Source organism: Sarcophilus harrisii, chromosome 1 (genome assembly GCF_902635505.1).
Source record: "Sarcophilus harrisii chromosome 1, mSarHar1.11, whole genome shotgun sequence".
Classification (NCBI taxonomy): Eukaryota; Metazoa; Chordata; class Mammalia; order Dasyuromorphia; family Dasyuridae; genus Sarcophilus; species Sarcophilus harrisii.
This window is the reverse complement of record NC_045426.1, coordinates 500,534,764-500,606,852: the sequence shown is the minus strand read 5'-3', so window position 1 is coordinate 500,606,852 and position 72,089 is coordinate 500,534,764. Positions and strand designations below refer to the sequence as shown.

The 72,089-nt window shown below is 36.4% G+C and overlaps 1 protein-coding gene across 1 annotated transcript; it reads left to right on the top strand.

Annotated features, from left to right (window-relative positions):
* Positions 1-40,964: 40,964 nt before the first annotated feature.
* On the top strand, positions 40,965-50,935 carry TMEM200C (transmembrane protein 200C). Its single transcript, XM_031946620.1, has 2 exons — positions 40,965-42,203; positions 44,948-50,935. Exon 2 carries the CDS (start codon positions 45,025-45,027, stop codon positions 46,960-46,962), a length of 1,938 nt encoding a protein of 645 aa, XP_031802480.1. The 5' UTR covers positions 40,965-42,203; positions 44,948-45,024; the 3' UTR covers positions 46,963-50,935.
* Positions 50,936-72,089: the final 21,154 nt, after the last annotated feature.

The following is a 72,089-nucleotide window of genomic DNA, read 5'->3' as shown; positions in this document are numbered from 1 at the left end:
TATAAGAATATAATGGTATATTATTGTTATGTAAGAAGTGAAGAAAAAGACTACTTCAAAAAGATATGAATAGACTTGTATGAATTGATGCAGAATAAAGTGAGCAAAACTAGAAAAGCAACTTAAACTGCAACATCAAGACTATAAAAAATGAATAATTTTAAAGATATAGAAAATAGTGAAGAATGAAATCATCAGAGGCAGGAGAACAATTTATATAAAAGCAACACTCTGAAAACAAACAACTTTTGAAAACTGATCAACACAATGACCATTCATGATTTTAGAGGACTGTTATCTACCTCCTAACAAACACTTATTTTAGGTTAAGGTGCAGAATGAGACATACTTTTTGGACATGATCAACAAGGAAATTTGTTTTGTTTAACTATGCATAGTTTAATGAAGATTTTGTGTTGTTGATTTTTTTCTTCCAGTGGAGTAAAGGGGCTGTGGGGAAAAGAGAAAATAAAAATAAAAATTAATTAATTGAAAATAATTAAAATTAAAGTTAAAGAAGGCAACAGAGCCAAGATGGCAGAGAGGACACACATCTCTTTCTGAGCTCTCCTACTACCTTTACACTAATTATGAAATTCAGCCTCTGAAATAGTGCTGGACCAGCAGGATCCTCAAATATTGGGAGTGCAGCAAATTACCAGTAAAAGATAATTTTGAAGATCTCCAGAGAAGGTCTGTTTTGATCAGGTGAGGGAGTAGGGCAGGTGCAGGCAGATAGGCAAAGCACAGCGTAGTCCAGTGTAAGCTGAGCAGACCTGGGGTGGGATGTAGTCTCTGCAAGGATGGTACGATCTCCACAGGGCAGTGCAGACTCCACATGGTGGAGAATCTACTGGGAGGACACTACCATGGCACTGACTACTCTGCTCTGGTTGCAAGCCAGTAGATCAGCAAAGAAGTTATAAAACATCCAACCCAAACACAAAAGGTAAAGAGTGAACCCCAAAGTGCTGAAGTCTCATGGAACGTGGCCACACCCATCCACCACTAGCAGTGATTCAGTGCAATCCCAGCGCAGCTGCTGAACTTCCTTGTGTCTGTAGAGGAAGCTTGAAAAGCCTTCCTTGCGGGGGGGCGGAGCCAAGATGGCGGAGAAGACACACGCGTCTTTCTAAGCTCTTCTCTTACCCTCGTTACCAATATTATATCGAGCCTCAAAAATAGTCTTGACTGCTACAATTCGGAAAGATAAGAAGTAGAACAACTCACCTGCCAAAGAAAATCTGCAGTCTCGCCAAAAAAGGTTGGTTACGGGCCAGGGGGGAAATCGGCACAGACGGGGAGAGAAATTAGGTTCCGAGGAGAGTCTCAAACCGAGGGTGAAAGCACAGATCTCAGCATTGCGCGAGCCCCAACCCGCAGTAAGGGCTTTTCCTTGGGGTAGTGGATCCTGCACGCAGGAGGACGAGCCCGGGTTAGCCTCCAATCTGCACAGTGGGAGCTCGGCTTAGGGGCCATAGAGCTTTTCCAGGGCCGATTTGATTGGGCAGAGACACTGGGGCAGAGTTCCGGGCGGTCTGCGGTCCTGCAGCCAGCTGCTAATACTCACAGTCCCACAAGAGGCCCGCCTGGGGCAGTGACACTTTCACCACTTAGTCTCTAGCCTAGGGCAACCTGATAATCCACTCAGCCCTACTAAGCCGTTTGATAGCTGCCAGTGCTGAATCCACTTCCTGTTGGGGAAGGGAAAACCTCACCCAGAGCACCCCATACCTCGGAGCCGGAAATCGCTTAAATCTTTCCCTGCTCTGCAGAGGAAGCTGGTAACCCCTTGCCTAGGAGACCCACCTAAAGGCTTTAAAACATGAATAAAAAGATGAAAAGAACAATCGACAGCTTCTATGCAGAAAAAGAGCAGGTCAGCAAACCTGAAGAGACCTCAAACAGCAAAATGCATCAGACTGTCTCCTTTAATAATGTTTCATAGAAGAGACCATTAAAAGTCTCAAAAGAGAGTTAGAAGATAAATGGGAAAGGAAAGAGAAGCTCTTACAAGAGAGCAACAACTTCCTGAAATACGAATTGAAAAGTTAAAATTCCTAGGAAGTGCAAATTGGTGAATTGGAAAAATAAAAATCACAGGAAAGTAAGAATTGTGAATTGAAAAATAAAGAATTCACTAGAAAGTAGGATCCGTGAATTGAAAAGACAAAGAACACGCTAAGAAAGTAGGATCGGTGAATTGAAAGAAAATAATTCACTAAAAAAAAAAAAAAATTAGTGAAATGGAAAAATTCCACAGACCAAAACAATACATTCAAAACCAATTGACATATACAGAAAGAAGTAAAAAGCTAATGAAGAAAATAATTCTTTAAAAATTAGAACTGAACAAATTGAAACTAATGATGCATTGAGACAGCAAGAATCAGTCAAGCAAAACCAAAAAATGACAAACTGAAAAACCATGAATTATCTACTTGCTAAAATGACAGACTTGGAAAATAGATCTAGGAGAGATAATCTGAGGATTATTGACTTTCCGAAAACTATGATGAAAATAAGAGCCTAGATACTATTTTTACAAGAAATCATCAAAGAGAACTGCCCAGATGTAATAGAATCAGAAGGTAAAATAGGCATTGAAAGAATTCTATCGAACACCTTCTGAAAGAAACCCCTAAAATAAAAACACCAAGGAATATTGTGGCAAAATTTCAGAACTATCAGATAAAGGAAAAAATTTTACAAGCAGCCAAAAACCATTTTAAATACCGAGGTGCCACAATAAGGATCACCCAGGATCTGGCTGCCTCTACATTAAAGGAAAGAAGGGCCTGGAATATGATATTCCGAAAGGCACAAGAACTTGGGATGCAGCCAAGAATAAACTACCCAGCTAAGTTGAGCATTTTCTTCCAAGGAAGAAGATGGACATTTAATGAAACAAATGAATTCCATTTGTTTCTGAAGAAAAACCAGAATTAAACAAAAATTTGATCTCCAAGAATAGAACTCCAAGAGATGCAGAAAAAGGTAAAAATAACTTGAGAATTGTATTTCTGTTGTGATATACAAAAAAATACATGTAAAATTTGATAGTACTGATATAACATAAAAAGGGAAGTAGATATGGAAAAGGGATGATGGCAGAATAAGGTGGAAGGAGGGATAAAAGAGGGAAACCACATCCCACAAAGAGGCTAAGGAAACTTATCATATCTGAGGGAATTTAGAGAGGGGAGGAACATTGTGTGAATCTTACTCATCAGAGTTGGCTCAAAGGAAAATAATTGACATTTGTTTTAGAGAAAATTCTCTCGCCCATTAAAAACGGGGAGAGGAAAAGGGAAAAGAAAAGAGTAATAAGGGAAGGAAGGGGGAAAGACCTCAAAGGGGGAGGGAGGGATTATAAAGAGGATGTATCGTGATACAAGAGGGGTACATAAGTTTAAAAGGGGAAAGAGGGTTGGGGAGGCAAGAAAGTAAAGCACAATCTGGGGTATTAGGATGGCAGGAAATACAGATTTAGTAATTCTAACCTGTAAATGTGAATGGGATGAACTCCCACAAAGAGGAGGCAGATAGCAGACTGGATCAAAAGTCAGAACTCCTACAATATGTTGTTTACAAGAAACACATTTAAAGCAGGGGAGACATATAGAGAAAGGTAAAAGGCTGGAGCAAAATCTATTATGCTTCAGGTGAAGTCAAAAAGTAGGGTAGCCATCCTTATCTCAGATCAAGCAAAAGTAAAATTGATCTAATTAAAAGAGATAAGGAAGGAAACCTACATCCTGCTAAAGGGTAGCATAAACAACGAAGCAATATCAATATTAAACATATATGCACCAAGTGGTATGGCACTCAGCTTCCTAAAGGAGAAGTAAGAGAGTTAAAGAAGAAATAGACAACAAAACTGTAATAGTAGGAGATCTCAACCTTGCACTCTCAGAATTAGACAAATCAAACCACAAAACAAATAAGAAAGAAATTAAAGAAGTAAAACAGAATATTAGAAAAATTAGGTATGTTGGATCTTTGGAGAAAATTGAATGAGATAGAAGGAATATACTTTCTTTCTCAGCAGTTCATGGAACCTATCAAAATTGACCATATATTAGGACATAAAGACCCTAAATTAAATGCAAGAAAGCAGAAATAGTAAATGCTTCTTCAGATCATGATGCAATAAAACTACATCTCAACAAAAAATTAGGGGAAATAGACCAAAAGTAATTGGAAACTAAACAATCTCATCTTAAAGAATGATTAGGTGAAGCAGCAAATTATAGATACAATTAATAATTTCACTCAAGATAATGACAATGATGAGACATCATACCAAAATTTGTGGGATGCAGCCAAAGTGGTAATAAGAGGGAATTTTATATCCTTAGAGGCTTACTTGAATAAAACAGAGAAAGAAAAGATTAATGAATTGGGCTTGCAAACTAAAAAAACTAAAAAAGACCTAAATTAAAACCCCTAATCAAATACTAAATTGAAATTCTAAAATTAAAAGGAGAAATTAAAAATATTGAAAGTAAAAAATCTATTGAACTAATTAATAAAACTAAGAGTTGGTTCTATGAAAAAGCCAATAAAATAGATAAGCCTTGGTAAATCTGATTAGAAAAAGGAGGGAGGAAATGAAATTAGTAGTCTTAAAAATGAAAAGGAGAACTTTCCACCAAGGAAGAGGAAATTAGAGAAATAATAAGGAGTTATTTTGCTCAACTTTATGCCAATAAATTTGATAACCTAAATGAAATGGATGACTACCTCAAAAATATAGACTTCCCAGACTAACAGAGGAGGAAGTAAATTGTTTGAATAGTCCCATTTCAGAAAAAGAAATAGAACAGGCAATTAAACAACTCCCTAAGAAAAAATCCCCAGGACCAGATGGATTTACATGTGAATTTTACCAAACATTTAAAGAACAACTGGCCTAATGCTATATAAATTATTTGATAAAATAGGGAAATGAAGGAGTCCTACCAAATCTCTTCTATGACACAGACATGGTACTGATACCTAAACCAGGTAGGCTTGAAACAGAGAAAGAAAATTATAGACCAATCTCCTAATGAATATTGATGCTAAAATCTTAAAAAGATATTAGCAAAAAGACTACAGAAAATCATCTCCAAGATAATACACTATGATCAAGTAGGATTTATACCAGAAATGCAGGGCTGGTTCAATATTAGGAAAACTATCAATATAATTCCATGTTAATAACCAAATTAATAAAACCATATGATCATCCTCAATAGATGCAGAAAAAGCATTTGATAACATCCAGCATCCATTCCTATTAAAACACTTGAGAGTATAGGAATCAAATGGACTTTCCTTAAAATAATCAGCAGCATCTATTTAAAACCATCAGTAAGCATCATATGTAATGGAGACAAACTGCAACCATTCCCATATAAGATCTGAGTGAAACAAGGCTGCCCACTATCACCGTTACTATTTAATATTGTATTAGAAACGCTAGTATAGCAATAAGAGCTGAGAAAGAGATTAAAGGAATAAGAATAGGCAATGAGGAAGCCAAATTATCACTCTTGCCGATGACATGATGGTATACTTAGAGAACCCTAGAGATTCTGCTAAAAGTTATTAGAAATAATCCACAACTTTAGCAAAGTTGGTTAAAAATAAACCCACATAAGTCATCAGCATTCTTATATATCACTAACAAAACTCCAACAGTCAGAGTTACAAAGAGAAATTCCATTTAAAGTAACTACTGATAATATAAAATATTTAGGAATCTATCTGCCAAGGGAAAATCAGAAACTTTATGAGCAAAATTACAGACCACTTTTCACACAAATTAAGTCTGATCTAACCAATTGAAAAATATTAAATGCTCTTGATAGGGCGAGCAAAATAATAAAGATGACAATATTACCTAAACTAATCTATTTATTTAGCGCTATACCAATCAGATCCCCAAAAACTATTTTAATGACCTAGAAAATAACAACAAAGTTCATATGGAAAACAAAAGGTCAAGAAGTTAAAGGGAATTAATGAAAAAAAATCAAATGGTGGTGGCTTAGCTGTACCAGATCTAAAATTATATTATAGAGCAGCAGTTACCAAAACTATTTGGTATTGGCTAAGGAATAGATTAGTTGATCAGTGGAATAGAGTAGGTTCAAGGGATAAAACAGTCAACAAATATAGCAACCTAGTCTTTGACAAACCCAAAAGATCCCAGCTTTTGGATAAGAACTTACTGTTTGATAAAATTGCTGGGAAAATTGAAACTAATATGGCAGAAACTAGGATCTGATCCATACTTAACGCTCAGTACACCAAGATAAGGTCAAATGGTCTCATGACCTAGGCATAAAGAATGAAATCATTAATAAATTAGAGGAACATAGGATAGTTTACATCCTCAGACCTGTGGAAGGGGAAGGTCTTTATGACCAAAGCAGAACTAGAGATCATTACTTGACCACAAAATAGAAAATTTTGATTATACCAAACTGAAAAAGTTTTGTACAAACAAATCTAATGCAGACAAGATTAGAAGGGAAGCAATAAACTGGGAAAATATTTTACAGTCAAAGGTTCTGATAAAGGCCTCATTTCCAAAATATATAGAGAATTAACTCTAATTTATAAAAAATCAAGCCATTCTCCAATTGAAAATGGTCAGGATATGAACAGACAATTCTCAGATGAAGAAATTGAAACTATTTCTAGTCATATGAAAAGATGCTCCAAGTCATTATTAATCAGAGAAATGCAATAAGACAACTCTAAGATACCACTACACACCTGTCAGATTGGCTAAAATGACAGGAAAAAATAATGATGATTGTTGAGGGAGTGGGAAAACTGGGACATTGATTCATTGTTGGTGGAGTTGTGAACGAATCCAACCATTTTGGAGAGTAGTTTGGAACTATGCTCAAAAGTTATCAAACCAGTGCATACCCTTTGATCCAGCAGTGTTACTACTGGGATTATATCCCAAAGAGATTATAAAGAAGGGAAAGGGACCTGTATGTGCACGAATGTTTGTGGCAGCCCTTTTGTAGGGATAGAAACTGGAAACTGAATGGATGTCCATCAGTTGGAGAATGGCTGAATAAATTGTGGTATATGAAAATTATGGAATATTACTGTTCTGTAAGAAATGACCAACAGGATGATTTCAGAAAGGCCTGAGAGACTTATCACGAACTGATGCTGAGGAAATGAGCAGGACCAGAGATCATTATATACTCAACAACAATACTAGATGATGACCAGTTCTGATGGATCAGGCCATCCTCAGCAACAAGATCAACCAAATCATTTCTAATGGAGCAGTAATGAACTGAACCAGCTATACCCAGAAAAAGAACTCTGGGGATGACTAAAACCATTACATTGAATTCAATCCCTATATTTATGCACACCTGCATTTTTGATTTCTTCACAAGCTAATTGTACAATCAATTCAGAGTCTGATTCTTTTGTACAGCAAAATAATGTTTTGGTCATGTATACTCTATTATGTATCTAAGTTATATTTTAATATATTTAACATCTACTGGTCATCCTGCCATCTAGGGAGGGTGGGGGTAAGAGGTGAAAATTGAACAAGAGGTTTGGCAATTGTTAATGCTGTAAGTTACCCATGTATATATCCTGTAAATAAAAGGCTATTAAATTAAAAAAAAAAAAAAAAAAAAAAGAAAAGCCTTCCTTGCCCTAAAAGCAGATCCCAACTTTTTCTTTAAAAAATGAGTAAAAAGACAAAGCAATCTCTAACTGTAGAGAGTTTCTATAGTGAAAGAGGACAGATTTCAAACCCTGAGGAGATTAAAGCAGATTGTCTTCAGATGAAGCCCCAAAGGGTGCTATAATGTGGTTCCCACCACACAAGGCTCTCCTAGAAGAAATTAAAAAGAATCTTAAAAGAAAGCTAGAAGAAAAATGGGGAAAGGAAAAGAAAGCTCTGCAAGAGGGTTTAGAAAAGGCATATAACTGATTAAAAAATAAGTTGGAAAAAGAAAACAACTCCCTGAAAAACAAAATATATGGAATGGAAAAGATAAAGAACAGACTTTGTGAATTGGAAAAAGAAAATTACTCCTTAAAAAATGTGTGAAATGGAAAAAAAAAATTCCATAGAACAAAACAACTCATTTAAAAACTCAATTGGACAAATACAAAAAGAAGCAAAAAAAAAAAAGTAAATGAAGAAAATAATTCACTAAAAATCAAAACTGAACAAATGGAAATGAATGACTCAATGAGACATCAAGAATCAATAAAGCAAAACCAAAAAAAAAAATGAAAAAAATAGAAAACATATTAAATACCTATTTAGGAAAACAACAGACCTGGAAAATAGATCTAGGAGAGATAATCTAAGGATTATTAGACCCCCCTGAAACCATGATGACAAAAAGAGTCTAGACACTATTTTTTTTTAAAGAAATCGTCAAAGAGAACTGCTTAGGTGTCATAGAATCAGAAGGTAAAATAGCCATTGAAAGAATTAATTGAATACCTACCTCCTGAAAGAGACTCAAAAATTAAAACTCCAAGGAATACTGTGGCTAAATTTCAGAACTATCAGACCAAGGAAAAAATATTACAGCAGGAATAAAGCAACTCAAATACTGAGGAGCCACAATAAGGATCACTCAGGATCTAGCAGCTTCCACATTAAAGAATTAAAGGGCCTGGAATCTGATATTCTGAAAGACAAAGGAACTTGGAATGCAGCCAAGAATAAACTACCCTGCTAAACTGAGCTATTTCTTTGAGGAAAGAAGATGGGCATTCAATGAAACAGGTGAATTCTATTTATTTCTGATGAAAAAAACAGAGCTAAACAAACATTTGACCTCCAAATATAGGACTCAAGAGAAGCATAAAAAGGTAAAAAAAAATCCTCTTGAGAATTGTATTTCTGTTATGGGTATACATAGAGAGTGCGTGTATAATTTGATTTTACTGTTACAATATAAAAAAGAAACTAGAAATGGAAAGGGGATTGTACCAAAAAAAGGAAAAAGTGGAGGTTAAAAAGAGGGAAATTACATCTCATGAAGAGGCAAAGGAAAGCTATTGTATTTGAGGGTAAGAAGGAAGGGGGATGAGCATGTGTGATCTTCCTCTCATTAGATTTGGTTCAAAGAGAAAATATTAGACATATTTTGTTTACAGAGAAATTTCTCTCACCTTATTGAAAAGTGGGGTGGGAAAAGCAAAAAGGGAAGGGGTAGGCTAAATAGAAGGAAATACAGAAATAGTAGGGGAAAGATATAAATAAGGGGAAATAAGTAGGGAAAAGAGGAAGGGACTATAAAGGGGGAGGGATTCTAAAGGAGGAGGACTGCTTGAGACAAGTTGTGCCCATAAATTAAATACTGGAGAGGGGGTTAAGGGGAAAAGGAAAGAGAAAAGTATAAGCTGGAGATAACAATATGGCAGGAAATACAGAATTAGTACTTTTAATCATAAATGTGAATGAGGTGAACTCTAAAGTTCATAGTGGAGGTGGATAGCAGATTGGATTAAAAGCCAGAATCTTACGATATGTTGTTTACAGGAAACACATTTAAAGCAGGGTGATACATACAGAGCAAAGGCAAAAGGCTGGAGCAGGTGAAGTAAAAAAGGCAGGGATAACCCTCCTGATCTCAAATCAAACAAATGCAAAAATTGATCTAATTAAAAGACATAAGGAAGGAAACTATATCTTGCTAAAGGGTGCCATAGATAATAAAGCAATATCAATACTAAACATATATGTACTGAGTGGTACAGCATCTAAATTTCTAGAGGAGAAGTTAAGAGGGCTGCAAGAAGAAAGACAATAAAATTATAATAGTGGGAGATCTCAACCTTGCATTCTCAGAACTAGATAAATCAAACCAGAAAATAAATAAGAAAGAAGTTAAAGAGGCAAATAGAATACTAGAAAAGTTGGGTATGATTGATCTTTGGAGAAAATTGAATGGAGACAGAAAGGAGTATACTTTTCTCAGCAGTTCATGGAACCTATACAAAAACTGACCATATATTAGAACATAAAGACCTCAAAATCAAATGCAGAAAGGCAGAAATAGTAAATATGCTATTTTCAGATCACAATGCAATAAAAACTACAATTAATAAAAAGCTAGGGGGAAATAGACCAAAAAGCAATCAGAAACTAAATAATCTCATCCTAAAGAATGAATGGGTGAAACAGCAAATCATAGACACAATTAGTAATTTCATCCAAGAGAATGATAATAACAAGACAACATACCAAAATTTGTGGGATGTAGACAAAGCAGTAATAAAGGGAAATATTATATCTCTAGAGGCTTATTTGCATAAAATAGAGAAAGACAAAATCAATGAATTGGGCTTGCAACTAAAAAAGCTAGAAAAAGAGCAAATTAACCCCTCTCCCCCAATCAAATACTAAACTTCTAAATTCTAAATTCTATTAGTCTATTCTAAATACTAAAATTCTAAAACCAAAAGGAGAGATTAATAAAATTGAAAATAAACAAAACTATTGAATTAATAAATAAAACTAAGAGTTGATTTTATGAAAAAACCCAACAAAATAGATAAACCTTAGGTAAATTTGATTAGAAAAAGGAAAGAGGAAAATCAAATTGTTAGGCTTAAAAATGAAAAAGGAGAACTTTTCACTAATGAAGAGGAAATTAGAGCAATAATTAGGAGTTACTTTGTCCAACTTTATGCCAATAAATCTGATAATTCAAATGAAATGGATAAATACCTATGAAAATATAGGTTGCCCAGATTAACAAAGGAGGAACTAAATTGCTTAAATAGTCCCGTTTTAGAAAAAGAACTAGAACGATATATTAATCAACTCCCTAAGAAAAAATCCCCAGGACCAGACAGATTTACATATTAATTCTATCAAACATTTGAAGAACAAATAACTCCAATATGTATAAACTATTTGAAAAAATAGGGAATGAAGGACTCCTACAAAATTCCTTTTATAACACAAACATAGTACTGGTACCTAAACCAGGTAGGACAAAAACAAAGAAAGAAAACTATAGAACAATCTCCCTAATGAATATTGATGCAAAAATCTTAAATAAAATATTACCAAAGAGATTACAGAAAATCATCTCCAGGATAATACACCATAACAAAGTAGGATTTATACCAGGAATGCAGGGCTGGTTCAATATTAGGAAAACTATTAGCATGATTGGCTATATCAATAACAAAGTTAACAAAAACCATATGATCATCTAAGAGATGAAGAAAAATCCAACACCCATTCCTATTAAAAACACTAAACAGTATAGGAATAAATGGTCTCTTCCTTAAAATAGTCATAGCATCTATCTAAAACCATCAGTAAGCATCATATATAATGGGGATAAACTGAAACCATTCCCAGTAAGATCAGGAATGAAGCAAGGTTGCCCACTATCACCATTACTATTCAATATTGTATTAGAAATGCTAGCTTTGGCAATAAGAGATGAAAAAGAGATTAAAGGAATTAGAATAGGTAATGAGGAAACCAAATTATCACTCTTTGCAGATGATATGATGGTATGCTTAGAGAACTCCAGAGAATCTACTAAAAATCTATTAGAAATAGCCCACCACTTTAGCAAAGTTGCAGGATATAAAATAAATCCACATAAATCCTCATCATTTTTATACATCACTAACAAAATTCAACAGCAAGGGATACAAGGAGAAATTCCATTTAAAGTAATTGTTCATAGTATAAAATATTTGGGAATCTATATGCCAAAGGAAAGTCAGGAACTATATGAGCAAAGCTACAAAACATTTTCCACACAAATAAAGTGAGATCTACACAACTGGAAAAATATTAGGTGCTCTTGGATAGTCCGAGCGAATATAATAAAGATGACAATATTACCTAACTAATCTATTTATTTAGTGCTATACCTATCAATTTATTTATTTATTTTCACTGACCTAGAAAAAATAACAACAAAATTCATGTGGAAGAACAAAAGGTCAAGAATTTCAAGGGAACTAATGAAAAAAAATCAAATGAAGATGGCCTAAACTGTAACAGATCTAAAACTATATTATAAAGCAGCAGCCATGAAAACCATTTGGTACTGGCTAAGAAATAGAGCAGTTGATCAGTGGAATAGGTTAGGTTTACAGGACCAAATAGTCAATAACTGTAGCAACTGTGTTTGACAAGCCCAAAGACCCCAACTTTTGAATAAGAATGCACTATTTGACAAAAACTGCTGGGAAAATTGGAAACTAGTATGGCAGAAACTAGGCATTGATCCACACTTAACATCATATACCAAGATAAGGTCAAAATGGGTTCATGATCTAGACATAAAGAATGAGATTTTAGAAGAACAAAAGATAGTTTACCTCTCAGACCTATAGAGGAGAAGGAATTTGTGACCAAAGAAGAATTAGAGATCATTATTGATCACAAAATAGATAATTTTGATTTTATGAAGTTAAAAAGTTTTTATATAAACAGAACTAATACAAATAAGATTAGAATGAAAGCAATAAACTGGGAAAACATTTTTACATTCAAAGGTTCTGATAAAGGCCTCATTTCCAAATCCTATGGAGTATTGACTCAAATTTATAAGAAATCAAGCCATTCTCCAATTGATAACTGGTCAAAGGATATGAACAGACAATTTTCAGGTGAAGAAATTGAAACTAATTCTAGTCATACGAAAAGGTGCTTCTCCATCAATGCACTATTGATCAGAGAAATGCAAATTAAGACTACTCTGAGATACCACCACTACACACCTCTCAGATTGGCTAAGATGACAGGAAAAGATAATAATGAAAGTTGGAGGGGATGTGGGAAAACTGGGACATTGATACATTGTTGGTGGAATTGTGAATGAATCCAACCATTCTGGAGAGCAATTTGGAATTATGCTCAAAAAGTTATCAAACTGTGCATACCCTTTGATCCAGAAGTGTTACTACTGGGCTTAAATCTCAAAGAGATACTAAAGAAGGGAAAGGGACCTGAATGTGCAAACCTATTTGTGGTAGCCTTTTTGTAGTGGCTAGAAACTGGAATTTGGAGAATGGCTGAGTAAATTATGACATATGAATGTTATGGAATGTTATTGTTCTGTAAGAAATGACCAGTAGGATGATTTCAGAAAGGCCTGGAGAGACTTACATGAACTGATGCTCAGTGAAATGAGCAGAACTAGGAGATCATTGTACATTGCAACAGCAAGACTATATGATGATCAATTCTGATGGCCATGGTTCTTTCCAACAATGAGATGATTCAAGTCAGTTCCAATTGTTCAGTAATGAAGAGAGCCAGCTACACCCAGAGGGAATGGAAATGAGTGTGGACCACAACATAGATTTCCACTCTTTATGTTATTGTTTGCTTGCATTTTTGTTTTCCTTCTCAGGTTTTCTTTTTCTTTCTAGATCAGATTTTTCTTGTGCAGCAAGATAACTGTATAAATATGTATACATATATTGGATTTAACATATACTTTAACATATTTAACATGTACTGGACTACTTGCCATCTAGGGGAGAAAGAAGGGGAAAAGTTGGAACAGAAGGTTTTGCAAGGATCAATGTTGAAAAATTACCCATGCATATGTTTTGTAAATAAAAAGCTATAATAATAAAAACAAAACAAAAAAATTAAAGAAGGCAGAATATGCTCCTCAGTTCCTGCTAGAGAGAAAATGAACTTAAGTTGCAAAGAAAGAAATATTTTCAGAGAAGGTCATCATTACAGGGTCATCATTACAGGAATTTGTTTTGCTTAACTTATGATAAAGATTTTCATTTTCTTTCTTTTCTTTTTCAGTTGAGGGGCATGAATTGAAGGTTTAAATTATAAATGCAAGTAAACATAAATATAAATAAATTTATTTTAAAATGTGAAAAATATATCATCTCTATGTAGATGATTCTTGGATTTATTTATCTAATTCTAGTTTCTCTTCTGATTTCCAGTCTCAAATTGCTGATTTCCTATTACACACATCAAACTTCATGTCTCATAGATATTTTAAACTCAATATGTGCAAAACAGAAGTCATTATCTTTCCTCCCATCCCTTTTTTCTGCCCAGTTTCTTTATTATTCTTTAATTCACTACCATCCTTTCAGTCAGCCAGGCTTGCAATCTGTGTCATATTTGACTTGTCTTTTGCTCTCACCCCCCATATTTAATTTATTGCCAAATCTTGTTGTTCCTATCTTCTTAATAATTTTCATATACATTCCATTCTCACCTCTGATACTGCAACCACTCTAATGCAGGCCCTTATTACATGCCTGGACTATTGCAACAACTTGCTGGCTGATCTTCTTTCTTCATTCCAGTCCATCCTTCATTCAGCTGTCAAAGCAGCATTCCCCCTCCTCAGTAAACTCTAATCACTCTTGTTGCTTTTAAGATAAAATATAAAATCCTCTGTTTGATTTTTAAACCCCTTTATAATCTGGACCTTTCCTTTTCCAATTTTATTTTTCTCTTCTACACTCCAATGACACTGACTTACTGTTCTTTGCCCACAACTTTCCATCTTCCAACTCTGTGCCTTCTCACTCTATATTTTGTATATTTGGAGTGTTCTCTCTCCTTGCCTCTGCCTCCCAGTCTCCTTCCAAACTCATCTCATATCTAAATTTTTATAAGAGATCTTTACTGGTCCCTTTCTACTAATAGTGCCTTCCCTTTGAGATTGCCTTCTACCATACTGTGTATATATATATATACTAGTTCGAATATTGACTCCTCCATTAGAATACAAGTTCTTTAAATGCAGAAGCAATTTTCTTTTGTCTTCCTCTGTATTCTTAGCACTTAGTTTGGTATCTGATTTAGGAGTAAGTACTTAATAAATGCTTATCAGCAGGCTGACTGACTGGAACAGAAAGAGGAAATGAACAAAGAATTCAGTAAATATACCACAAAACTGGCATGGGGACATGATATTGTATTGATGATAATTGGATATTTTTAATGATTTGTGTCTCTGCTGGAATTTTTTCTCTGCCAAAATCAGTGCAACTAATTATTTCTTGACTTGGTTAAATAATTTCATTCTTCAAAATATGGAGGAATCAACAAAGGGAATGTCAATTCTGAATCTGAGACTCATCAACAAAGAAAAGCATGTTGAGATGGAAATAAGTACATTAAGGAGGTTCATTTTAGAATTTGTGACGAAGAAAAAAGGAATCCAGACATCCTCACATGTGTCCTGGGTTTGGGGAGAGAAGATTTCGAAGGGTTCTGAGAAAGCATAAGTCTGAAGACACAAAGGAAACATTCCCCACTGAAGAGGAAAGGAAGAGGTTTGCTAATGAGTCCAAAGGAAAACACCCCCACTGAAGAGGAAAGGAAGAGGTTTGCTAATGAGTCCAATGTGGATTCACATAGAACTCAGTGACCAACTTTAATTTTATTTTTAATTTTGTTTTTTCTTGAGGTTTTTTTGTCTATGTTTTCTTTCACAACATAATTATTATTGAAATACTGTGTGTGACTACACATGTATAACCTATATTTAATTGCTTACATTCTCATGGGTGGGGGGGAGGTTGAGAAGAAGAAAAGGAGAGTATCTGGAACTCAAAGTTTTAAAAATGAATGTTAAAAATATTTTTATATATAACTGGGAAAAATAAAATACTGAAAAGAAATAGGCATGGATCATTACAGTTGCCAACCTTGATTTTAAAAAGACAGGTAGAGAAAATGAAGGACAGTTAACAGAGGATTCATATGAAACTTGGCACAATCCTTTAAGAAGAGTGTCAAGAGGGTGTTCAAGCTCAGAATGAGCTGAGGTAAACAGTTTTTAATCTATATTTGGGGGGGGGGAAGGAAGATCAAAGAAGGGATAGCATTGATACTCAGGGTAGAGAGGACAATCAAAGAAGACAAAGAAAAAGCAACGGTATTTTGTTTCTGTCTTCTTGGGCCAATAGGCTGATCTTAGAACTGGAAAAAACAGAGTAATAATGGCTAAAGGCTAGTTCATAGGATCACATATTAAGAGCTAAAAGGAATATCACAAATCATGTCATCCAAATGCTTCATTTTATACTTGGAAAAAAAAAAAACAAGGTAAAGTAAGTTGATGTGACCTACTCAAAATCACCAAATGGCAGAATCTGGGTTCAAACTGAAATGCTCCAAATGCAGTGTTTATTATACTGCTTTTCTTTGTACCCAAAGTAATGAGAGAGAGAGAGAGTAAAAGAGCACCTGCTTGCCCTTGATAAGTTTGAAACAGCAAACCCAGATTAACTGTATCTCAATGTATTTACAGACCTGGTAGATGTGATTGACAAACCATTATCAGTGATTTTTGAAAAATTATGGAGGAGAGCCTTCCAGATTACACAACCATAAAGACAGAATACTAGACATTTTCTTCCATCCTCACTAACATTCAAAAATTTCCCCAATAGAGGATTTTTGCACTAGAGGTAGAACGGTTACAATTAAACCATGGAAAAAGAAAGCAAGATGCCAACAAGATGTCGATCTGAGGATTGTTATGTGATGGAGATCACTTAAAATGGTGAGATCACTAACTTACAACTTTCTCATTTAGCTTTCCTCCACTAATAGCCTCGAAACTCCAGCTGAGCACACTAACCTAGCTCTGGGCTTTGGGACTACCTCAGGGATTTCCCTCCTCTTGCAGAGAACTTCTGATTCTACACACACACACACACACACACACACACACACACACACACAACCACACACAACCACACACACACGTAGATAGAATGTAGATAAAATAGATAAATGGAAGATCAGAAACTCAACAAATAATCACATGAAAAAATAGGCATAAAAAGGGATAGTTGAAAATTAAAGGAGAAACAGATAAATTTGAAACAAAAAACTATAAAACTAAGAAACTAAGAAAATAGTTTTAGCAGAGTTGTAAGCTATAAAATAAACCCACAAAAATCAACAGCTTAGTATGTAATGAATATTAAAAAATCCTCAAGCACTTGAATGCTCACATGTATACATGCACATAATCAAATAAATATTCAATCCCAAAATTCTCCTTAAAAATATAAAGAACAATTTACATCATCAGAGGAATAGTCAGTGTTCAAGATTAGAAGCTAATCCACTATAATATAAATGGAAATACTACCAAAATTAAGTTATACTGTTTACTATAACAAACTACCAAACAGATACTGTACAGAGGCAGATAAAAATAACAAAATTAATCTGTATAAAAAAAGATCCAAAGTATGAAGGGGAACAATAAAAAAAGGAATGATAAAGGAAAAATAGCATTTCTGTATCTCAAAGCAATCATCAAAACAGTTGTTATTGATTAAGAAACTGAAAAGTAGATCAATGGAACAGAACAGAACAGGACAGAACAAATGAGAATCAGAAATAAGGTAACAAAATAATTCATTGTTTTATAAATGTAAAAATGTAGATCACTCAAGAAAAAATTTCCTATGATAAAAAGTACTGGGAAAACTAGAAAACAATCTAGCTTCTAGAAATTAACTTTAGAACAACACAGTTAAACCATAATACACAATATAGTCTAAATGTGTACTTGACCTGAAATTAAAGGTCATGACATTAAAACCAAATCAAATTAGAAGAGAAACAGAGCATATTATTGGCACAGCAATAGGAAGGAGATATGTTCTTTACCAAACAAAGGCTAGAGGAAATTGAAAAAAAAAAGATAATTTTGATCACATGAAATTGAAATACCATTGCATAAACTTAAGTAGAAAGAATAAAAAAAATGTAGACTCTAGGGAAGAAAAAAAGTTTTAGATCTTCTTTCTCATGTCTACTTTCTGGTTTCCTTGACTTCCTTCAAACCTTTTCCAACTTTCATTAATTTTAATACCTTCTGAGACTACTTTCAGTTTAGTTGGAGTATGTCATGCTTCTACATAATGATTTCCATCTCTCCTATTTGTCTCTCCTATTAGACTGAGTTCCTTGAGAGCAGAAACTATTAATTTCTTTTTCTTTGCATCTCCACTACTTAACATAAAACTAAATGACTCAGATATCTTGAAGAAGGGATTGATATTGAAGACATCTAGACAACAGAAGCATACCAAAAGCCAATCCCCTAGTGGACAAGTGGTCAAATAATGTAAACAAATAGTTCTCAAAAGAATTATAAACTGAATCATTAATCATAGGACAAATGAAAATCTTAATGAGCCTGTTTCTCTCTCATACCAAGCTAAAAGACAAAGATGACAAAAAAATTGGAATGGTCAGTTTTGTAAGGGTTGTAAAAATAAAAATATAGGAGTATATTGCCAGTGAAGCTGTGAATTAGAATATCTATTCTGGAAAGCAATTTGCAATTATGCAATTGAAGTAGCTGAAATGTTCAAATCCTCAGACTAAGAGATTCTACTGCTAGGCATATATTTCAAGGAACTTATTAACAAAAAAAAATGTTTATAAACAGAAAAAAATATTTATAACAGCTTTTTTTGCTAGAGCTAAGTCAAGAATGGTAAACTAAAGTAGATGCCTATGGATTTAGAAATAGATAAACAAATTATGGGTACATTAATGTAATACTATTATTATGTAAAAAATGATGAGAATGATACAGAGAAGAATAGAGAGATGTATATTAATTAGTACAAAATTAAGTAAGTAGGACCAAGAAAACAAATATATACAATGATTACAACAATATCAATAGAAAGAACTGTTGAAAACTAATATTGCAAAATTACAAAGCACAAGCTTTATGAGTAGACCTCTTAAAGACTTGAAGAGATGAGAGGATGTATAGGAGTTGACCATTACATATAAATTTATATTTTAATTGGTTTTGCTGAAGGTTTTCACTTAATTCTTTTTTCCTTTTTTCAATAATTCTTTGTATATAGGGGGGCTCTCTAAGAAGAGGTGAGAGAAGCATTTAGAGTGAAATCTAAGTGTTGTAAAATTAACTTGTAAATAAAAATCTATTCTTCTTAAAATATTTTGAAAAACTGAAGATACTTCGAGAGCAGAGAAATATCTCAGCTTTCAAAAAAGCAGAAATAATGGAGTCTGAAGACCATAGGCCAATGAGCTTACCCTCAATTCCTAGAAAAATACTAAAATGTGTTATTAAAGAGATAGTCAATGAACAGCAAGAAAATGAAGTGATGACTACAGAAAACTAGTCTATTTTCTTCAAGAATGGATCATGCCAGAAACCATATCTTTTTTTGACAGAAATTTTAGACTGAATGTTCAGAAGATAGAGTACTGAGCCAGGAGTCAGGAAACTTTATCTTCCTGAGTTCAAATCTAGCCTCAGACACTTACTAACTGTGACTCTGGGCAAGTCAAGTAATACTGTTTGCCTTAGTTTCTTCATCTGTAAAATGGACTGGATATGGAACTAGGAAACCACTCCAGTATCTTTGCCAAGAAAACTCCAAATGGAGTAACAAAGAATTGGACATGCCTAAAAATGACTGAACAAGTTTCCTAGATTTCCACATAACATTTAAGAAAGTTTTTAGTGTTATTTTGTGTATAGTATATGTGAGATGATAGTATAATCAGGTATAATCAGAAGTGGTCGAATAGGTGGGCTATAAGAGTTGTCATTAAGGATGCAGCATCAACTTGAGACTTCTCTAGTGGAAAGCTTCAGGGATATGTTTTTGGGTCCTATACTGTTTAATATTTTATTAGTGACCTTGTTCAATAGCAAGATGGCATACTCATCAAATTTTCAGGTGACAAAGCTGAGAGAGATAGCTAACATTTTAAATTGCAGAATCAGGATCCAAAAATATTGTAATAGGCTAGAATATTGGACTGAATCCAATAAGATGAAATTTAATAGGAGTAAATAGAAAGTCTCCCACTTGGGCCTAAAAAAACAAACAAACAAAAAAAAACTTTACAAGCAAAATATTCAGGAAGCCTGGCACAAGAACTGGAGTTTTTAGCAAACTTCAAACACCATAGAAGTTAGTAGTGTGATATGGAAGCCAAGGAAGCTAAGATAATCTTAGCCTTCATTAAAACAAAACAAAACAAAACACTGCTTAGAATTAGTAAGGAAGTAATAAAGCAGATGGGTAGTGCAATGGATTACCTATAAAATGAATGAAGTAGAATAATGTGCAAGACTGGAAAGGTAGTTTGAAAAAAGAGTGTAAAAGTCTTTAAAAGCAAAATAGTAGCTTGCATTTGATGCTTAGAAATCATAGGAAGTTATTAGTGTTTACTGAATTGGGGAAGGGCATGCTCAAACCTACACTTTAGGAATATTTTTATGGCAGTTGTGTGGAGAATTAGAGAACAGAGAAGCTTTTGGCAAGAAGAATGGTTAGGAAGCTATTGAGATAGTCCAGACCAGAAGCTATAGGAGCTTGAAGTAGTGCTGTGACTATATAAGTAGAGAGATGTGGACAGATGAAAGACATCTTGTGGAAGAAAAATCTATTGGTAGGTTGGCTGGTTGCTGTCCTTGGTTCTCAAAGATGAACAAAATAACATTACTATGTTAGAGTCAAGTTACAGTGTGTCCAACTGTGGCTGATCAGATTAATACAAGGTTGGAGGAGTCTGCCACAAGTCGGACACAAATAGTCCATATGAATATTTGGGGTAGCTTCTCTAACTTTGGGCATCACATGTTTCTTCTGAGCTAATTCAGTTCTGCTTTGCTCATAGAGTACAGCACCTTCTCTGATGAGGGTGTGCCATGCTGGGCAGTCCTGTGCCAGTGTCTCCCATCTCATACAATTGATTCCAAAGTTCTTGAGAGAGACTGTAAGAATGCTGTTCTGTCAATTTTACTGACCACTTTGTGAGTGCTTTCTCTGCGTGAGTTCTCTATATAAAACAGTCTTTTTGGCAAGAGTGCATTTGACATTCAAACCACATGACCAGCTCAGCAGAGTTGTGCTATCTGCTGTAGAGTTGGAATTCTTGGCAGTTTAGTTGAAGAAAGGACCTCAGTATCTGTTGTCTTAATCTGACAGGTGATCTTCAGAGTCTTCCTAAGACAATGCAAATGAAAGCAGTTCAGTTTCTTGTCATGGTGCTGTTTTCACAGATATACAGTAAGTTCAGCATAATTGCTCTGTAGACCTTCAGTCTGGTAGTAAGTCTAATACCTCTCCTCTTCCATACTTTACTTCAGAACCTCCCAAACACTGAGCTAGTTCTGGCAATGTATGTGTCAACCTCATTATCAACATTGACATCCCTGGAAAGTATACTGCCAAGGTAAGTGAACTTATCCACAGCATTCATAACTTCTCCATTTGCTGTTACTAATAGAACCAACTGGCTATGTGAAATGAGGTCAAGTGTACTTAGGTATGGTTGAGATTTCAAACCTGATTATAAGGATGGGGGTACCCTAACAAAAATATGAAAGTTAACCTGGAAAAAAGAGTGGACTTATAGGAGAGATAATGAATTCTATTATATACCTGTTGAGTTTGAGACACCCTAAAGGAATCCAATTCAAAATGTCCAATAGGCAGAAACCCTGAAATTGGAAAAGATTGAAGGCAAAAGAAAAGGGGCAATGACATAGGACAAGATGAATGGATGATGTCATGGAAACAATGAACATGAACTTGGATAGCCTTCAAGAGATAGTGGAGGAAGAAATTAAAACCATTTATAGTCATATGAAACAAATGCTCTAAGTCACTATTGATTAGAGAAAAACAAATTAAAACATATTTGTTTACCACCTGACACCTCTCAGACTGGCTAATACGATAGAAAAGGAAAGTGACAAATGTTGAAAGGGGTTTGGAGATCCATTGTTGGTGGAGTTGTAAAATGATCCATTCATTCTAGAGAGCAATTTGGAACTATCTTTAAAGGGTTATAAGACTTTGCATACCCTTTCATCCATCAGTTTCCCTACTGGATCTGTATTCCAAAGAGATCATAAAAGAGGGAAGAGAACACATATGTGCAAAAATGTTTGTTGCAGCTCTTTTTATAGTGACAAGGAATTGAAAATTGAGTGGATATCCAATCAATTGGGGAATGGCTGAATAAGTTATGGTATATCAATGTAATGGAATATTATTGTTCTATAAGGAATGATGAGTAGCCTGGAAAGATTTATATAAACTGATGCTGAGAGAAGAAACAGAATCAAGAGAACATTGTACCCAGTCACAAGATTATGTGATGATTAACTGCAATGAACTTGGCTCTTCTCAGCAATGTGGTGATTCAAGGCAATTCCAATAGACTTGGGATGGAAAATGCCATCTATATCCAAAGAGAGAATTATGAAGACTAAATATAGATTGAAATATAGTATTTTTACCTTTTTTGCTTGTTTGCTTTTTCTTTCTTGTGTTTTTTTTTACCTTTTGATCTGATTTTTCTGACAAATATGGAAATGCATTTAAAAGGATTGTACATGTATAACCTATATCAGGTTGCTTGCTGTCATAAGAAGGAGAGAAATAAGGAGGAGGAAAAAAAATTGAAACAAAAAATTTTACAAAAATGAATTTTGAAAATTATCTTTACATTTGTTTAGAAAAATAAAATACTATTGAGAAAAAAATAAAATTAAGCAATAAAAAGGGATAGTGGCGGTTAGAAGGGCATGGTATGCGATGGTCTGTGGGATCACCAAGAGTTGAACACAACTGAACAACAAATACAGAAGAAGAGTTCAGGGTTGGGACCAGAGTTGGATACATAGATTAGGGACTCCTCAATATAGTTATGACACTTAAACTCAAGAGAACTGATGAGATCATCAAAGTTGAACAGAGTAAGAAAAGAAGAGGTCATAGGATAGGACCTCGAGGTACCCACAGTTAATTTGCTTCAGAGGGAGCATAAAATGAAGTTTCAAAGATATACATAGAGGAATGATGTAAGGTAAAACTCACAACTAGAACAATTAAAAACATGGCATAGGCTATCTCAGGGGATGGTAGTTGGTTCCTCTTCATTTAAGATCTTTGAACAAAAGTGGATAACTTGATAGGTATATTGAAGAAAGCTTTTGTTTTTAAATATGATCTGGATGAAAAAGTGTCTTGATGTCTCTTCTAATATCTAAAATTCTTTGAAATGTGAATAAAAACATGCATTTAAAAGGGTGATATTCTTTGAGAACAGTATTGGCAATACAAACGTACAGAAAGAGTAGAATGCTAAGAGATGAATGCTAAGGAAAATAAAAATAGTTGTGTTCTTTTTTAAAAGTTTTAATGTTATGTTGGAGTAAGGAGAAGATCCAAAAAAATGGAAGGATAAGTCCATTTCTCAGAGCAAATAGAACAATGGAAATAAGGATGATGATAATAATAATAATAGCCAGATATTTATATAGTGACTATTATATGTCAAATACTATTCCAAGAACTTTACAAATATTATTTCCTTTTATTCTCAAAACAACCCTGTGAAGCAGATGCTGTTTTAACTCCCAATTTTAGAGTTAAAGAACCAGTGCTTAAGTGATTTGCCCAAAGTCACATAGGTAGGAAGTATCTGAAGCGGGATTTGAATTCGTGTTTCTTTTTTCAAGGCTAATGTTCTATCTACTGCCCTATTTAGGAGAACACTAAACTATCTGACTCTTATTTTGTTATTTTCTCTAGTAAGGAGTATGATCTTTCCATTCAACTTAATACACATTTACTAATCAGAGAGGGCAGCAGGTGGTACAGTGGATAGAATGCTGGCCCTGGAATCAGGAGGAGCTGCAACTAGTACTACCTTCAAAAACCTAGATTCACTTCCAGGCCAGAATGAACCATCAAAGTACACAGAATTAATACCTACACAGCAAACGCTAAATGTTTAGTATTGAATAGAAGGGTAACAAAGTAGGTATCAGAAGATCATTGTTAAATAGCACTAAGAAGCAACCTTTTAATCATATTCCAGGAATGCAGGAGAGTTTGTTTGATTAGCTAGTTGACATCTTGAAAAGGGGAGGATAGGTGACTTTTTATGCCAAAGGTATGGAGGAAGAAATTAAAAACAGTGGAAGTAAAGAAGTCCAAGTTCACATATTTTGTTGAAGAGCAACTCTCATTTTAAAATCTGAGAGACTCCTAAATCATATTAGTCATTTCATTCCTCAGACTTGTAGGAATTAGATTTCATTTTCTGCAAACAACACAAAATGTCTAATGGTTAGGAACATAGGTGTGGATTTTCTTTTCTTTTTTAAAAAAAATTCTATTTATTTTAATTTTTTAAAAAATTGAGCTCCCTTCTTTTATTATACTTTCTTAAAATGAAAATTTATTGTTACATATTTTAAATTCTCCCTGATGTTCTGATGGGCACATCCCTTCTGTCTTTATTTTATATTATTTTATATTTAGTTATAAATAAATATTTTCAAAATTTTTGAGCTTCAAATTTTCTCCCTTAAGTTCCTTCTCCAGATATTGAGAACGCAAACAGTATGATATCTATTGTACAAGTAAGCTTAGAGTTATAGGCTTTATGTTTAAAATAATAATGAGCATAACTAAAGTTATCTCAAAACAGATATAGGTGCTGGTCAGAGAGGAGGGTAATGTTATCCACTAAAAGTCCTTTTTTGTCTTCCACAGTCCATCCTGCTTTCTCAATGATGGATTTTGTGGCGTTAAATAAATCTTATTCAGAAGTAGAGGGTTTGTGAATTGATTTCCAAATACCTCTCTTTCTCTATATTTATCTAGAAATCTAGACAGCTCCACAGTTTCAGAAAGCTCACACAACACAATATCTGCAATCTTTCTTCTTGAATATTTACCACAGTACCTTGCTCAATACTCTTTCTCATATGTCTTCAAACTACAGCAGTTTATTAATGGTTATAATATTATGCCTTCCAAAGCATATTCCACATATTCTTTATGATTTCTTCTTCCTCTCTCATCTGTTCACAAAGAGATGGCAAGAAAAAAAAGGGGAAAAGAAAGTTCTTGTACCTCTTTGTCACATAATGAATAATATTAATGATAAGGAAGGTATCTGATCTACCTGATGATCTTACAGGATTGGGAAATATTTGGGGCATTTGGTCTATGCTTTCCTTTGAAAGGTAAGGATATTTATTTCCTTTTGTTTTTGTAGAGTTTCATCATAGGATGGCCTCAAGATCTTGTGAGACTTTTGGGGGAGAATTCTGCCTTTTGTGCTAGTCTATAAAAGAAATATTATATATCACACCAGTCTTTTCTCCTTTCCTTCTTTTTCACAGAGAGACCTTGAGTTGTTCATAGCCGCCTTGGAACAGACTAGTAGAGGGAAGCTAACTGTGGACTTCAGTCCACTCAAGTGGACTATAAGGATGTTGGGTTTCCAACTCCAATATTTGAGGGCCGGAGTCATAGCTTCTTAAACATATGGAAACCATGGAGAATGAAACTACTTGGCCAAGTGGGAGGACTTCCTGAGGGTTACCACCTTAGCAGTTTTCCCTTTGAGTGTCCTGAATCTGTCCCTATAATCACAGAAGCGGGATTTCCTAAACAACATGATCCCAGAATTTTATCTTTTAGCCAAAGAAGAGAGGATTACTTGGGCAGTTCCAGTCTTAAAGTTTACCTTCTTACAAACAAAAAAGCTTTAGAATTCAGGAAAAGGGAAATTTCCTTCAAGGAATACCTCATAGCCAGAGAAGAGGATTATGATTCTTGGGAGAAACAGCAACAAAAATCTAAAGACTTCACCTGGAGGAATGAGGTAACTCAACTTTGTACTCCAGGACAAAGTTCTATACTCCAGCACAAAATTCATTACCATGAGTTATTTTGGATGGTGAGGGTATCTGTGTGACAGCCCTAAAATAACCTTGAAAATCCCTTTTCAAATCCTATTTTTCTAAAAAAAAAAAAAAAAAAAAAAAGTGTTTTTCTTCCAGGGGAGTCCAGAAGGTTGGTTTCTGGAGGAGAAATTAAAAGACAAACGATAATGTCAATGTGTTGCCTATCTTTTTGTTGTTCAAATCATATCCAATTTTATGTGATCCCACTGGAAGTTTTCTTGGCAAAGATAATGAAGTGCTGTTCCATTTCTTTCTCCAATTCATTTTACACATGAGAAAACTGAGGCAAATGAGGTTAAGTGACTTGTCCAGGATCACACAGCTAATAAGTGTCTGAGACCAGATTGGAATTCAAGAAGATGAGTGTTCCTGATTCCAATCCCAAAGCTTTATGCACTATGCCATCTAGCCACCTTGCCTGTCTAGCAACCCTCATTTCATTTCCTTTCTAAGGGAAATTCAAACCACATGGTGGTACTACAGGATCAAAGGACTGCAGAATCCTGGGGGAAATTATAATTCACCAAATAGGGAGGCAAATTATAATTACTGTTCATGGACTATGAACACTTGATATTGTTAATGGACTACTATGAGTTCTTTTATGTGTTTTGCATATTTTGTGGATTGCAGTAAAATCTGTCCAATTCCTAATGTTTATATTATTATCTTGAATACTTGCATGGGATTGGGAGGCACTTTTTACTCATATCTGTGAATTCTTAGATAGGTTGTATTCAGAGATATTTCCAGAATAAAGGAGACAAAATGAGCTAAAAAAAATTATGGTTGGAGGGGATTGTCTGAACATTGGATTCTGTTCATATATGCCCAGAATTTGGGATACTGGACCACCAGTTACAATTATTTTTAGGTTCTGTTTTTTTTTTTTAATCTATCTCAGCTATTCTGATATCATCCGTAAGCAGGAAGTACTTTTAATTTCACCATTAAGATTCTTTGAGGTCAGGGACTGTATCCTTGGCTCTTCCTTAAGAGACATTAAATATGATGTCTTGCAAACCACAGTTGCTCAATAAATATCTTTTCAGTGTATAGATTAACAAATTTCCTAGAAATCTTTTGAAGAGTAAAAGCTTGGGGAGGAGGTTATAGAATGGAGATACAAATTGAAAAGGAGAAATGTTAGTAGTAAAGTAACCAAGAATGCAGTAAAATCTTCAATACACATGATTAGATGAGAAATTCCCACTCTGATCCCCAGAGTATTTCAAGTCTCCTAATGATCTTGAGGAAGGAGTAAACAGTACATTAATGGGAATACTAAATTAAAAGGTATTACAGACACCTATAAGGATGGATAAATTGTACTAATGGATTTTCTGGCTGAGGAAGACAGACATGAAAAGAAAATACTACTAAGACTGGAAAAAGTTTTAACTACTCCAGGAAGAGGCCATAGAAACAAGGTAATTAAAGAGAGGGAAATCGAAAAAGTAACACTTCTAAAAGAGACCAGAAGGGAGAGTGAATGACAAATCAGATCATACTTTATATGTCAGTATGAATTTAGGTGGCAAATACAGAAGCTATGGCTCGCAAAAAGAGATGCTTAGCTCTGAAAATCTCACAGCCAGGAAGTAGTAAGACAGCATCCATCAGAATGTAATAACCCTAAGTGCAATGCCTTCCCAATGCATTTTGGGTTTTGCTTTCTGGCTGTGATTATGCCATGAACTTGAAAGAACTTATATGTATGATAATATGAACGTTAGACTATCAGGTGATCTTTTGAATATTAAAATTTCTATAACTATGTTTTTCTAATCTCAAATTGCCCTGTCAATAAGTTATCTAATTCCTTCCATTGAAGGTAGACAATCTAACTTATGCTCTGCACCTGTTTCCTAATGTACAAATATATTTCAGGAAAAATTTACGAAGTGACTACATTTATTATGTGCAAGGTCCCATGTTAGGTAAAAATGGAATAATTCTTGTTCTCAAGAATCTTACATTTTATTTGGTGGGGTTTGACCTATAGATAAGTACCAAATAATTTTAGAAAATACAAAATAATTTTTACTATAAATAAGGTTTGAAAATTATAAACAAAGAGTTATATAATTACATAATACATATTTTTGTAATATTAAATTATGAATAAATATACTTTAGAGATACTTATGCTATTTGCTTCATTATATAAATATGAAATTTTATTTTATATTGATGTCAAAGTAGACAAACAAATAAAATAAAATAGTATAGAATTATATAAAAGGAGACAAGTTAGCAGTTGTTTTCTTTGGAGAAGATAGATGGTAAAAAAGTTTTGAAAAGCTTTGCATTCTAGGAGAGCCATAACTAGAAATTTATAGGACTGGAGAAAGAGGGAGAAGAAAGCAGAAGGAAGATAAGAAGCTTAACTGGAGTATAGCTGGGGGGCAGAAAGAGACATTTTTCTGGGATATTGTAATATTTCTAAAGGGTTTTTGAAAGAATGGCTTCTGCCAGAGAAGTGTAGTATAAGATATTCTAGAGGTTCATAGAGGTTCTATAAAAATGGAAACAGTGTGCAAGAGAATGTGAGCTCTGAAATGGTGTTTTAAGTGCCTTTTAAATTTTGATGCCCTAGGGCAAAATTCTAGTTATCTTACCTTAAATATTACTCTGTATAGGAGGTAAGGTTAAACAAAATAGTTCCTCACTTTAAGGAACTTTCATTTTCATGGAGGAAGATAGCACATATAAGTGAGAAAAAAAGGAGGGTAGGGTACCCACACTGGGTCAAGGTGATAGGTAAGGAGACAAAACTCAAGTGTGAGCAAGTTCATTTGAGAAATAGGGAATAAATGGTCTGGACGAATGAAGATGGAAGGTTAAATTCAGACATCAGTGAACAAATTTGGCCACAACACGGAATGAATGGAGGGAAATAATATGAAAGAAGCTGGAAAATAAATGGGAATCATATTTTGAAAGGCATTGAATACCAGGCTAAGAGGTTTGTATTTTATCCAAAAAGTAATAAAGAACCATTGGAACTTTTTAAATGGAATGCCATGGTCAAATTTATATTGTGGGAATATGAATTTAGAAACTTCATGATGATAAACTGGAGAGCTGAAATATTAGAACCAGAGAAAACATCTAATTAGGAGGTCATAATAATAGATTACAAATGTACAGAAGTGGTGATGAGGCAATGAATTAAGTAAATTCCTCTATGAGTGGACAGAATGGGGTGGATGCAAGATGTTGATTTAGCAAAGACATGATCTAAGAAGAGATGAGGGAGTCACCTTCCTGGAGTTGTCTCATTCTCCCTTGAAGACAATATAATACTGATGAGGTGACTTCTTGAGATCTCAACATCATATTGAAATTCTCTCCTCATACTCATTTAATCATGAGAGAAAAAAAAGAAAAAGATATAGAATGTACTTGTTATGCTCATAAAGCCATATGGAGATTTAGATCTTTAAGGTTTTAGAAATGGTTTCATTTACCAAGCCATGGAGCAGTCACAGGCTCCCTGTCAAATACACCCAAGAGCCTTGGCAGGACTCTGTGCCTGAGCTTCTGATGGGTAATCTTCTGTTACTGAGTTATATCCTGGGGATCTAAGATAAAATTTCTGTTTCAATTATCAGGGGTCTGAGACAGTTGTATACATGCAAGTGAATATGATCTTAAAACAACCATTCCAATTATTTTTTTTTTATTTCTAAGTTTTTCTCCTTTGTATGCTAGCTTTCCAATCTCAATCATCCATGTATTTATCTCTATAAATGAGGAAAATCATCTCTTTTGAGAAAAAAGATCTCCTGGAGCTGTTCACTGATTGGCATCACATTTCCATTAAGCCTAATTTTTATCAGGACATTAATATTGATCTCATCCAAAGCCTAAGGGTGTCAGTGATTCTAAGGCCCTTGGAGAGAAATCAGAGACTATGGTTCTTTTATTTTTTTTTTAAGTGAGCACTTTTCTCTGGTAGGAGATTTGCCTTAAGAGTCCAGTAGTTTTCCTTTAGCCCATTCCCTAGCCAAATACAGATCTTCAGTCAAATTGGCCGTGAAATATTTTAAAAATTAAAATAAATTATTTGGACATCAACTCATCACCTATGTATATGAGCAAATGACAGCATAATATTTCTCCCTATCATGATGTCTCCTTGGCCAAGTGTCCCTCCTAAATCGGGAGAAAGGATCCTTTTTGCTTGTCTTTGCTTCTTTAAGAAAATGTCCTTTGTTTCATTGCCAAGATCAAAAAGATTTCTGACAAAAAAGGGAAGCATTTAGGTCTGATTTATTGATTTAGCAATGTGTTTATATGTGAATAATAAGTTGGGGATGGCAGTCTGTGATTCACTGGCAGTATATATTTATAGAGAGACATAGAATCTTAAAATTGAAAGAGTCCTCAAAGATAATCTAGCTGATCACTTTAATGAAATCATAAATTTCATTTATGACATCTCTGAAATCTAGCATCTGCTTAAATATTTCCAGAGAGAGGAAGCTCATTACCTCAAAAGGTTACAGCAAAGACTAGTAACAAAGAACAGAATAGCAAAATATTCTACCAATGGATCATTTTTGAGATTTTGTAGACTCTGGTGGATATTTTTAAAATACATTTTTATTCATATGCTTTGTTTTTATATCATCAGAGTTCCCTTTTATCTTTTTTCTTTCTCCCTTCAAGAGAGCTATCCCATAAAACAACATTTAAAAAAAAATTAAAACTTTTTATTTTCAAAACATATTCATGGATAATTTTTCCACCTTGACCCTTGCAAAACCTTGTGTTCTAAATGTCCCATCTTCCTCCCACCCCCTCCCCTAGATGGAAAGTAATTGAATATATATTAAACATGTTAAAAATATTGTGCAATTCACCTTCATACTATATCCCTGCAGTATCTGGATCCATTAGAACTCTCCATAGCAAGTAATATGCTCAGTCATACAAGGGTGCTACTAAGACACATCCAGTAGATTAGATGATGGACTACCTGACAGCCCAAATGTGAGAATTGTTCTAGGGGCATACCAGGGAGATGGGCTTGGGGCCAAAGTTGTTGCTATTGTTGCTATTGAGTCATTTCATTGGTGTCCGACTCTTCATGACCCCATTTGGAGTTTTCTTGACAAAGATAATGGACTGTTTTGCCATTTCCTTTTCCAGCTCATTTTACAGATGAGGAAGCTGAGGCAAACAGGATCAAATGATTTGCCCAGATTTGAACTCAGGAGGATATTTTCCTGACTTCAGGCCCAGTACTTTATTCACTGTACCACCTAACTGCTTGAACCCATCTGAATTCACTACTGTTTCAAAAGGATGAAAAGGATCTTCATGGTGATCTGAGTAAAACACAGGACCAGAGCTTTTGCAGGCTGGGGATTCTTATGGATAGCCAACACCTTATTAAAGGCTTCAAGAAGACTCAAAAATATATTTTTCCAGTCAATAACAGAAAATCAATATTTTGTAGCTGCCATTTAGTTGCATAGACAAAGCAAAGAAAAAAGTAGAGGAATCATCTAGAGAACGTGACCTCTGTAAATAACTAGATAATTCAATTTTCCTGCCTCCCTCCCCACCCCCCCAAAAAAAAAGAAAAGAAAAAAAAGTCTATTTAAGGATTAATTTCCAAACTCTTTACTTCTACTTGCCAAATTTATCAAATAATTGTGCACTATAGGAAAGAAAAAAATGGAGGAAAGATATCGTAAACTTGACCTTCAGAACCATTTTATTTAGACTTTTTCCCTACCTCCCTCCACCTCCCAAAAGAAAAGAAAAAGACTAAGGATTAATTTTCAAACTATTTCAACTTGCAAAATTTACAAAATAATTGCTAACTGTCCACCAAACTTTGTATTGTCTTAAAAATGATTTTTTCTAAGATAAGAAACATACCCATAAACCTGCTAGATCATTATATGTTATACACATTAAACTATTACATTAAATTCCCAATCCCTATATTTATGCACACATGCATTTTTGATTTCCTTCACAAGCTAATTGTACAATAATTCAGAGTCTGATTCTTTTTGTACAGCAAAATAATGTTTTGGTCATGTATACTTATTGTGTATCTAAGTTATATTTTAATATATTTAACATCTACTGGTCATCCTGCCATCTAGGGGAGGGGGTGGGGGGGGTAAGAGGTGAAAAATTGGAACAAGAGGTTTGGCAATTGTTAATGCTGTAAAGTTACCCATGTATAAATCCTGTAAATAAAAGGCTATTAAATAAAAAAAATATATAATCTCTTTTATTCACATACACACAAACAATCAGGTACATATATATACCCCCATAGACACATACATATCATCAAGCTCAGAAAGCAAAAACAGTGGAGCATATGGTACCCACAGTTCTCCAACAAACAATCTCATCTTAACTAACCAATCTTATTTCTTCTATCTTCAATCAGGATGCTCTGTGCCTGTTTGGTCAGTCTCCTTCCTGTTCCTCTCATGACTCATACTAATCTAGTTATGAAGCTTCTAATCCAAGGAAGATGATAGCATTCATACACAATAATTATAATACAAAATAATACATGAAAAGGACATAAAAGAAATATAAAGTGTTGTGTAAGTGCCAAAAGAAGAAAGGAAAACTATTGATGGGTGTAGGGAGTAGGAAATAAGGTTTCCAGGGGAAGTAGCATTTAAAGGAAGTCAGGAAAGCTGGATTTTCATTACAGATGTGCTATTTACTATTTGTGTAACATGACAAGATATTTGAGTTCCCTAGCTTCTGGTTCTTGAAAATGAGGGGATTAAACAAGTTGTCCTCTAAGGTACTTTCAATTTTTAATAGTCTGATTTTGTGGAGTGGTAAAAAAAAAATCCTTAGGTATCTTTGTCTGGGGCAGGGAGGGCACAGTATGGAAAAAGGAGTGCATTCTAATTCAAATCAATCCAGCCTAATATTTATTGAGCTCCTACTTTCTACAAGGCATTAAACTAGATAATAGGGATGTAAAGACAAAAATAATTTTCTGTTCAAGATGCCTACTTTCTAATTAAATATCCTAAATAGCCCAGGTGGGAGATTGTTGGAGTGACATTGAATATAAATAAGTAATCTCATTTATCTGAGTTTAGATTGTAACAGTTCTTGAATGCCAGGCAAATAAATATGCTTTATTTGTTAGGCAATAGGGATTCATTTAAGGCACTGGCCTTTTACAACAATAAGATTGTAGTGAGGCTTTCTTTCTTATTCACTATAACACTTTTAATTTTACTTATTCACTATAACACTTATTCTTATTCACTATAACACTTTTAATTTTACTTATATTTCTCTTTATAGACATAAATATGTCTATTCATAGCTCAGGGCACCTAGGTGGCACAGTGGATATAACATCCCAAGTTCAGATTTAGCATCAGACACTTATTAGCTGTGTGACTCTGGAAAAGTCACTTAATGCTGTTTGTCTCAGTTTCTTCATTTGTAATATAAGCTGGAGAAGGAAATGGAAATTACTCTAGTATCTTTGCTAAGAAAACTTCAAAAGGGGTCATGAAGAGTTGCACATGACTGAAAAATGACTAGATGACAATAAAAGAGAGTGTATATAGTCTATAGCTCTATTTTTATGTGATATTTATACACATACATGTTACATCTTCTGTTAGCTTCTACAAGTAATTATAACTAAAAGATAAGATCTTAAGAAGCCCAAATGTAATCATTCTTTTAGAAACTAAATGGTGTAAGCATGGTGCTGGGAACACAGCAAGTGATCTGTCAATGTTTGTTGAACAAGTCAGAAGTACCATCATTTCTGTTGCCCTCATGCTCTTCAGATCTTATGTAGTTTTTTTTCTACTTTGAAAAGCCCGTTTTGTGTCTCTGTGTTTCCTCTTTCCAACTGAGCCCTCGCAGCAGCCCACATCACAATTAATTCTGAAATGAGATCAGACATGGGAGTTACTACTAGCTCTCAGTGGGACAAATCATCTCTTCACAGTGCTTGTAGATTGTAAGAAATAACATCAACGACGCAAGTCAGAGAAATCTTGGATATGTTTTAGGAACATGGGGCAACGTTGGCTAGGAAGCTCCTGGCTGTTATTTTCATGATGGAGAGATGTTCCTACACAGCACTTACCACCATCAGCTTTGCTCTGTTTTCAGGCACACCATCCCATCCCTGATTTATGAATGTTGCATCTATCAGAGCCTGGCCAATTGTCTTGGAAGGCACACAATCTGGCTTTGATAGTATGCATAGAAAATAGAAGAGAATTCTGACTAAAAGAAAAATTGAATTAAAAAACTCTACTGATCCAGAAAATAACAGTTGGTGGTTCTCTAATTAAGGACCAGGTTGCTTTAAAAAAATCTTTAAAAACGATTATAGTTAAAGGCAGAAAAGAAAGCTCCCTCTCACAGATGCCATTTAATTTAGAGAGAGCAGAAACCCTATTCTAAAAAGATAAGGACTCTCCATGATCAGGGTTCTAAAGAATTCTCTTGAGCCTCTGTTATTTTTTTTTATTGAACTTTATGGCAAAAGAGTTTCTCCTGAAGCTCTTTGATCTCCAAGATTACAGAACATGGACTTCACTGTGACCCTAACACTTCTCTTAGTTCAGCCTTGGTTTCAAAACTTGAACTCTTAAAAGAGATGCTGAGCTCTATCTTTTAAGAGGTTTGTTTATGGGACCCTGGGGAAAGCTCTTGGAGCTAAGTGTCCCTTCAGTATTGTACTATTCTACAGGGAAAAATAGTAGCAGTGACTACATAGTAAACCATCTAACCATGTGAAGCCCCAAGGCTCTCTACTCAGCCAAGCTAACAAACCACAGCTCTGCTACCTTGGTCTAAGGTTTATGGATAGTTTTCTTTTACTACTGTCTACCCTTTCCAAGTGTAATATACCACCATTTTAACATTCTCCTCTGCTTCATACTTTATCTTGTTTCCCAAACTGTACTATCCCCTTACAGGGATAAGAAATAAATCTGGAAAAATGAGGCCAAAATACATAATATCTAGCATATGACTTGGAGAGAGGTTTTGAGAAGTGTTTTGGGGAGTAACAAAGAAAAGAGGAGACAGACATAAAGTCAGAAAGAGAAGGAAGTACATATTTTAATATTAATTTTGAGAAAATAGTGCCTTTCGGTTTATAAATCAATTTCAATAAGGCTTTCCTGTGAGGGAAGGTCATTCTATGGCTTTGTGGACCATTTCTGAAATTAAATTTGTGCTAGAATTCCCAAAAGATTGTGGATTTTAAAATTAAAAAAGATATTAAGAATAATCTCTTTTAATCCTTCACTTTACAAATAAGGAAACTGAGGCTTAAAAGAGAGATGAATTGGCAAAGGTTACGCAGTTAACAAGGGAGGTTTGAACTCAAATCTTTTCTTTGTCTCCTGCAGATTTATGCTCTAAATGCCCAAGGAAACATTTCAAAAATTTATTACAAAATAAAATTCCAATGAAAAGAAAGCATTTTTCTCTGTCTGTAATTTGAGCTATTTAAGTGATATTTATGCCTATGTGATAATTGACAAACAGAAAACAATTCTAGTCTTAAAGAATGTAGTATCATGTAGGCATAGCCCAAAAAGCAGTTCAACTAAACAGTTACTAAATATCTACTATTGCAAGGCTCTGTGCTAGGTACTAAGAATAGTTCTAGGATAATGAATATACACAAGTAACTAGTAGACAGAAGTGAGATCTCCTTGACCATTTTCTCATCCTCACATTCTTTGCACTGGTGAGTTTTTCCCTCCCTTGATTTCTATGCCAATTCATACTCTAAATCCTTCTAATGGAAGATAATAAATGTGCACAAATATCTTACAAATGAGAGCAACAGTTGTGAAAAAGAAGTTAAGGTAATGTGTACTGAGAAACCAAGGACTTCAGAGATCACTTTCAAAGGGATGATGGGTCAGGAAGAGAGCATCATGGAAGTGTCACTCCAGTTGGAGCTTAAAAGGGGAGGACTTTAACAGATGGCGATTAAGGAATGATGGAATAGAATGAAAATGAGAGACATGGAATTGGCCAATTTGGCTGAATTCTTTTTCAATAAACAATAACTTTATCTCCTTCTCTCCACCTCTCCTTTAGCTTCTCTTCCTCTCTACCCCTAGTGGGGGAAAAAGACTCTATTGTCAAACAAAACAATTTCCCACAATGGTCACGTTCAAAATGAATGTCTCGTATATCTTGTCTCTATCAACTCTTTCATCATCTGTCTTTTGAAATTACAGCTGGTCATTTCATTGATCATAATTCTTAGTTTTTCAAAGTTTTTTGTCTTTACATTATTTCATTATTCTATAAACTGTTCTTCTGATTCTGCTCACTTCACTCAGCCTCAGTTCATAAAAGTCTTTCCCGGCTTCTCTAAAACCACCCTTTTCATCATTTCCTAAGGCACAACAGGATCCCATTACACTCCTATGCCTCATTTGCTCAGGCATTTCCCAACTGAGGAGTAGTCCCTTTGTTGTGATACAGAAGCCACCTGCCAGTGGTTGCTGAAGATTTAATTCAGACCTCTTTCTTCATGTGAGAAGATGATGATGATACAAGGAAACTGAGAGGCAGTTGTGTTGTCTGACCGCTCTCCTCTTACCTCTTGCCCCCAATTTATTTCATTTCTAGTTCACAATACCTGTCAACAAAGGTTGCCCTGTAACTGCTTCAGATGTTATGACACCCAGCTGTGGAAGCTCTTGGAGAACTGACCTGCCCCTTCACCTAGGCATGGTCCTTAACATCCCTTATTTTCTTATTCTTTGCAGTTTGACTTGAAATTTAAAGTTTGTGAACTGGAGTAATTTAAGACATGGCTAAAGTCTTAAAAGGGAAAGTTGGCACCAAATTATGGAAGATTTTGAATGCCAGCACCAGGAATTTCTCTTTTATTTAGTATATAGGGAAGAGCCATTGAATGATTTGGAGAAAAGGAATGATGAGATCAGAGTGGCACATTAGGAATATTACTTGCACAGGGGTGTGAAGGATGTATTGAAGAATACCTGTACCTGGAAGGTACAGAAATGCCTGTAAGGGATAGAAGAATTTGATAACAAGATAAAGTATGAAACAGAGGAGAATGTTGAAATACTGTAGAACTATTGGAGAAGATTGAAGATGTATAGATTAGAACAGCAAGACCTGTTAGGAAGCTATGACAATAGTCTAGGTGACAAAGGAAAGGAAGAAGGAAGAGGAACATGCATTTATGAAGTACCTGCTTTGTGCAAGATACTGTGCTAAGCATTTTACAAATATTTTATTTGATCTGTACAACAATCATGGAAGCTATGGGAGTGGATGAATTTACCAAAGAGATTTTAGAGCTATTAACAGGTAGACAAAGGAAATCAGCATTTCTAATATCTGCCAACTTTGGAATATTGGACATATACCTACTGTGGGTCTTCCTTATCTGTAAAATGAGAGTCACAAATAAGAAGCTGTCTAAGGTGTTTTGTAACTCTAAATCTATGCTATATTTGAGTGAAACATAAGGAATGGAAACAGGATGAGCCTGCAAAGAAGGCAGAGAAGAAAAAAAATAAAGGGATAATAGATATATGGGTGCCATGTAACCAACACTTAATATAGTCCCTAGCTCAGAGTAAGTGTTTGATAAATGTTTGTTATTTTTGTTGTTCTGGCAGAAGATGAAAAAGACATCAAGAGAAAAGAGTATCAAAAATAGTATCAAATGTTAAAGAGAGAGGTTTAGGGAGAAAAAAAAAGAGTACTGAATTAAGGAAGAAAGAAGTCATTATAACTTTGGAGGGGGCTTTCAGTAGAGTGATGGGTAAGGAAGTGATGTTGCAAAGGAATGAGGAGGAGATGAAGTCAGAGAATGTAGATTAGTTTTTTTTTTTTTTTTTTTTTTTAAAGCAGTAGTGCAGCATAAAGGAAATAGCTCCAAGAGTGGTGAGGTCAAGGCAAGTTTTTTTGTTTTTGTTTTTTTTTTAAGGTAGGGGATTTTTTAATATCTTCTTGGACTGAGAGGAAGGAAAGGAGACTAAAGATAAGAAATACACCTGCTTTCAAAAAAGGAGAGGCTTAATTAAGCAAATTTATGAAGGAATATAGGATTCTAGGAAATGGGATGGGGCATATAGAAAGTACTATTAACTTCAGTTAGGAGGAGGGCCATCTTTTCCTGAGATTGGATGGTACAGTTAAGATAATGAAGGTTTTAGAGGCTAAAGGGGAAGGGAATAAGCTTTCATATAATGTTTGCTCTGTGTACACTAGCCTGAGAGATAAGTATGCTATTATCCCGATTTTACAATTGAGGAAACTGAGGCAAACAAATTAAGTGAGCTACCCAAGATCACACAGCAAGGCTATGTTAGGCTGATTTTGAACTAAGGTTTTCCCTAACTCCAGGACCAATTCTCTTTCCATCGCTATTTCTGGCTGCCACTAGAGAAAATAGAATTGAGAATGTAATGTAAAGATGACAGGAATTTAGAAGATCCTTGCCTTCCCTCCCTCTCCACCTCCTGCCTTGCTCCTCAGCAGATAATATGGTTTCTATGGATGAGGAGCTTCCAAAGCTGAGGGAATCAGAGTGAAGACTATTTTTTTTTTTTTAATTTCGGCCCTGAGATTTGGTCCTTTTACCCAAAATTTAATAGGGGAAATAGTTGAACATCTAGAATGTATGATAGATCAAGGTTTAAAAGGGAAGAGAGATCCTTGGAAAAAAAATCACAAGATTCAGGACTAGGTGGAAAATAAGAAAGGAGAGCAGATAGACACACACACCTAGTTTTCATGTGCCCCCTGGGACATTTCTGGTAACTTTCTAGGAACTAGGAAAGACTTCATCTCCAGGCTGTTGAAAGCTAATGCAACCAAATGGAAGCAGAAGATAGACTAAGGCTGAGGTGCCTGAAGGTTCTAAGAGGGTCTTAATCTACTACTGTTCACAGATGGGGCAAATTAGGGCTTTGTCAGGTCAGTAATATCCCCCAAATAGCTCTAGAATGATGAGTAGGCAAGCCTATGAATTTATATAAGCTGTGCTAGATTGCCAAATGAAATGAATGAAAAAAAAAATTGGCACACTGATTGAGCTGTGAACAAATGATGAAAAATGAATAAATTAAATAAGGATTTTCTTTTAGAAAACTAGTATTAGTGAAGTGAGAAGTTGTAGATTAGTTTAATTCAAATAAGTCAGGAATCCCTCTACTCCCCCATTTTTTTTTGTCCCAAGAGCTTTATTATTCCATTAGTTTTAATATTTGTTTTCAGTTCCAGGACCAATGAAGGGCTGAATTCTGAATATTGAAGATATCAATGAAAAATAGAGTCCACTCGCCTTAGCCCTCCACTCAATTACACATCTGTAGGCATAGAAAGGAATCCATAAATTATCCCTAAAGTAATGGTTTATTGACCTGATGAAACTTAGAAGGAAAGTAGCTTCAGAAAAGGGGAGAGTCCTATTATCCTTTAAAAGTCTGCCTGAAATTCTCTGCAAGTCATAGCGGGGTTTGGTGAGATGCTGCATTATTGATATGGAAAAAGTCTCTGATAGAAACAGATATATGTTTAATTTTTTCTGACTTTTGGACTGAAAACAAAGCAAATTACTAAGTATCTAAATGCTCAAATTTAATGGAAAAGTCCAAAGCAGCAGCATTTAAATAATAAACTTAGATAATTTGCAGTCATCTTCATAAGAAATCCTTAGTTATCTTCCTAGGCTTGTTGTCCATACAGAGTTCTTCGCCCCCACCCCCACCCCCCAACCAAATCCCTCAAATGAATTTCAAATGAACACATTATAATGATGATAATAGCTATTAGGCAGCAATCTGAACCTATTAACTACTTAATCCACCTAATATCCTAATGAAGTAGAGTATCATTCTTTCCCACTTTTTACAGCTGAGCAAATAGAGACCCAAGAAGGAAAGGAGTTGTTTAGAGTTATTCAGAGACCCAGTAGTGAAATGTTTGTATTCAGGCTTAATCTTTGCACTAATCACTGCCAGGCTATTACTGGAATTTGAGAAATCTAAAATCTCAGAGACCCAGATCTGCAGGAAATGACAATCTGCTCTGGAATAGTTGCTGCTCTGGATGATTTCTTTATTTAAAAGAAAACCAATTCAATTAGGAAACCTAAAACTTCATTTTATTATCCCAGTTCCAACACCACAATAGCTGAGACTGAGGTGGAAGAAGGTGGAAACAACACCATTTGATCAGAATCCAATTTCATAATCTGCTTGACTAAAGGACCAAGGCCACCTTTCAGCAAGCCAGGTTCACAGTGTCTCTCTTCAGGAACTGTGTGTTTCTTCATCTTTCCCTTCCCCCCTCCACACACCATCACTAAACCAGTAACAAATCGCACCTTTTCTGTTCTGTCCCCTTAATTAAGCTACTTTTTTTTTTCTAATCTGTTATAAATAAAGTTGGGTAGGAGCCAATTTTATGTATTTTGCCATGGAACCCTAAACAAAGCACATAATATATTTCAGCTAGATTTTAAATCTTGGACATTTACTTGCATCTCTGCAGCTTTCTCTGTTAACCCTCTCTCCCCATTTTTGACCTTTTATTTTCTTCATTAGATAATAGAAATCTTTCTTACTTTCCCAGCACTTCATGGAGGGAGGGGGAAATTTCACTCTGGAATCTCTTTGCTCTTTTATTGGTTCTCGCTTGCAGAAAGGGACACAAATTAGGAAACAAACCTCTCATTTATGACATAATGAGTTTGAATCTTCCTTCTCCTTCCCTAACTCCCCATCGGGGGAAATTGAAGAAGCTTTTTTGTTTCTTTGTTTTGGTTTATGTTGATCTGAAGAGTATTACTCCGGTGGTCAGAAGAGGAGGGACTCCCAAAGGGACTCCATAGAGGCGGTTCTAAGAGGTGATGAAGAGCAGCAGCCTGTGTCCGAGGGAGACACTCTTGATAAAAGCGGGTCATAATGCCAGCCTGCTTCGCTGAACCCTTGCGATAACATCAGACAGAGACTTCAATTCAGAGTGAGGTAGATAAGCTTAACTAAAAGATTGCTGCTCTGCAGAGACTGAGGTTTGAGCTTGTTTGAGAAAAACTTACCGTGTTCATCCACAGCTCAACGACAGTTGGGAAAAGGGGGGAAAGTATGTGTTAGAGGGTCGATCCTACGAAGAGAGAGATAAAGGAGGGAAAGAGGCAAACAGAAACAGAGACAGAGACAGAGAGAGACCCTTAGGTGAGTGTCGTTGGCTTTCTGCTTACCCTTTTCAGCCCTGCGGAGCAGACAGGTAGTTTGTAGGAAAAGAGCAAAGCGCCCCAACAAGGAAAGGAAGCGGATAGGAATAGCTAGGAGGCTGGGGTAGGCAATGCCAAGATGCCAACCTCCATTCAGTTTTACCCCATTTCCATCCGCCCTCTCTTTTCTTCATCCTCCTTCCTCCTGGGCGCCTCTCCTCCCCAGCTAGCCCCCCACCTTGGACAGGGAAGTGGAGCCATTCCTTTTTCTCCTCTTCCTCACCTAGTTGCTCTCGGGGTCGATTGAAGGGACCCGGCAGCAGGCAGAAGAGGAAGTGGGGTAGGAGGAGGAGGAGAAAAAAGAGGAGGAGGACTGAGGAAGTCAAGAGGAAGGATGGGAGAGGAGGAGGTAAGGGTGCTGCAAGGGGGTAGAAGGAGGGGTTAGTAACAAGGGGGGATGGGTACGCTCCTAAAGAGGAGAGTTAGGAAGGGTAATGATTGCCATCCTGCAGCAATTTCCCTGTGTCATGGCTCGGTATCTTAGCAACAGCACTGAGTCCGGCCAGCAGAGCGGCAGCGGCGGCAGCAGCAGCGGCAAAGGCGGCAGCAGCAGCAGCAGCAGCAGCAGCAGCAGCAGCAGCAGCCAACCCCATTGAGAGGAGCAGCAGCGGCCGCCGCCGCCGCGGGCTCAACTCCACTCCCGGGAGCCAGAGCCGGAGCGGCGTAAGCCCGCAGCAGCAGCGGCGGCGGCGGCGGCGGCGGCGGCAGCGGCAACAACAAATCCAAGAGCAGGCAAAGACCTGAGATCACCGCCCGCGTCCCGCCCGCCAAGGCAGGGACCCAGAGGAGCAAAGAGAGAAAGAGAGAGAACTCGGTGGCCGGGAGGCGAGAAGAGAATAGAAAGAAGAAAGGGGGAAAGGGAGGAAGGATGAAGGATGGGGAGGACATAACACTTCTTGGAAACTCCTCGCCATGGCTTCTGTCACAGGCTCCGCGGCGGGGGTCTGAGAGTATTACTGGGGCGACCTCTCCTGAGGGCTCTCCCGGGATTCTGAGCCGCGGAGAGATGGGGGATGCGGGGAACCTGCATCTTCGCGCAACTGTCCACTCGGGCTGAAAAGTTTCTCCATGGTTCCTTTGTGTCGTCGTTGGCGCTCTCTTCCTGCAACCTTAGACTTCCCCAGTCTTCCTCGGTGAGTGAGACTCTAGTGTTTGCTTATAATGCTGCCATTTTGAACAAGTAGTTCACTTCTCAGTCCTAAAGCTTTGCCTCCCTGGCCTCCCCATCCTCCCTTCCCCCCATCTCGAACCCCTTTCCTTCCTTAGCATCTCATTGGGGGAGGTCAGTTCCCTTGTAGTGTCTACAAAGAGGGGTATGCTTAAGAGAAATTTGGTTCTTTTGCTTTTTTTTTTTTTCCAGAGGCGGACAAAACATCTGCTGCACTCATGTGACTTAAACATAAAGATTCAATTAAAAGAAGCGCCCGAAGGGGGTAGGGGTAATGCGGGGAGCCCTGCTGGTTGACTTCTCTCTAATCTTAAGAAATGATTTAAGAACCTGGATGATAGCTTATGTAGAGTCTCGACCAAGACATGAATCTTCTAGACCTGAAGCTATGACGAGTCATACAGCACATTGTAGGACCTAATCCATCAAGAGGGGAAAAGCTGAATGTCTCACTTGGAGGCAGTTGTATTTTTAGACACTTCTTTCTTTCCTCGACCAGCACCCTCCCCCATCAAAGAATCGACTCCGTATAGCACAAACAGCATTTTTTTTTTTGTTTTTACAAAATTAAAAGAATTGTCACAGCTTTAAAATATATATATATATATATATATATATACTTTCAACACTGCTGAAGGTATCTTGTTGAAGAAAAATTCATATGCCTTCTTCCCATATTTTATTGCCCACTGATAATCTCTAGTAAACTAAATGTTTATCTCTCTTCAATCCTAGAAATAGATTCTTCAGTGTCCAATTGGGGTAAGTCCTTTAAAAAAAAATCTGATTCCCCAAATCTTAAAAGAGCCATTAATCTCTGGTTACTACATTAAAGATCCTCTGGAGGTTATTTAAACAATCCTCAATATGTTACAACTAGATAATAGGTACACTTAAAAAAAAAAAAAAAAAAAAACCCAAACAGCTACATATCTGTAATATGCTAAGTAGTATTCTGCAACTTGTTTTTAACTCATAGATTGATTCTGACCTCTCCCTTCCTAAAACTATACTGAAATTGCTTAAAGATAAACCTTCTGTCCCCCTACTAATCCCTCTATAATCTAAGGGGGATCCCTTATGTTTCTCTTTATTGAAAATCAACTAAGTACTAAGGAGACATTGATTTGCAAACATTTTATAAGTCTGATTACCCCTGCTTTTCCTTTCCTTTGGAGAAAGAATGGTGTTGATATTGATATAATGGAGGGAATTAAGAGCAAAAGCTCTTTGCTGATCAAGCTTATCAAGAGCAAAATTCTATCCTGTCAATAACATTTGAAATATTAAATCATTCTAAAAATAAAGAATCATTTCTTAAACAGTATAAAATACAAAAGGTCCATGAGTAGTTCTTACTTTTTTCAGCTCCTTAAATACTCTACATCATAGACTTCCCATTTTATATGGAAACATCTCTACAGCACATTGAACAACAAATTATTCACTTTGGAGGGCCAGCAGGTGTGCAGTTTTCCAGGAACCAATGACCCCAAATGTGCATTTATGTGGTTACTTAACAAAGCTTTGAAGTAAATAATTGAACTTTGTATAGTACTATACAGGAGAGGATTGTTGATTGTTGTGTTCTTTTTCTATAAATGACCCCCTTAGCCTTGAGAAATGAAGGTAGGAGAAGGGGATGAAGGAAAGAGATGAGAAAAAAAAAATCCTTCATCAACCATATGTATGGCTAATTCCACAAATCATCATTCTTGTGTGGACTGCTCCTTACATAGCTAATCATCCACTCATTTGAATCCTGGGATTATGAATGATGATGGCACAGTAATAAGGGGATGAAAAGTGGTGTCTAATAGCATTAAAAAGGAGGGGAGGTTTGTCATTTTTCCTTGCACAACATAATGATACTCTGATCTACTAATACCTATCTTCAAGGTACCTCCTTTTGGAAGGGGATGGGAGAGAGAGAGAAGGAAGGGCTCAGTTACATAATCCATTACCTAAAACTACATATTCCAAATGAGGCAGCTGTCCAGATGTTTCATTGCAAAGGGAGGGGGTTGGTTGGGAAGGAAGTTCTGCTTGCCTTTCCTTGTAGATAAAATAATGAGCGGGGGAAAAAACTTTTAAAAGGGATGCACTTAGTTGGATTTGTCACATAAGTAAACCTTGCTGTTTCCCCAGCAATTAATTATTTGTCTGAAGCAAATACTCTTAGCCTGATGATTCCTGATGTATATCCACTTTAAATTCGAACCATTTGAATTAGTGAAACAAATCTTGCTATTGTTCCAGGGATTTAAAATCTATACTCATAGTCCATTAGGGTTAGGAAGATCCTTCAGAAGAAAATCCTTGGGAGAGCTAAGATCTTGTGTCTCTCTAGCCCTCACAAGGGCTCATGCTGCTAAAGTCCTCGACAAGTTTTGGGGACTCGGGACTTGTTCTTAATTTATTGAAAATGAGTAAGGCAGAATACCTGAGACACCCTTTGGCTATGGTAGTTGGTGGTGGATTCCACTGCACGAATTTATTCTTTTCTAATATTAGTGCCTTCAATCATCCCTCCCCTCCCCATGCCAGACCACCCCCACCTCGCAGCTTCCATACACAACATCTCGCCTGTTTAATTTACACCTCTAAGGTCACCACTCTCTAGTGAAGGGGGGCGGGGGAGAGGATTTTTGCGACTAAAAAGCATTATTGCTCTAACTCCAGTGGTCTTTGTCTTTCTCTTTGCTGCAGGCGGTGGTGGAGAAGCTAGCTTCCCCCCCTTACGAACAACTTCCCCCTACAACTGCCCCGCAGTCCAGGGGCCCGCGATGATCGCCACAGGGGGCCTCCTTAGGATCTCCGCAAGAAAGCAAGATCCTCTCCGCCCGCAGAGCCAGGTCCCCAAGCGTAAGAGGAAAGCCAAAAAGAAGCGCAAGAACGACGTGGTGGTAGTGAAGGGCAAGTTGAAGCTGTGCTCCATCTCGGGCCTGATCGCCCTCTGCGGGATCCTGGTACTTCTGGTAGGCATAGCCATGGCCGTGGTGGGCTACTGGCCCAAAGGCAGTGGGACCCACCGGGAAGGCACCAAGCAACTGTCCCCAGGGGGGAACGGGCATAGGGCCCTGGCCACCGCCAACAGCAGTGCCAGGGCCAGCAGCAACAAACACCCGTCGAGGGACCACCCGGGTGTTCTCAGTCTAGCTAACGCAGAGTCCAACTCGAGCTCCATTTTTGCCACTAAGAGCATGCCCCCTACCCGGGCGGCTGCCCCTTCCTCCTCCTCCTCCTCCTCCTCTTCCTCTTCGTCCGCTTCGGTAGGTTTTCTCTTCCAACTCTTCTCCGGCTACTTGCATTCTGACAAGCTCAAAGTCTTCGGGCCCCTCATCATGGGCATAGGCATCTTCCTCTTCATCTGCGCCAACGCCGTGCTCCACGAGAACCGAGACAAGAAGACCAAGATCATCAACTTGCGGGACCTCTATTCCACCGTCATCGACGTGCACAGCCTCCGAGCCAAAGACCTGGCGGCGGCGGCGGCCGCCGCGGCCGCTGCCGCCTCGTCCTCTTCGGCCGCCCCCGCGGGCCCCCCAGCAGCGTCCCCCCTTAATGGTTTCATCAGCTATGTGCAGTCCCGGGGCTTGGAGCTCAAGCCCGGCGGCGGCAGCCCGGGAGACGCCTACGGGGCAGCGGCTTTGCTGGCCAAGGGTTCCTGGCCCCCGCCGGCGCTGGGAGGCGCCAGGGGCCCCGCGTCCCCGCCCGACTTGGCTTCGTCCCCGCGCTGCCCGCGGGAGCCCCCCAGCCTGGCCGAGGCGGTGTACAGCATCTATCGGGAGCGCTCCATGCTGGCCGGTCGCCGCCGGGCAGCCGCCGCCGCCGCCGCCGCCGTGGCCGCCGCCGCCGCCGCCGCCGCAGCCGGCAGCGGCAGCCCCCCGCCCTGCAGCCCCCCGGAGAGCTGGGGGCGGCCGAGCACGGCCAGCTCCGTGGTGGGCTCGTCCCTCAGCGCGTTCGCGCTGCTGCCCTTGCAGGGGGACCGGGAGCGCGTCGGGGACGGGGACGGGGACGGGGAGGGAGCCAGCTGCAGCTGGCAGCGGTCTCCCGGGGAGAGGGGCTCCCGGGAGATCCCGCGGGGGGAGCTTGAGTTGAGTCTGACGGATCTCCGCGAGGGTGCGGGCCGCTGTGGCCGCAGGCGCAGGGAGCCCCGCGGGTCCCGGGACCAGGGAGCCGGAGCCGCGGCGGCTGCGGCGCCGACCGTCACCACGAGGGGGCAGGGCGGCCGTCTGCCCAGGACCGGCAAATACTCGGCCTTGAGACGCCAGAGCACAAGCGGTCTCCTCGACTGCAGGAGGTCCGCGTCCCCAGGCCCCTCTCCCGCCCCCAGCGTGACCGAGGTGGACGTGGACGTGCTGGCGGAAGCCTCCACCGCCACCCCGCCGCCCCTGGGGGCCTCTCCTCCCGCCTCGGCCCAGGCGGACCCCAGAGACTCCCCGTCGGATCAATCCAGCAGCAATAAGGGCTACTCCCCACTGCAGGAGGCGGGCACCTCCTTGGAGTCTATCACCGACACACCAGCCAGGAAAACCCAGGACTGTGCAGAGGACCCGGCCCGGGAGGGGAGCCCCCGGGAGGGGAGCCCCCGGGAGCGACAGACAGTAGGGCAACCTCAGCCAGTGCAGAGGCAGTTTACAAAAAAAGAGAAACTCATTATGATCTCCCGGTCTCATGCCATAGGGATGGAGGATGGAGAATTGGAAAACACAGGCCTGTAGAAAAAGAGGTTAATAGAGACAGAAGAGAGACAAGAAGAAAGAGGGAGCCACCCACTCGAATCACTGAATCTCCGATTCCCCTTTTCTCTGTGGATTTAACCGAGGGAGCCAGTCCAAATCCAAAGAGCTGCGGGGCAGTTTTCCTTGAATCGAGTTCACAGAATTTCTGTAGATAGCTCCAAGCAATTTTTAAAAAAAAAAATGCAAACAATCCTCTATGTCCGATTGTGATTGTATGTTCCATGAAAACCAAAATGTATTAAAACATCAGCAAATCTAGCCATTAGTAATATTCCTAATTTTCTTAGGATCAAATTAATATATTTTTGACAATAACAGTGCACTTTATTTCAGCTTCTGATTTGAGTCCCTCCAATGCCTAACCGGTTTACTCCACCCCAATTTGTGTCAAAAAGTTACTCGAAAACGACACGTTCTTTCCTACATAAAAGTAGTAAAGGGTTTTCCTCAGTTCTCTCAAAATGATCTTGCTAAATGTTTTCAGGGCCAAAAGCATGAGCAAGCACTTCAGTAAAAATCGATTAGAGCAATTACCTAGCCCAGATCCCTCCAACCTCATCTATCTACCTTTTCCTTTTTCCTCCCCCCTCCTTCCTTAAAAAAAAAAGGTACTTGATCCCCTCCACCCCAATACAGTGTCATCCTGTCGAGAGAGGATTGGTCAAAGCTGGGATCTCATTGGATTGTTACATTCCTAAATTCAAGATGATTTATTGAGTATTATTACACATGTATTGACAGTAGCATTAATCTTAATCTTTTAAATAAATGTTTATAAACAAAAGAGGGTTAATATAAATTACTTAATTTTGCTTTTGAATTAATGGACCTTAATGAAACACCATCATCTATAATGATTAAATTACATGGCAGTACAAAAATAAAATATTGATGCAGTGTATTCAAATCATGGCCTGAAAAATTTAAAATTAAGTGACAAATCTAATAGAGAAAAACAGAAAAATTTGCTTTTCTGGGACCAAAAAAGTGATACTTAACTGGAATTTACTTCTCAAGTATTCTCTTCTAGTAGTCCACACAAGGCAGCTAGTGTGGGCAGTGGATAAGGTTCTGGCATGGAGTCAGGAAGTGTCATCTTCTTGAATTCAAATCTGACTTCAGAAACTTACTAGCTGTGTGACCTGGACAACTCACTTAACTCTGCCTCAGTTTCTTCATCTATAAGATGAGCTAGAGAAGGAATTAGCAAATCACTCTTAATTGTTGCCAAGGAAAACCCAAATAGGGTCACAAAGATTTGGACATAACTGTAAATATTGAACAAGAAGTATAAAGTTCTCATTCTTGCTTTAATGATTGTCTTCTAGTTTTCCAAGATGCTAGAAATATACTACCAAATCATTTTAGGAGTATAGATTTAGAGCTGGAAAGGACATCAAAGTTCATCTAGTCCAAATTTCTCTTGTTAGAGATTAAGGAACTGAGGCCCAGGGACAAAAACTACTTGCCAAGATCTCACAGTAATCTTCAGTATTTGTATCTGTGGCTTCTGGGGCTGGAATCAGTCCTTTAATCACTGTATTATATAACCTCTATCCATATTTATTACCTCCTGATTAAATTGAACGGGGTAACAAAATTATTCTCAAAACAATGGTAGAGACCATTTGGTAATTCCCTTTATCTTACCACTAGAAGAGAATAATTAAGTTGGACGTTCCAATTGCTCACTGATTTTTATCACAGAAAAGCAAACTTTTCCTTTTTCTCCTATTAGATTTATCCCTTAATTTTTAATGTTCTTAGGCCATGATTTGAATACACTGCATCAATACTTTTATTTTTTTGTACCGCCTTGTGCTTTGAGGCTGACAGGGCTTTAATGCAGATAGGCAACTGTAGTTTTGAGAAGTAACCTGAATTCTGAAAGCAGAAGTGAGTTCATTTCATAAACATATAGTAAACACCTATCACATACCAGGATGACTTTGTACAGAGAAACAAAGACAAACATGAAATAGTCCTTGACCTTAAGGAGCTTTTATTCTATCACTGTTTTGGTGGAAGACCAGACATGGACCTGTGGTTTTATCAGTGTGGGTCACTCTTGGCATGGAAACACCTTTCCTTCACAGATAGAGATGAGAAACTTGTCTGTAATTTTTTTCATGATCACACAACTAGTATATATCAGAGGCAAGATTTGCAGTTTCTTAAAATTCTGATTGTATACAACATAATTGGGTCAAAAGATGAGGGTTAAGTAATTTAGCCATTTGCTTGTTTTTATTAAAATATTAGGAATTAATTTCCTAATAAAATATAACTAACTTACAAATAAGTCATATCTCTCAAAGTGAACTTCCTTGGGAATCCAAGGGATTTCATTTCTTTTGGCTATTTAGAAAGGGTATGATCTGTGAAAGCTATACTGTTCAATGGAAAGAAGAAATTCAAAAATTCAAAATATCCAGGCTCTACCACTAACAAGAAGTGATAGCTTGGGCAGTTTGTTTTAAACAGCCTCAATTTCCTTGACAATTATAGAAGTAAATGTTAAATCTGACTTTCCAGGCCTAATGTTCTATGAAAACACACTGCACTCTACACATTGCTTTAAACACAGTAGGTACCTAATGAATACTTGTCATATAGACCAAAACAAGTGATTTTAGTGAATTCAGTTTCCTCTCCTCTGCTTCCTCCCACTAAATGAATTCAGTCAAAAAAAAAATTGTATACAGATAAAGCTTTACAGGCTGGAATCAATCTTTGAAAATCTTCTAGTGTATTACAAAAATAATCAGGAGAGGTAGCATAGTATAGTGGGTATCTGGATGGCCCAGGATAGGAAGACCAGGGTTTGTTAAGAGTCTTGTCTCTGATAACCACTGGCTATTTGATGGTAGGCAAGCATTTAACCTCTCAGTGCTGTAGGCAATTCTAAGGGTGTAATTTGAAGTAAAGGTTTTGGCCAGTTTAGGAGTTTTCTTCTCTCAGAATTTGCTAATCCAAGGAAATCATAAGTCCAGTCCCTTTCTGTAAATAATGGCCTTAATGATGTCAACATTATTCCCAAACTAGGCATATATAAAAAAAAAAGTCATTTTGGGGCAGCTCAGTAACTTGTTTGGTTATAGCAAAAGTGAACTTTCATTAGTAAGAGCTATAAACACTAATGATACCAACAGATTGTGGTAAATCTCAACAATCCAAATTGGTTTAACTCACTTCTAAAGACCTTCAATTTGCACTGGTATTTTTTTCCCCCTAGAATAATTTAGGCATTGGAGTCTGATGACTCACTTTTAAAAGAAAAACAAAGTCTAGTAGCTACAATACTGTTCTCAAAGTCTAAAAAAATCAGAGGAATTGATTCAATTCCTATTCAACAAACAACTTGTATAACCTGGAACTACATGTATCTTAGTTTCCATGTCTGAAAAAGTTGAAATAGTATTTTCCCCTAAACATTTTTATAATTTTAATTAAATTTAAAAGTGAAAATTTAATCAAATTAAAAAATTTTAAATTAAATAACATTAGAATTCCTCAGATTGATCAGCTGCACTGGTCAGATTAAATATATATAGTTTGTTGCCAAATTCCAGGTCATACTGTTCTTTGAAGACATGGTCACATTGGGATGATGTAAGAGAACAATTGCTTATTTGCTTGCCTAAATATCAACTATGATCTGATTTCCACTTGAGCAATTTGCCTGGGCAACTCCTTGACTACCAAGCTGAAGTTAAGTCCATCGTTATTCTTTAGGGGTTGGAAATATGTGCTTTTAGTAACTCTCTCTGGGGAGTCCTTTGTAGGTTGTTTCAAGATTGTCTAATTCACAGCCTTTCCCTATATGGCAACGTAACAGCTGTGCATGTGCTGCTCGCTTCCCTAAAGGTATGTAGACCTACCGAAGCATGTTGGCAGAGCATGGATACAAGCTGAGTTGAGCATTTCTGAGAAATAAAGCACTGGCCTCTAACTCCCTGTTGTATGACTTCTTTGCCTATATCTAAGTCATGTAAGCAAAGGAAGTGTCCTGTATTAGAAAACAAATTTAAAGCCAAAGGTTTTTAAGGGTTAAAATTCTGGCTTTGCCACTGAGTCATATAGTAATCTCTTCTTTGGCCTTAGTTTCCCCATCTGTAAAAAAAAAGAGGGAGTTGGGCCATATGATCAATGAAGTGCTTTTTAGCTTTATGGGTACAATCCAAAGAACTTATATGTTTTTCTATTATTTCACTCATGCCAAGTCTTCATGACCTCATTTGGAATTTTTTTGTCAGAGATACTGGAATTCTTTGCTATATCCTTTTCCAGCCCATTTTACAGATGAGGAAACTGAGGCAAAAGGGTTAATTAAATGATTTGCCCAGGATCAAACAGCCACTTAAGTGTCTAAGGCCAAATTTGAACTCAGAAAGATATATCTTCCTGACTCCAGACCTAAATCTAATAGGCTTTGAAGTAGAAGAAAATTTCAAGTGCCCTATTGCCTTCAAGCCCACAGAGTTCTACTTTGTGGAACCCCTGGAAAACTTGGTATTGGTCACTTTGCAGCAAATGCCACCAGAAATTTGGTTTTTAATTTATATTAATACTCAATAAGCACTGAGATACCACTAGCTGATGATATAGATTTTTTTTAAAGGATCTTCCTACAACCCAAAGTACCTATATGTTGGGCTAAATAAAATTGAGTTCAACACAAAAATCTAAGCATTGATTATCAGGTTATGTTTATTACTCAATTAACAGAGACAAGTATGAACTTGCTTCAGAGCTGCAAGGTATTCACAATTAGATATATAAAGAACATAATTAGATTTTAATTTTCTTTTTCTGTCAATTTTTCTGTCAAAATGCTTGCCATGTTGGTAAGACACTTATGGAGAGGAAAACAATTAGAGATAGATAAGATAGATATTATAATATATCACAGTATTACATTACAATGAATTATTATACAGATAGTTTTCACTCTAAGGTTCCATTTACTGAGCTTTATTGTGTCAATTACTAGGTAGCACAGTGGATAGGGGCCTGGAGTCAGGAAGACTCATTTTCCTGAGTTCAAATCTCACCTTAGACATTAACTAGCTGGATGGACCCTGACAAGTCACTTAACTCTGTTTGCCTCATTTTACCCATTTATAAAATAAGCTGGAGAAGGAAATGGCAAACCACTTTAGTATCTCTGCCAAGAGAACTCCCAAATGGTGTCATAAAGTGTCACACAGACTGAAAAACCACTTAAAAACAAGGCTATGTAAAGCATGTTACACTGTAGTTCCCTGTTCCTCAAGAAATAGGCCATATAAAATGGAAGTGAAAATGGGTTCCATTTTCATTTAAATCATCAAAATGAAGGACTCCTTTACTCTTCTCCTTTTAAGACAATTGGGATATGCTTATTTAAAAAATTCATTTGCTTTCCTATCTCCCACCAATTACAGATTAACATTTTTTAAAAATATTAATGCTATCATAAGAGAATTAGCATTTTCCTTTTTTCATTTGGTCAAAATGTGAAGAGCATATTAAAGCTGAGTAATTTGTAATTCAAATCTTGTCTTGTAAGGCTTTTTTTTTTTTCCAGTTGGCTTCTTAAGATGTGGAGTGGATAAATAGATGAAGAACAGATCAGACTTGGAGGTTCTTTGCTGTAACCCAGAGTCATAGTTTATTTGGTCTATAGTTTGAGAGTGTCTTTTTGGATGAAGAACTCGGGAAGTCTTCCCAAGACTTGTTTAATTTTCCCTTTTAAATAAAATAATCTTGAATAGGTATTTTCCCTAGATTAGGTAGGAGAAAGGAGAGCTGTTTTACATGTTTGAAAGCAGCATCTTATATCCAACTGTCTCCAGCTGAAGTTCCAATCTGTATTATTAGGTCCAGTTAAACAGTTGGGACACTGAAATTCTAGTGACTTTCCAAAAATCCCAGTGACTTTAAAAATGTATAGCTGTCATCCATTTATCAGAGAAAACGAATATAAAAATCATGTGGGCTCTATGGACTTGAGCTTGTAGCAGGACTTTATTCCCCATCACCATATGGTACTCCATAGACCGTTTAAGCTATTTCCCAAGAGGCCAAGCATAGTCCCCATCTGCAAAGATAAATAATTCTGTGTGTTACAGGGAGCATTACATAACTGTAGGTCAGTTTGAAAGGAGAGTGTAAAATTGTACTTTTAGTTACAGTAATGAGGCAGAGTGAATCTGTTTCTTTTTTGTTGGAATTGTTCAGGTACATTGTGTGAAAGCTTAACTAACATCTGGGAACAAATCCTTACTCATATTTAAAATCCTCTAATCTCCTCCCTCCATGGCAATTTAGCCTGTGGCATCATGCTGCTTAGGAATGGTCTTGAATCATGAATATTTTGTTGATTTATCATCATGTCGGGATAAGATGATATTTTCTTTCTTCTTATGTAGATTTCAGATAAAAAAATTAAACTAAGTCTATTATATACTGGAGTGTTACAGAGTTTATAGGCATATACCAGTCAGGACAATTATGCTTTTCTTTATAATGTTGATAGAAAATGATAACTGAAGCTACTTTTTCTAACTGACATTTTGTGCCAATCCACAGAATTGAGATGAAAGATTTAAGAACAGAAAGGGGAAAAAAGCACACTACTGACAATGGAAAAATAATGGAACCTAGCAGCAAGCAGAGAAGTAACAAAATCAGTGTACTCCAGGGGAAAGAATTTAGGCAAGGAAGGATGACACAGGAAGTGCTCAAAAGATTTACTATTTCAATGCCACAAATCCCTATGTTTCAAAATCCTTACAGTGTTTTTCTTTCAATGTAGACACTTTGGTATTAATTTTTTAAAATAAAAAAACAAACAGTAAATTTTGTTTTTTTGAATTACATACATATATATACATATTCTTTCAGCCAACACATGACTAGTAAAGAATTTGCTCCAAACTTTTACATAATGAAGAAATTCAGCAATAACATTACATTATTGACAAAGCAAATTCATTTGATAATAGTCTGTTGTGGACGGATTGTTGTAAGGTGACTCAGTATAGTGTATTTTTATTGATCTGGAGAGTTATTACAATGATAAATTTAAGAAACTTCAATCTACATATGTATACATGATAGAAATTGGAAAGATGATTATGGTATAATCATATAACCAGAACAACAATGATGATAGCAACAAAGATGATCATTAGTACAGTGGTTAGCCAGGTATCACCCCTTTTAGCCTTCCTCTTACATTGCCCTAGGTTCATTGTTTGGGGCCACCCAACTTCTCAGGAGGGTAACTGGTCTTCCCAGTGTTCCAACTAGAGGCAACTAGGGGGCACAATAAGCAGAACATTAGATCTGGAATCCGGAGGACCTGAGTTCTAATGTTGCCACAGACACTTGCTAACCATGTGACTTTGGGCAAGAAACCTAATATCTAATCAGTCTCAGTTTCTTTATCTGTAATGTGGGGATAATAATAGCACCTGCCTCCCAGAGTTTTTGTGAGGATCAAATGAAATAATATTGTAAAGTGCTTTTCAAACCTTACAGAGCTACATAAATGCTAGATACAATAACAACTATATTTTTATAACTATATGTAATATAATAACTATGGTTATTATTATTAACATTATCATCATCATCAGTCAATTCTATTCACTATCTCAGATTACTGAGGAACAATTCTATTTTTGGCTCTTGCCTTCTACTTACTAGAAGGTAGCCACAGGGCAGAGAGGGGGGACATTATGTAGAGTGCTGGTTCGAGAATCAGTTGCACTTGAATTCAAATCTGTCCTCAGACACTTACTAGAGTACTAGTCCTGGGCAAGTCACTTAATCCGATTTGCTTCAGTTTCCTCATCTGTAAAATGAGCTGCAGAAAGAAATGGTAAAACACTCCAGTATCTTTGCTAAGAAAACCCCAAATAGGGTCACAGAGAATCAGACCAAAATTTCTCAACAACAAAGGGAAGTAAAAAAAAAAATTATATATATATATATATATATATAATATGAAATATTGAAATCATCAGTTTTATTCCCATAGACCAAAGTAATGAAGGCCAGATATGAACTCCTGAAGGCGAGTCTTCTTGATTCCAAGCCCAGCAGTCTATCCATTGCACCACCCAGCCACCTTTCCTGCATGATACAGATGTTAGAAAAATGAAATTAAGCAATCGACTAATATCAAACATGTATTAAGTGCATTGTGAGGCAAAGATCACATCCAGGCTCTTGATGAAATACAAAATTTTAAATTAGACTTGATCTTTATTTTTATTGGGTAATTTCTCAGCCTGTGTTCCACTTCATCTGAATCTCTCAGCTAGCATGACTAGTAGGAATCAGTCAGAGGATATCTCTGAACTGATTGTTAGGGTAAATTCTCTTCATTAAACATATTGCCCCGAGTTTCCTAGAATCGGACAAAAATACTGACTGAGCATGGGGCAGATGAGAGGGCAGAGGGTCCTATGATACTATAAAAAAAGTGGTACGATATGATACTTTAAAATGATACTATGATACTTACTCAGGAGTGTACAGAATATTAAATATAAATTAGAACAGCAGTAGAATTGCAATCTTTTCCCAGGATTCTTTCTATTTGAATGCCATCAAACAGATGAGAATGAGATAAGAATAATAACTGTGTTTTGATTGTACTTACTTTTCAAAGCACTATATAGTCATTATCTTATATATTTTCACTTTAAGGTACCATTTACAAAGTTATTTTCCGTATGTGTTTTCATTTGGACTACAGATCAATAGAATATGCAAAGTGGATATTGTCATAGAACAATTATTCCTGTTTTATAGATAAGCAAACTAAGTGTCACATGGCTAGCAAATGACAAATAAATGTGATTAATTCGAACATTTCAGGCAGTGATATAATTTTGCTTAAATGGAGGGCTATAATGATTTCTGTGGTTTTGCCTGAATTAGTCATACAATTAACCCAAGTCTTCAGAATATTTTCCTGTGACAAGAATATTTAACACGGCACCTTCTTGCTACAGCTCCTTGCTCCAATGTTTTATGCTAAGGCCATAATGCCATGGTACAGTTTGCTCAGTCATTCTTCTAGTGTAGTGACACAAAGGGACGGTGGGCTTCCTCTCTGTGCTAGCTTCTAACACTCCCAAAACAGGATAGCTAGAGTATTCATTGAAACAGTGACAGATATCAGTAATAATCCTGTGGTATTATTATTGGAATATTGAAAAGCATGTGCCAACAGGGACACATTCTGGCTCCTTCTCAGTGTTTCCTACATGTTTAACTGGGTACAACTGAAAGGTTCTAGCTAGGGTTTTCCTTGGGGATGCTTAAGTGTAATTCTACATATCTTATTTCCTACCAAACTGAGAACTTCTTGGAAAAAATTGTTTTCAGATTTCCAATTCTGCTTAAACTGGATGCTGATAGAAAACTATAAGCTGGGAAATCCAATACTTTGCCATTGCGGAAACGCTGATTCTTGGGTGGTTAGGCTTGTGATCTAAAGAAAAGGAATCAGTCCCAACTAGAATTTAGCTCATCTCTCAATTCACTCTAAGTAACTTACAATTCCACCTAGTGGCGGAGAAAATTAATTGCAGTTCAAGTTAAATGGACACCACACTATAGAATCTCAGTTGGGAAAGGCTTGAGAGGACACTTGTTATCCATCTGGATCAGGAATCACTCCTACAATACTTAAAAGTCTTTAATAACCTTCTTTTGGTTTTGGCCACAAACCCTTGTCAATCTTTTCATATCTCCTGGAATTGTTTAATATAAACTGTTTAAAAGCTTAATATAGCTCATATATACATACATGCATACTGAGAAATGCCAAACTTTTACCTCAAAATATCAATTTTCTCCCTAACCCAAACTGCTCCAGATGGGGATAGAGAATGGGGTAAATATGAAACATGATAGCAATCTGACTCTTAAACAATTTGGATTTTTAAAATTCTCTTTAATTTGTGGCAGAAATACATTTGAAATGTAGAGTAAAAAACATAGACACAAAGGATGTAGTAAGACTATGGCTTGCACACAATATGTCCTTCAAAAACTGTGTTCAAAGGTAGTGCAGTGTTGTCTTAGAGCACTGGTTACCTTCATAATGTGAAATTCAGAAAACTGGTAAGAACAACAAAAATCTGTGATATATGTTTATTAAATTTAAGCTTCCTTTTGGTCAGGAAGGAGAAGTAAAGATATTTGTTTACATGTTTCTCTTTTATGACATTGCTAAAATAGTCTTTCTTAGGTATGACTCTAGTCACATCATTCTTTTGCTCAAGAATCTCCAGTGACTCCCTACTGTCTACAGAATAAATAGAAATTTCTTTGTCTGACATTCAAGAGTCTTTGTAATCTGACCTCATTTTATATCACTTTCCTCTGTATATACTCTACAGTCTAATCAAACTAGGCACCTTTTTGCTTTTGATCTCTTTCCCCTCCATACTTCCCTTTTTTCCTAATCCAAAGAAATATTCTATCCTTTTGACCTCAGGGAAATGTCTTCATCTGTTGAATTCTTCTTCATTCTTTAAAATCCAGTTTGAATGCCACTTCCATGAAGTTCACTTCCACGAACCTCTTCTTCCATGGTAATGATCTTAGATTTCAAATAACATTTTGTTTTCTAATCAGCTTATATACTGATCATATAATATGGTAGACTGTAGTTATCTGTGTTCATGTCTAACTTTCTTTTTGATTGTGTCAGTGAGTTAAAATTATTTTTAAGCCTATACCATATGCTTGGCACTAGAGATATAAAGAAAAGCTAAAATAGTTTAGGAGCTTAAATTTCAATATGGTAAACAAAATGTAAATAAATCAATGCTCTAAAAAGAAAGAAATGAAATGCAACAGATTATACAAGGACATGGCAAAATAGAAGAAAAAACTATTTGCTATTCTTTAGATAAGTTTCCTGTAACTTTTATCCTAATAGTTACTACATCCCTGATGTCATAAATCAAGTGGATTTCTTTAAGTTATAAGTCTTCAGTTGCCATCTCTTCTTCCTTGACCTATTTTCTCATCACAATAGGTCTTGTTAGCTGTATACTCCCCAGAACCTTTCCCCTTTTCTCACTGAATGAATCTCCTTTTCTCTACTGATTTTTTGAAAACCTAATTTTTTAGCTTATCTATTTTAAATTGCCATAAAATGCTACTGATTGGTTGTGGATTCTAAAATGTACTAAAAACTAATAAAAAATTCATTCTGACTTAGGAAGTGGAAAATGCCTCCAGGAAGTCTTCCTTACTGAATAAATTTCTTTCCCTTTCAGCTTGTCTACTCACTTTATTTTATCAACAGTCTTTCTTTGACCATATGATTCTCCCTAGTCTCTCAAGAAACACATGCTGAGGAATTTCCTAATAAAAACAAAATCAAATCTAATTTAAAACTTTGTATTTCATCAAGAGCCTGGAAGTGATCTTGCATCTATCTAATAGATACCCAATATATGGTTGATATTGATTGCTACAATACTCAGATCTAAATCTCCATTTTCTAATGTCTAGTATCTTGCAGAGGGACAGGTGAGGAGAACTGAAATAATGAGAGAAGGATGAATTAAGAGCACCAAACTTGGAATCCAGAAGACTCATCTTCAGGAATTCAAATCTGACCTCAGACACTTACTTGTTGTGTAACTCTAGGCAAGGCATTTAATCCTGTTTGCCTCAGTTTCCTTATATGTAAAATGAGAAAGAAGTGGCAACCCACTCCAGTATCTCTACTAAGAAAACATGAAATGGGGTCACAAAGAGTTGGACACAGCTGAAACTATTGAATAACCACAACAATATCATACAGAGGGACTCATGAGGAGAGCTGAAACAGCAAAAGAAATATGAATCATAAGTTTAATAATGCTATGGTAACACCCAGAGACTGGCAAAACTGGAAGGGTGAATTTCAGGACTGATTTTTCCTGACTCTGGTTCATTTTTCTGATATGTTCAAAGATTTCAATAATCAGCTACATAATTCAAATTAGGGCTCAACTCTCTCATCTTTTCTCATAAGTATTCTGATACTATTTTGTTTCCCACACTTTTTTTGTATCAAAAGGAAAGGTAATTTGAGGTCCACACCTTCCTTTGAAGTTGAAATCTGTTATTTATAAAGCAACACAGGAGGAACATGAACAACTCATTTCAGAAAATCCAAAGATAACCAGCCAAACTATTCAAGATAGGAATTGGAAAGTCTACTAGAAAGAGTATCAGAAGATATAGGTCCTGGTTTGGGGTCTGCCACTACTTCTCGGTGTGATTTTAACCAAATTATTTAGTCTCTTTGACTTCTGTTTTGGGCTGGGTCTGAGTCAAACCAGTGCCCTCAGTATATTGGACCTTGGAAGAAAATGAGACAGTCTTTAGGCTATCCTGTTAACAAAAAGGGTTTTTACTTAGCCATAATAGAAGGATATTTAATTTGGGTTTAATAAGGCATTAAGGACATCTAGAATTGATTCAGTTGATTCCCTAGTTTGACTTGCCCAAAGTGATCCATTGGCCAAACCTCTAAATCTCTCTATTAGCGACCCATCCATCTCCCTCACACTGCCCAGTCTGCTTTTATACTCAGGGAATAAAGAAGTTCAGATATCAACAGTTCCTGAACAGAACCTGAACAATTCCCTAGGAATATCTCAATAGTTTTTAAAGAAAACATTAGCATAATCTGCAGAAGGGATGAGGGGTTGTGATGTTGTTGTTGGGAAGGTGGTTGAGTTGCATACCTGGAAAAGTTAGATCAAAAAATATTTTCTCCCAAAGTCTGTATGTTTCCTCCAGTTAAATTAAAAGAAAAGACATGAAATATTCAGACATTTGTTTCTATTCTCCACTTTACCTTTGACACAGGCTGAGAGAGAGTTTAAACAGTTTTTCTTTAAATGAAGTAAAATTTTTGAAGAAAAAAAATCCCAATTTATCTTTATATATTAAATCCAACAGAGATTATTGCAGATATTATTGCCAGAATCACTAAGTAAATCCTCTATGAAGATATGTTTATTAGTAAGAAGCTTTAAAATTGAAAATGTTAGGATGATAATGTTCTCTAGTAAATCTGGCATTTTGAGAAGGCAAATAGAACACTTGAAAAAAGTAAGAGAATTGAAAAGGCTAATTCAGTGACCTATATGCTAATCCTTCAGAGTTTATGTAACCACACGTCTCAGGAAAGGGCTGTTCGGAACATGGGAGAAGACTCAAGTGTCTTAGAATCTTGAGCTCTTGATTCTACAGTTTTTTCCATTTACATTCCTAATGTCATTTCGGCTTTATACTTGAGATTTTACTAGCCCCATACATATGACTACTTTAGAAGAAAATAAATGCATTCTATTTAAAACAACATCAATAACTGCGAGATAGTAAAAGGGAAAAAGAAATTTAACTATTTTACTAAAAATATAGTTATTATTTATCTCCAAAAATTTCCCTCCCTCTTTAATGCACCTCCCTCACAATGGATAATAAATTGGATGGTATCTCCTGGAAACACATGTAGCTGAAAAAAATTTCAATGCAATTTAAGTTCATGTTTTCAGCCTCTTGGATTCTCAAATTATAAGAATGCCAAAAATGCAAATAGCCTTAAAATTATAGACAAATTGCTGACAAATATAGACAATTCCTGACAAATTGCTGTGAATACTTTCCAGGGTTTTTTTTTTTTTTAATAGAAGTTGAATAAAAAGGTGCTTTGGTCATACTATCTCTGTCTGAACAAATGCCAGTTTTGAGTTCTGATTAAGTCAATGGCAATTAAATATAATAATTAAAAACAAATTGAACAAAGCCACCTGGCTAAACTGCACATCATGACTGGTCTTTAATGGAAAGTTCATTTCCATTAGCTCATGGAAAAAGATAGACAATATAAACAGATATGATAAGGAGAAGAAGCATCCTTTCAGGAATTACAAAGACAATAAGCAAAGTAATCCAAATTAGTACTGAAATTCACAGTGAGAAATGTCTGTTTGACTATTGACTGATTATAATGATTTAAATTCTTTGCGGTCACCTACAATCATACTTTTGTAATTCAATACTTTGCAAATAGTAAGTGTTTAATAAGTGTTGTTTGCATTGTTATGCAAAATGATATATTCCTGGAGAATATTAATTAAGCTACTTCTTACAATGCCTGAAACACAGGAGTCTCATTCATTACATCTACACAATCATTTTGAATTGTAGTTCCAAGGTTATAGTTTCTGAACTATGACAGCAAAGAAATAGATTATTTAAAGAAAACAATTTGGTTTCATTGAATAAACATTTGTTGAGTTCTTCCTATTGGAGGTAGCTTAGGTGGCTGGGCCTATCAGGAAGAACTAAGTTCAAATCCAGCCTCAGATACTTATTAGTTGTATGATCCTGGGCAAGTCACTTAATCTCTATCTGCCTCAGTTTCCTCAACTGAAAAATGGGAATCATAATAGCTCCTACCTTCCAGAGTTGTTATTAGGACCAAACAAGATAATATTTGTAAAAGTCCCTACTATAGTGCCTGGCACATGGTAAGTATTTAATAAATACTTACCTTTTTCTCTCCTATGAGCAATACACTATGCCATCAAACAATTGCATGGGTGACCTTCACTTGCACATATAAACTAACTGATCTTTGATCCTTAAAAAACCTTCACTTGATCAGACTAGCTTCACTATGATTGTCATACATTTTACCTCCATTTCTCTCAAACATTTAGCAGCTTGTCTTTGAACTTCATCTTTCACCTGAATCCGTTCTCTCCAAATTTACCGGTGATCTCAATTGCCAAATGTAATGGCCTTTTTCTCAATACTCATTTGATGACTGAATCAATGGTAGCAGTTTTTAGATCTCTTAGCAGATGATAAGGAGGTCTAACAATTGGCCAGAAGGAGATTGAAGGGATCTTTTTATTTGTACTGAGGGCAGGACTCTGTTACATTGCTCATACTTGGATCTAGGTTGAAGACCTGAGTTTCAATCCCAAGGTGAAGAGGAGCATTAGCATACCAGAACTTGTGACCGCAGGGGATTGTGATCTTGATCATTTTTTCCAGAGAAGGAAAGAGTACTTGTGGTCACTCATAGACCAGAGCATAGGCTATAAGGACAGTAAATATATCTTTCCTTAGATCATAGCATAGAATTAAAAATCAAGAAATAGGCTGGAAAATGAGCAAATAGCAGAAAAAAAATTGTGATTACAGAAAGTTGCTATGGTGACAGGGAAGATCAAAAGACAAATTCAGAAGAAGACAACAAAGTCAAGATTACTACATCCAAAGCCTCCACCCCACCCCCTAAAAAAAAAGAAAAGAAAGAAAAAGAATTGATATCAGGTCAACAACTCAAGAAGTATTTTTGAAATCAAGTGAAAGAGTTAGAGGAAAAATTAGGAAGAAAAATGAAAACAATCCAAGAAAATCATGAAAAAAGAGTGAATAACTTGATAAATGAGACACATACAAAAAAAAATACTAAAAACAATGCTTTAAAAAAAAACCAGAATAGGATGAAAAGCAAAAGAAGCATGAAAATCCAGGAAAGAGAAGAATATTTTGAAAAGCAGAATTGGACAAATGGAAAAAGAGACATAAAAATTCACTGGAGAAAAGATTTCCTTTAAAAGTAGAGCTGACCAACTGAAAAAGAGGTATAAAAATTCACTGAAGAAAATAATTCCTTAAAAATTAGAATTGGGCAAATAGAAGCCAATGACTTTATGAGACACAAGAAGCAATAAAATAAAATCAAAAGAAAGAAAAAAAACAACAGAAGGAAATATAAAAGTCCTATTGAAAAACTGATCTGGAAAATAGATCCAGGAGAGATAATTGAAAAATTATTGGAGTAGCTGAAAGCCATTAAAAAAAAAAAAAGAACCTAGAGATCATCTTTCAAGAAATTAGCAAGGAAAATATTCTGATATTCTAGAACTAGAGGGTCAAAATAGAAATGTCAAGAATCCACTGATCACCTGTTGAAAAAGATCTCAAAATAAAAATATCTACCAGGAATATTAAAGCCAAATTCCAGAGCTCCTAGATCAAGGAGAAAATATTGCAAGCAGACAAAAAGAAATAATTTAAATATCATCATGCCTCAGTCAGGATAACACAAGATTTAGCAGTTTCTACATTAAAGAATGGGAGAGCTTGGAATATCATATTTCTATATGATATTCCAGAGGGTGAATGAGTCAGGATTAAAATTAAGAATCACCTGACCAGAAAAACTGAGTATAAAAATCTAAGGAAAAATGAATATTCAATGAAATAAAGAACTTTCAAGCATTCTTGATGAAAAGACCAGAGCTGAACAGAAATTTTGACTTTCAAATAAAAGACTCAATTAAAAGTTAGAAGAAGTATACATAGAGAGAGGGCATGGATGTAAGTTGAACATGATAAGATGACTATCTAAAAAATACAAGTAAGGGGAGAGAAAGAGTAATGCAGTGAGAGAAAGGGAAAGGAAGAGGTAGTAGAATGGGTAAATTATCTGACATAAAAAAGATTCAAAAGAACTTTTATAGTGGAGGGGAAATAGGAAACATGGGGACCTTACTGTTATTTGAATTGGCTCAAAGAAGGAATAAAGTATACATTGAGTTGGGTATAGAAATCTACCTTGTCCTATAGGAAAAATAGGAGGGGAAAGGGATAAGAGAAAAGGGTAGAGCTGATAAAAGGGAGGGTAGATTGGGGAAAGCAGTAGTCTGAAGCAAAAAAACTTTTGAAAATGGACAGGGTAAAGGAGAAAAAAAAAAAGAGGATAAACAGGGAAACTATGATGGAGGGAAATACATAATAATTATAAAATATTAGAGCAGATTTTTCCATAAAGACTTTATTTCTGAAATACGTAGAGAACTAAGTTAAATTTATATAATAAGAGACATCTCTTGATTGATAAATGGTCAAAGGACATAAATAGCTAGTTTTCAGATGAAATAATCAAAGATGTGTCTAGTCATGTGAAAAATGTTCTAAATTGCTATTGCTTAGAGAAATGCAAATTAAAACAACTCTGAGCTATCACACCACACCTATCAGATTGAATAATATGACATAAAAGGAAAGTGACAAATGTTGGAGAGGATGTGGGAAAGTTGAGACACTAGTGCACCATGGTAAAGTTGTACACTGATTCAACCATTCTATAGTGCAATTTGAACTATACCCAAAGAACTATAACATCTTGAGCACCCCTTGACCATGCAATATCAATACTAGGTCTGTATTCAAAAGAGATAAAAAAGGAAAAGGAAAAGGTCCTATATTGTATATAGGTCCTATATAAATATAAAAATATTTATAGCCGCATTTTTATGGTGACAAAGAATTGAAAACTGAGGGAATGCCCATCACTTGAGGAATGGCTAACCAAATTGTTATATATGATTTTGATAGAATACTATTGCACTAGAAGAAAAGATGAGAAGTATGCTTTCAGAAAAACCTATGAGTTGATGCAAAGTGAAATGAGCAGAATAAGGAGAACATTATATGCACTGTATGATGATCAACTGTGAATCACTTAGCTCTTCTCAGCAATAACAGTAACTCAAGACAATTCAGAAGGATATAATAGAAATCTTCCTTCTCCAGAGAAAGAACAGATGGATTCTGAATATAGACTGAAGCACATTTTTTGTCGTTGTTTTCTTTCACAACATGATTAACATGGAAATGAGCATGAGTGTGTGTGTGTATTATCTATTGCAGGGGTCCTCAAACTTTTTAAATAGGGGGCCAGTTCACTGTCCCTCAGACTGTTGGAGAGCCGGACTATAATAAAAACAAAAACTATGAACAAATTCCTATGCACACTGTATATATCTTATTTTGAAATGAAGAAACAAAATGGGAACAAATACAATATTTAAAATGAAGTAAAGGTAAATCAACAAACTTACCAGTATTTCAATGGGAACTATGGGCCTGCTTTGGCTAATGAGATGGTCAATGTCTGATTCCATATTTGTCACTGCTAGTCATAACAAGTGATGTAAGTGTGCATCCATTAGTCTTCATCTGATTGGAGATTTCAAATGTTTCATTCTAGAAAAAGTCTGTTCACAGACATAAGTGCTGCCAAAGATGGATGTCATTTTGAGTGCATAGTTCCTGAGCTGAGGATATGTCTCAGAGGGGAGAGATGCATAAAAATTATGAAGGCTGCTTGACTTGAATGTGTCTTTCAGAGAGTCACAATTCTGCAGTTCAGCCAGTTCCATTTGGTAAATTGTATTCACATTTTCAATGTCAATAGAAAATGGGTTATGGAAAAGCTGTATGTCTTGTTCATGGAAATGAGGCTTTTTAAATCTAAATTGGAACTCCTTTTGCAATTTTTCCAGTGAATCCACACATGTTTTGTTTGGGAATGCAATCAGTGGTTTTTCTGCTAACAGATTTTGAGTTGTGGGGAGATGGCAGAAGTTTTCCTCCTTCACTTGTTTGATGAGGAGGCCTAATTTTACTTCAAATGCTTTGACATGTGATTGCATATCTCAGATGAGCTTCCCCTTTCCTTGAAGTTGCATATTGAAATTGTTGAGTAGCTCTGTTACATCTGTCAGAAAGGCAAGGTTCCGTTTCCATTCTGTATCGTTGAGTTCTGGTACTTTTTTGTTTTTTGAAAGCAGAAAAGTTGTAATATGTGGAAATAAGTCATAGAAACATTTCAAAACTCTCCCTTGACTCAGCCAATGGACTTCTGTATGATATAGAACATCTTCATACTCAAAATTTAGCTCAGACAGAAATTTCTGAAATTATCTGTGATTTAGTGTATTAGCTCTAATGAAGTTAAAACAAGATACCACAATTTTCATAATAGAGTCCCACTTTAGTGATTTACTACACAGTGCTTGTTGGTGGATGAGGCAGTATATGGTTATTGGATGAGAATGGTTATGTTTGTCCATCTCTTGGTTAATGTGAGCACCGTTCTTAGCCCCCACCATGCTAGGAGCACCATCAGTTGTCACACTGGCTAGTTTAGCCCAGTCCAGCTCCAAACCATTCATAGTTTGGCAAACCTTTTCATAGATAGCCTCTCCTTGTTCCTTTGATGCTTTGCAGTGCAGCAAGCTCTTCTATGACTTCAAAATAATCATTCATCCCATGAAGAAAAATTAGAAGTTGTGCAGAATCATGACCATCATTGCTTTCATCGAGTGCCAAGGAAAAATATGAATTTTTTTATGGAGTTTTGCAAATGCTGATGCAGATTGTCTCCCATTTCTTCAATCCTCCATGTAATTGTAGGTCCTGAAAGACTTACTGTACTAAATAAATCGGCCTTCTCTAGACACATCTCTTTGGCAACAGAAAGAAGGCATTCTTTAACAAATTCTCCCTCCACAAATAGTCTGCCAGTATGGGCTATCAGCTTGGTAACTTGAAAACTTGCTCGCAGTGATGAAATATTTAGCTGCTTCTGCTTCACAATAGTATTTTGCTGAGTTGTCAATGTATTTTTCAGTTTTAATATTTTATCTTTTCTCATTTCTCCAACCAATCATATTTATCTTTATGTTGAGTTTCATAGTGTCCACGCAAATTATATTTTTTGAACACAGACACTATATTCTGGCATATCAGACATACAGCTCTTTCCTCATACTGCATGAAAAAGTAATCATAAGTCCACTGTTTTTTGAATATCCTACACTCTGAGTCAAATTTTCTTTTTCTTGACATCATTATTTCCTAGGGATTCCAAATTGCTATTAGTAAAATACCAACATATATATATATATATATATATATATATATATATATATATATATATATATATACAGTGCTACAAAAACAATATACCAGCAATAACTTTGCCCACATAGAGACATACAGACTGCAATGCCCAACTTCCTCCAAGTTGCCTCTGCACTGTGATGCTTCCCTTTCCCACACTTTCTTTCCTGCTCTTTGTGCTCCCACTTCCGACCTTCACTGCTGCAGTGAATTCCCCCTGCAGCAGTAGTGACATGCGCAACATGTACTGTACATCCCCCGCACCTGTCTGTTGTGGTGGCTGCCGTTACTGTACAAGGCTGCGGGCCATCAGTTCTCTGTCTTCTGCATCTTTCTCCCTTCCCCACACCACATACCCTGGCCTGGGAACACCTCACCGCAGTATCGCCTCACACTCTGTCTCTGCTGCAAAGCCCAGTGCCGGAAGTGTGCATTGCTAATGTGAGTTTAGGTCCAACGTCACTTCCTGTCTGATTTTGCCATAACCTGGCAGGCTGCATAAATGTCCTCAGTGGGCTGCATCTGGCCTGCAGGTAACAGACTTTTTCTAGAATGAAACATTTGAAATCTCCAATCAGATGAAGACTAATGGATGCACACTTACATCACTTGTTATGACTAGCAGTGACAAATATGGAATCAGACATTGACCATCTCATTAGCCAAAGCAGGCCCATAGTTCCCATTGAAATACTGGTAAGTTTGTTGATTTACCTTTACTTCATTTTAAATATTGTATTTGTTCCCATTTTGTTTCTTCATTTCAAAATAAGATATATACAGTGTGCATAGGAATTTGTTCATAGTTTTTGTTTTTATTATAGTCCGGCTCTCCAACAGTCTGAGGGACAGTGAACTGGCCCCCTATTTAAAAAGTTTGAGGACCCCTGCAATAGATAATACACACACACTCATGCTCATTTCCATGTCCATGTCCAAAATTTGAGGACTCCTGATCTATTGTTTGCCTTCTCAATGAAGAGAGGAGAAGGAAGAGAAAGGAAAGAAATTAGAACTCAAAAATTAAAAAAATATATATTAAAATTGGTTTTACATGTAATTAGGGAAAGATGAAATATCAAATTTAAGAAAAATTCATAAGAGGAGTGGTGAAAAGAGGTGTATGTGAAAATACTCAATTCTATTATATGTGTTGAATGTGAAATATCTATGAGTCATTCATTTTGAGATATTTAAGACAGTTGGTGATGGGGGACTAGAGCTCAGGAAAGAAGTTAGGACTGGATAAATAGATCTGAGAATTATCTGCATAGATATAATTGAACCCATGGGAAGTGATGAGATCATAAAGCAGAATAGTATAAAGGGAAGAGAAGAGGGACAAGACTAGATCCTTGGGAGAGACAGATGGTTAGTGTACATGACCTGAATGAACATTTAGCTAAGGAGACTGAGAAGGAGTAATCAAAGGATTTAGAGAATGATGAAAGCACAGTGTCATGAAAACCCAGAGAGAGGAATCTGGAAGAAGAGGGTAATCAAGGGTGATTAACAGTGATTAAAAACTGCAAAGACATTAAGAAGGATAAGGAATTTTTTTTTAAAAAGTCATTAGGTTTGGCAATTAAGAAATTTCTGGCAACTTTGGAAAAAATAGCCAGTCAAAAGATGTGGTTGCAAGACAGACTGCAGAATGCTTAAGAGAAAGTGAGAGTAGAGGAAGTGGAGATACCCATTGTAAAAGGTTCTCTCAAGAAGATTAGCTTGGATAAAAAGTAGTGTAGGGCAATCATTAATGGTCATGGTTTGGTCAAATGAAGATTTTGAAGATTGTGAAGTCATGAGTGTTTGTAGGCAGAAGGAAAGGGACAAGTAGACACAGAAATTAAAGATTACTAACAAAATAAGAATGAGACAAGGCAATATTCTGGAAAAGACAAGGCAGGAGGAGACTATGGGTCTATGTAGAGAATTTTGTCTTGGCAAAGAGAACTACTTCTACATAAGAGAGAAGGATGAAGAAGGAAACGGTGGGAGGAAGACTTTTGAATGTTGTGAGATTAGAAGAAAGAGAGGGGAGAAAACCTTTTTTTTGCGAATGACCTCAGATGAAATCCCTGAGACCATAACTGGAGAAGGTACCATGGGAGGCTTGAGAAGGTATGAGGAGATTTGGGACAGTCCAAGTGGCCAGAGAAGGGTTGTGAGCAGAAGCCATGTGCATTGAGGAAGAACATAAGAAATAGGGAGCACAGTACTAAATCAGAGAAATAGCAGCTAGCCAGGATTGAGATTATTGGCCAGTTGTTCACATGGGAGCCAAATCTGAAATGGAAAAGATGGGTAACCAAGGGGAAACTGAGGAAGTGAAAAAGACAAGGAAACAAGGAGGATGAGCTGAATCAAAAGTAAATGAATCTGATAGTGTTAAATATACCTGTGTATCAATTAAGATCCAAAAACAGGCTGTGGGCTGTTAGACAACCCAGGTTTAACTTCTAAAAGTTACAGAGGTAATTAAGGATTAGTTTGGTCAGCTAAAAATCTTTTGCAAAGAAAAACAGAGTGTTAATTCTAAAATCATTGTTATAACCAGAGCAATTGAGCATGATTTGTATCTCCATCTTTGCTCATATTCTACCCTCTGCCTCAAATGCTCTGCTTCTTCAACTCATGTAGTATTTACTTGTGGAAATTTTGCTCATTCTTCAAAGTCTTGTTCAATGTTAGCTCCTGCAGAGAGCCATCTCTACTTTGTATAGTCAGGAATTATCTTTTTCTTCTCAGAACTCTACTAGCACTCTATATTCCTTTTACTAACATCTCAAAATCTATTTTGTCCTCTTGTTACTTATATATTTTAATTTCCTAACTATTTTCTGAAGAGTGAGAATTTGTTATTTGCTTTTGTTTGCTTTTTTTTTCTTTTTGTCCCAGAGCTCAGCATAAAGTAAGTGCTTAATAAATGATTGTTGGTTGATTTTTAAAAAGAGAAAAAGAAGAGGCAATGCATTAGCTGGATGGCAATTTTTGTATGCAGGATCTTCCTCTTGTGCATGTTTCACAGAGCATATGGGAATAGTGGAAGAAACATTGGTTTTAAAAGTAGAGAAATTAGATTTGGATTCCAATTCTTTCCTAGCAAGGCAATCTTGGACAAATCATTTAATCTCTCTGAACTTCAGTTTCCTCACTTGTAAAATCTGGGGGATAAATGTAGGAACTTTTTCCATAGCATACATGTTATTTCCTTCCTTGTCCACTTTACTGCATATTCTGTAAACATAAACTGGCAGGACATAGATAAATCATTTGGGAACAAATAATATATTTAGAGACAGTGTGGTATGGTAGATAAAATGGTGGGCTTGAAGTCAGGAAGAACTGGCTTCAAATTCTGAATCTGATACATATATTCTTATTCTCTATTTTTTTCTTTTCTTTTTTTTTTTTTTGGTTTTGCTTGACTGATTCTTGATGTCTCATTGAGTCCTTCATTTCTATTTATTCAGTTCTGATTTTTAGTGAACTGTTTTCTTCATTTACTTTTTTTTTTACTTCTTTTTGTATTTGTCCAATTCAGTTTTTAAATGAGTTGTTTTGTTCTATAGAATTTTTTTCCATTTCACAAATTCTGTTTTTTAAGGAGTTATCTTCTTTTTCCATGTCACAAATTTTGTTCCTGGGAGTTATTTGCCTTTTCTATTTCACAAATTCTGTTTTTCATGGAGTTGTTTTCTTTTTTCCATTTTGTCCACTCTATCTTTTAATGAGTTATATGTGTTTTCTATTTCATTAAGTCTATTTTGTGTTGCCTTTTCCAAACCCTCTTGTAAAAGTTCTAATTTCCTTTTCCCATTTTTCTTCCAGCTCTCTTTTTAGATTTTTTTATAATTTCTTCTAGAAGAACTTTGTGAGATGGGGACCAATTTATATCACCCTTTGGGGCTTCATCTGGAGACAATCTGCTTTTAGTCTCCTCAAGGTTTGAAATCTGTTCTTTTCTTTCACCATAAAAACTATCTTTGATCAGAGTCTCTTTGCTTTTTACTCATTTTTTTTTTTAAAGTTGGGATCTGCTTTTAGGGCAAGGGAGTTTTTCTAAGCTTTCTCTACAAGCAGCAGCAGTGTTGGGTGGGCGTGGCCAGATCCCATGTGACTCCAGCCCTTCAGGGTTTACTATTTACCTTTAATGTTTGTGTTGATGTTTTATAACTTCTCAGATGATCTACTGGCTTGCAACCAGGGCAGAGTGGCCAAAACTGCTGTTGATTCCTCCCACTAGATTCTTTGCCTCATGGAGCCTGCACTGTCTGCATTGGCATCCATGCTTGACCTGCTTGTGCCTGGCTGCCTTCCTCAGTGCCCGACCTAAACAGACCTTTTATGGTAATCTTCGAAATTATCTTCTGCTGGTAATTTGTTGCACTCCCAATATTTGTGGATTCTGTCAGTCCAGAGGTAATTCAGAGACTGGATCTGGTAATTTGCTGAGAGTCATGGGAGAAGATCAGAAAGAAGCATATGTCCTCTCCATCATCTTGGCTCCACACCATATATTCTTATTCTCTAAGTGTCTCAGGCAACTCCCTAGGATTTATTTAAATCATTGATGGTTTGAAATTTGCCTTGATAAACAGAGTGCCCTGTCCTGACGAAATCACAAAATTTTCAGAAGAATTATGTTATACATATATATATATATGTATGTATATATATATATATATATATATATATATATATCATATAATACCTACCCTGATCTAAGACAAATCCAGTACACTTGGGATGGAAAATGCCACTTGCATTCAGAAAAAGAACTATGGAGACTGAATGTGGATCAAAGCATAGTATTTTCACTGTTCTTGTTCACTTGCTTGATTTTTCTTTCTCTTGGTTTTTTCCCTTTTGGTTTGATTTTTCTTGCACAATGTGACAAAGATGGAAATACGTTTAAAAACAGTATACATGTGTAAGCTTTATCAGATTGCTTGCTATGTTGAGAAAAGGAGAGGCAAGAGATGGAGGGAGGAAAAATTTGGAACCAAAAAATATTATGAAAATGAATGTTAAACTTTTGAGAAGTGACAGGTGAAAGGAGAGAGGGAATAAATTGGGGGAAAATACAAATAGTAATAGTAATTATAAAAAAAAATTTCAAAGCAAGTTTCTCTAATGGAATATTATTGTTCTCTGGAAAATGATGAGCAGGATGCTCTCAGAAAAAAAAATCCTGGGAAGTCCCCCATGAACAAAGTGAAATATACTACATACAGAGTAATAGCAATGTTCTGGGTTTACAAGTATAAATGGCTTTGCTATTCTCAGTAGTATAATTATCCACACTTACTTTG

Excerpts from the sequence above, each read along its gene's own strand:
- TMEM200C (XM_031946620.1), top strand. The coding sequence starts at position 45,025 with ATGATCGCCACAGGGGGCCTCCTTAGGATCTCCGCAAGAAAGCAAGAT.